Here is a 72089-nt window from a genome sequence, read left to right as displayed (position 1 = left end):
TACAGGTGGTTGTCTGCCCTCTCCACCTACTCATTCAAGCTGCAGTACCGTGCAGGTAAGCAAAATTGAGATGCCGATGCACTTTCAAGATATCCTCATAGCCGGATTTCAGACGATTTCAACTTTCAGAAGGAGCAGGAAAGAGGCCATCAATTTACTCTCCTTCATCTGGAAGAATCAGAATTCCAAAACAAAGTCCACCAAGATGTAGTTAAAGCAGTCTGATCGGCACACTGTTCACCTCACTGACCTTGAAAAGAACTGCTATCCGATCGTACTGGTTGAGTCTCTTACCTTCCACCCCAGTGCAATACCAGATGCTTTCCAGGAGGAGGAACATCAAGATGGGTTTCCAGTCATTTCTCATTTGTCAGAGAAGGAGCTGATGGAAAAACAAAGAGCTGACTCCAGAGGTCATCACTCAGTTGGAAACAGGGGAGAAACCTCCTTCCACTGTTAGTGCCAAGCTCTCAGAACTCCCTCTGTTGCTGCGTGAGTGGAACCGGTTGGAGCTAAATAATAGTATTCTTTACACTACTTTTCAGTTAGTGTTTCCAGAAGAGCTGAGAGCAGTTACATTGAAAAGTCTGCATGATGATATGGGCCATATGGGCATCGAGCGCACGACGGACCTCATACGATCCCGGTTCAAATGGCCCAAGATGTCAATGTCTGTGGAGGAGAAGATTAAGATCTGTGACCGCTGTGTGTGACGTAAAACCCTGCCAGAGAAAGCTGCACCTCTAGTTAGCATTAAGACCAGCAGGCCTTTGGAGCTAGTATGCATGGACTTCCTTTCTTTGGAGCCTGATCGTAGTAACACAAAGGATATACTGATAATTACAGATCATTTTACCAAGTACGCAGTGGCCATACTGATTCCCAACCAGAAAGCCTGCACCGTTGCAAGGCCTCTCTGGGACCACTGTCACGAACCGGCTCAAAGCCTGTAACAAAATGGAGACAACGTGGAGATAAGGAGTAACAAAACATATATTTATTAAATAAAGTAAACTAAGTACAGTATACAATGGTGTAATCAGTAGCGTAAGTGAGTGTTTTGCATGCATGAATGTGATTAATGCAGGGTGTTGAAAGGTGCCAAAGCAACAACCAAAAGGCCACCAAAGATACACAATAAAATCTGTAAAGGTGTCTGCATGGAGAGAGTCTCTTCCATGAATGGGGAAGTGGTGTATTTATCCTGGGACACACCGGGCCCAGGTGTGTCCCATGTAGATGACAACCCTCCCAACTCCGCCCACCGGCATCCTAATAAGGAAACAAGAACAAAGAGAGAATACGGCAGACAGAGTGGGAGTGTCGTCACACCACTTCATTGTGCATTACGGCTTTCCCGAGTGCCTCCACAGCGACCAAGGTCCTGATTTTGAACAATCAAAGAACTTGTGTGAGATTGCTGGATTCAAGAATGTGAGAACAACGCCATATCATCCAAGAGGAAATCCTGTCGAGCGCTTTAACAGGACGCTACTCCAGATGCTTGGTACTCTGAGCATGCATGACAAAACTCACTGGCGTGACTTTGATAAACCACTTATACATGCATACAACTGCACGAAGAATGAGGTCACTGGTGACACTCCATATGAACTCATGTTCGGGAGACAACCTAGACCACCGGTTGACATAACCTTCAATCTACCTGTTAATGACCAGAAGAAATTGCATTCACAGTGTGTGCAAGACTTGAAGAGTCACCTGGAAGAAAGCTACGGGATAGCCACCGGGAACGCTCTCAAAACAGCTGACCGAAACAAAGCCAGACTTTACAGGCATGTCACAGAGTCCACCCTTGATGTTGGTGACAGAGTTCTTGTGAGAAATGTTAAACTGAGAGGGAAACATACATAAGTGGGACACTGACATTTACAGTATGCAGTCATCAAATGTGCAAGTGATATACCAGTATGTACAGTCAAACCCGAGAGCAAGGATGGTCCACTGCGCACACTGCACCTTGACCTTTTACTGCCTTGTGGATTCTTGTCTGCGACTACACCTGAAAAACATGTTACGTCGCAGCACACCCGAAAACCTCGCACATGCCTTCATCCAGGTGCTGATGTGACCGAAGAGGATGAGACACATTCAGTTTCTGATGATGACTTCTGGGTTGAAAAACCGAAAAGTCAAGAGCCTGTTAGGTATACCAAGGTCTATGATACTCACAGGTTGAGCAACCCTCCTTGTCGTTCCATTGAGGAAGAGCCTGATGAAGTTACAGCAGACCAAGAAGTCCTTGCAGAAGAAGATGGAACAGTACATCAGACTGACAATTTACCTGAAGAACCTGAAACACCTAACAGTGAGACAAACAACTTACCTGAACAAGACTACCTACCTAAACAAGACAACTTAATTGAACATTCTGCAGATCCTCTCAAATAAGTTTCTCTCATCATAGACAAAGAGTTACCTGTTTTCCCTGACGTCTGAAAGTGCTGCAGAGACAAATAACACAAGGGATAATGTCCCTGTTGAACACGCTCCAGTTGACAAAATAATAGTAAATAGCAATATGAGGAAACTGCCAGCACTGTCCAGCGTTCATTCAGGCAGCAAGAGACCAGAAATGCTTCAGTACTCTCAGATTGGAAACCCCCTATCCTTTGTTATTCAGTCCTTGTTCAAAGGGTTAAATGCAGCCCTCACAAGTTCACTGATTGGATTTGATCACTCAGAATTTAAACAAAAAGTTTTCCCCGTGCAAGCACATCAAGCAAACAAGATGATGCAGCGGGACGTGCATACCTTCAAGAGGGGAGGGTGTAACGCAGGTCAACTGCTGAAGAATACTTATCGTTACTAGTGAGATACCAGTAACCAATCATATTATACTGTATGGCCATTGATATGTTTAAGTTGATAGCTATTACAAATCAGCTGTCAGAAGCTGCATGACGAGCAGTTTATTTTGAGCCAATCAAAATAGTGGCTTCGGGACAAGTCTCTGAATGTCCTTGAGTGACCCAGCCAGAGCCCGGACTTGAACATCTCTGGAGAGACCTGAAAATAGCTTGGCAGCAATGCTCCCCATCCAACCTGACAAGCTGGAGAGGATCTGCAGAGAAGAATGGGAGAAATTCCCCAAATACAAGTGTGCCAAACTTGTAGCGTCGTAGCCAAGAAGACGAAAGGCTGTAATCACTAACTGCCTGTTAGGATTAGGCACCTAACAACTTGGAAAATGTACCCAAAAAAAACATTTTGGCCAAACTCAGTTTTCTGATAGCATACAAAGAAATAAAACATTTTGAGGTCCAAATGGCACCGCATTGTAGGAACGACCTGGCAAATGAACACATGTCAAAAACAAAATGCACAATCTAAAAATAAATTTTGCATACATCCCACAATTCTATGCAAAATGAGAATTGTTGTTCAATATTTTGTTGATCAATACATGATTGTGTTTCTATCTCCAGCCTTGGTATAGCCTCTGAGATGAAATACCTTAAAACTTCAATCAATAGAATGGGTTGTTTATTTGCTTAAATCACTGAACACAACAGGCGCTTATTTTGGGGATCCTGAGTGGCTCAGCGGTCTAAGGCACTGCATCTCAGTGTTTAGACTGCTAATCTTTACTAATGACATGCCACTGCCTTTGGCTTTACTCAAAGTGTCTATGTATGCGGATGACTCAAAACTATACACGTCTGCTACTACAGTGACTGAAATGACTGCAACACATAACAAAGAGTTGCAGTTAGTTTCAGAGTGGGTGGCAAGAAATAGGTTAGCCCTAAATATTTCTAAAACTCAAAGCATTGTATTTTGGACAAATCATTCACTAAACCTCAACAAAATCTTGGAATAAATAAAGTGGAAATTAAGCTGAGATGATGAGACTGCTTGGTGTAACCCTGGATTGTAAACTGCCATGGTCCAAACATATTGCTACAACAGTAGCTAAGATGGGGAGAAGTATGTCCATACTAAATAAAGTGTTGCTCTACTTTCTTAAAACCTCTTCAGAATAACCCTCTTTTTTTCCATTTTGGCCTAGAATGACAAACCCAAGTCTAACTGCCTGTAGCTCAGGCCCGGAAGCAAGGATATGCATATTATTGGTACCACTTGAAAAGAAACGCTTTGAAACGTATAGAAATGTGAAAGGAATGTAGGAGAATATAACACAATAGATCTGGTAAAAGATAATATAAAATAAAAAAACAACCGTTCTTTTGTATTTCTTTTGTACCATCATATTTGAAATGCAAGAGAAAGGCAATAATGTATTATTCCAGCCCAGGTGCAATTTAGATTTTGGGTTATGTGCAAAGTTTTAGACTGAGCCAATGAACCATTGCATTTCTGTTCAAAATTTAGTGTCAAGACTGCCCAAATGTGCCTTAATAACTTTTCATGTTCAAAATTGTGCACTCTCCTCAAACAATAGCATGGTATTATTTCACTGTAATAGCTACTGTAAATTGGACAGTGCAGTTAGATTAACAATAATGTAAGCTTTCTGCCAATATCACATATGTCTATGTCCTGGGATTTTTTTTATATACATTTTTTATTTCACCTTTATTTTATTAGGTAGGCCAGTTGAGAACAAGTTCTCATTTACAACTGCAACTTGGCCAAGATAAAGCAAAGCAGTGCGACACAAACAACAACACAGAGATACACATGGAATGAACAAACGTACAGTCAATAACACAATGTAAAAAATCTATATACAGTATGTGCAAATGAGGTAATATTAGGGAGGTAAGGCAATAAACAGGCCATAGTGGCGAAGTAATTACAATTTAGCAATTAAACACTGGAGTGATAGATGTGCAGAAGATGAATGTGCAAGTAGAGATACTGGGGTGCAAAGGAGCAAAAAAATAAACAACAATATGGGGATCAGGTAGTTGGATGAGCTATTTGCAGATGGGCTATGTACAGGTGTAGTGATCTGTGAGCTGCTCTGACAGCAGATGCTCAAATTTAGTGAGGGAGATATGAGTCTCCAGCATCAGTGATTTTTGCAATTCGTTCCAGTCATTGGCAGCAGAGAACTGTAAGGAAAGGCAGCCAAATGAGGAATATGCTTTGGGGGTGACCATTGAAATATACCTTCTGGAGCGCATGCTACAGGTGGATGCTGCTATGGTGACCAGTGAGCTGAGAAGGTGGGGTTTTACCTAGCAAAGACTTATAGATGACCTGGAGCCAGTGGGTTTGGCGATGAATATGAAGCAAGGGCATTTAAGAGCAGTTGGAGGCCATGGAATGAGAGTTGTATGGCATTGAAGCTCATCTGGAGGTTTGTTAACACAGTGTCCAAAGAAGGGCCAGAAGTATACAGAATGGTGTCGTCTGCATAGAGGTGGATCAGAGAATCACCAGCAGCAAGCGCGACATCGTTGATGTATACAGAGAAAAGAGTCGGCCCGAGAATTGAACCCTGTGACACCCCCATAGAGACTGCCAGAGATCCAGATAACAGGCCCTCCTATTTGACACACTGAACTCTGTCTGAGAAGTAGTTGGTGAACCAGGCGAGGCAGTCATTTGGGAAACCAAGGCTGTTGAGTCTGCCGATAAGAATGTGGTGATTGACAGAGTAGAAAGCCTTGGCCAGGTCAATGAATACGGCTGCACAGTATTGTCTTTTATCGATGGCGGTTATGATATCGTTTAGGACCTTGAGCATGGCTGATGTTCTTGTTACTTACAGGCATCACATATCAACCACCTGTAAAGAAGGGTGACGTGATATGTCAGAGAATCACAGGCACTGATATTTCTCTCACACGTTTTCTTGCTCAATTGGATATTATCAGAGGCTGTGTGTAGAATTTCATACATTCTCAACAAGTCCGTGAAAAGTAGTTGTAAAGAACTTCTGGTAAATGGAACCATGATCCCCAGATCAAGTGGTCCTGGAAAGCATGTTGACCTTCTCAATCGAACCATAATGATCTGGAAAACGACTTTTAGAGACCAATCCACTGACTTCAACGAACACTGGCAAAAACCTTAGTTTTTTCCCCGCTCGTTGTCATCATCCTCATCATCCACATCATCCTCAGTACTTGATAGATACTGTCCTTAATAATAAAGAATATAATCTTAAACACAGTAACTAATTTCCCCCTTTAAATATGCTTTGCTGTCCTCTTTGACCTTACAGGGAGCATAAGTCACTGTGTGTACTGTTCAGCTACAGTGGCGTCTTGAAGGGAACTTGAGAAGGACAGAGGGTGGGAGAAGAAGAGCTACCCAGAGGAGGAGGGATACAGAGGGGCTTGGGTTTCAGCATCATGCCCTTATAATTGCAGGAAGTGTGGCGTTAGCTGTGTTAACTACATAGAGCCCATGTCTCTGGTTACCTTGCATTATTCACCAGGTCAGCCCGGAGAATGAAATTAGGCTCTGGTATTTCAGCCACACTGGCACACTACTGCTGTACCACCCCAGCCCTAGCCCCAGCCACCTCCCCCACCCGCACGCTACTGTCCTAGCGTTATGGCAATAACATTACAAACACCTTGTGATTACTGATTGCTTCAAAATGTAAGCAATATTTGCTACTGAGACATAAGACATATGCAATAGGCTGTATAGTAGACAGCGCTAGAACACACAAACTGAGTAATAAAACACCACAAATTGAAACACTTTCTATCATCCCACCCTAGTCTGAATAGGCTTAATCAGTTAGAACCTAGGCCTACATGGATTTATTCATAGCCAAGGTTTAAGATTTTTTTTCAGTTTGTAACGCTCAAAATTACACCTTCTTTAAATTATAGATTAACAAAATTTGATGTTCTTTGGGTCCATGTCAATGCAAAACCACAGAAAAAAAACTACATTTTTAAGGTCTGGAAACGGTTGGATTTTTGAGTGTAATTCCCCTTGAATTGTTTGCCTAGTGAGAGAGGACTGTGTTTGCCTTGGACAGGATATCCGAACAATGACCGCATGGTTCTCGATTACCGGATATCTCAATGTTATAGTACTACAGACAGGCATCACTTATTAACCACCTGCAATGAAGGGCACTGATTTCTCTCTCCCACCTTGCCACCAGTCAACTTTATTTTCTTGCCCAATTTGATATTATCAGAGGTTGTGTGTAGAATTGTATACATTCTCAACAGGTCCATGACTCAACAGGTCCATGAATAGTAGTTGTGAAGAACTTCTGGTAAATGTAACATTAGTCTCCAGATCAACTAGTCCAGGAAAGCATTTTCAACTTCTCAATCGAATCATAATGAACCATGATCCAACTCGGGAGTTCGGAACCACTTTTAGAGATCAATCCGCAGACCTCAACAAATACTGGCAAACACCTTACTTTGTTTCCTACTCATCATCATCATCATCATCATCAGTACTTGATAGATACTGTCCTTAATAATAAAGAATATAATTGTAAACACAGTAACTGATTTCCCCCTGTAAATATGCTTTGCTGTCCTCTTTGACCTTACAGGGAGCATAAGTCATTGTGTGTACTGTTCAGCTACAGTGGCGTCTTGAAGGGAACTTGAGAAGGACAGAGGGTGGGAGAAGAAGAGCTACCCAGAGGAGGAGGGATACAGAGAGGCTTGGGTTTCAGCATCACACCCTCATAGTTCCAGGAAGTGTGGCGGTTCCAGGAGTTCTCTCAAGATGTGGGTCACGGAGATGGTCGACAACTTACGCGTTCCAACCGACTTTGCTTTCTTGTGACTTTTTTCATGTTTATCCTTACTTTTTCTGTAGAGAAAACTCACACCATTATCACCTATGACTGTCAAGTTCTTTTAAACTATTGTTATTTCTTGTGTTACTATTTCAAATGTGTATTTGCACATGTTCTTTTTAACTATGCATTGTGGGGAAAGGGCTCCTAAGTAAGCATTTCACGGTAAAGTCTACGCTTGTTGTATTCGGTGCATGTGACAAATACAATTTGATGCAATTTGATTTGATTTGAAGAAGTGTGGCAGTTGCCATTCATCATTCACCAGGTCAGCCCTGACATGTCACCATAAGCAGTGACGGACTGGGAACAACATTAGGCTCTGGCATTTCAACTCAAGGTGTTTTAAAAAAAATATGCACATCCTCATACTCATAGCATTAACTGAAAATAATGTTCACGACCACAAATAACAATAACTAGCAATCCTGTTTTTATAAATGTGGATATCGACTTTACCACTTCAGCATGCTTTGTGGCACAGTTGATGCCACCAGGAACTAACTGTCCCTGCCCGTTTCATTACACTACGATCAGAGCCGGTTGCAGACAATGATCAGCTAGGTAGAAATCAGATTTTCAACATTTTTATGCTATATTTATAATTCTATAAAATATATGCAATTCATTTTAGAATAGGATACCAACTTCGGGCGCTTCAACATCATGGTTTCCTTTTTAACACCACAATCAAATAGACTATGTCAATCTCTAAAAAAATCTGAAAATATGCCTGCATCCTTTCCTACCTTGTTGGCCAACCCAGTTTTGAAGGCTTGACAATCTCCGAATGTCATTACACTTTTAGATGTTTTGTAACAGATGTCTCTTCCCATTCATCAAATGGCCACTGCACAGTTTGGATGCTGGACTTATATTTTGGATGAACGTGAGCAGGTAGCCTACAGGAGACTTTTGAAGTAGCCTAATTGGATTAAAACGTTGTGATTGGTTTTGTGTTTATGGCACAAAATTGTAATACATTTTAAATGTAAAATTACAACTATTTGAGCTATTGAAGCATTAGGTTCTAGGTATGATTGGAATAGCCAATAACTGGGCCTGCTATCAGCATATGTGGCCACATTATTATAGGATGACTTGGGAAAATTATGATCTGAAACAGACAACGCATCTCAGTATCAGAACTTAAAATACAGCCAGACTGGCCTGCTACTGTGCCTTTCTCAACCTTATAAACTATCGAGAGTACTGTAGACCCACAACTGATCCAAATGGAATGAAATATTCAAATTACATTTACACTACAGTTTACAGCTTAGAGACACATTTTGTACTCACTTGAAAACAATAATGTAATTATTCATTGCAGTGTGGTGTTGTAGGGTAGTCTTGTCTAGATAGGATACTTGCATTGTCCCAAAAGAAGATCAATAGGGAAGCTGTTTGAGCTGCGTGTCTCGTCTTCACTGTTCTTTCATGCCCAATGACACACCTGGTCTCTCCGCTTATATTGAAAATTGATGCAACTTGAATGATTTTGTCTGGTATGATGCTAATTATACTATCGCAGATTTTGGCAAATTAGTGTCTGATATGCCCCCTCATAAGGATTTTTTAGGCCTATTATTAGGCAACATATGCAGCCTTAACATCAAGGAACTCTGTATCCATCTGTCAGTGGGTCTCTGTTTTCTACCTCAACAGCAATTGCCATGTGTTCATCTGGATGCAGTTGAACTGTCTGTGTCTAGAATCACATTCTTATGTAGATAGGACTGGGTCCTGATTGGATAGGTCAGAGTGTCTGCTCTTTTTTTAATCCATGTCATCTCATGGGATGAGAGGAAGATGCAAGGCAGGCAGGGGCAGGGGCAGGGGCACGGTTAACTCAAGGCTTATTAAGGGCGCGTTAGGGGGTGCTTGTGGATCAAGGATCAATACACAATCTAATAACTTATTTCCCAACATGATTTTAATTCAAACAAACTAATAAATCCAATTAAAATTAAATAAGATAAAAGATAAAGATATTAATAAGAAGCGATGGTCTTTTAAAACAATCTTAACTATGCAATCACATTCTTTGTCCTCATCATCCATATTTGACTCAGCTCATTTAGCGGTCTCTCCCTCGCTAAAATCCCTCACTTTTGCTTCTTGAGTTCAGCAGCTGGTGCTCGCATCAGCAGAACTTTATTTATTTGGTAGCCAACATTTTGCTGCATCGGCCTCAGTAGTTATTTTTTTTGTTCTTAGCACCAACTTTTGATGTTTTTCTGTTCATTTTGGCAATTTCCATAGGAATATAAACTGGCTCACTGATGACGCTTTCGACGTTGAATTGCAGTGTGGTGTTGTAGGGTAGTCGGCCCATTTTGGTAGGGGGGCTGTTCCCAACTGTATAGGCCCAATAGAGAAAGCTGATAGATGAAGTCAACAGATTAAAAGGGATAGCCTAGGCTACAACTAAAAAAATACAGGCCAATGGCCCGCCGGCTCCATCACTCTCTTTTCCACCAAATTCTTTCAATTTTGCCCACCCACCTAAAAATTGGTCTAGCCCATCTGTCATCTGCTAAATCTGAACATAAGCACACTTTGAGGATTAACCTAAATTATCTCCCCATGAAGCATGTTGTGTGAGTGAATGCGCAAATGCATTGTGTAATTCTTCATTTACAAGCTTACTTAACACTTCATAGAATTTTTTGAGAATTTTTATTTCACCTTTCCTCCTGGCTACCCCAACCCCGGCCAACAGCTCCGCACCCCACACAGCTACTTGCCCGAGCCTCCCCAGCTTCTCCTTCACCCAAATCCAGAAAGCAGACGTTCTGAAAGAGCTTCAAAACCTCGACCCATACAAATCAGCTGGGCTAGACAATCTGGACCCTCTCTTTCTAAAATTATCCGCCTCCATTGTTGCAACCCCTATTACCAGTCTGTTTAACCTCTCTTTCGTATCGTCCAAGATCCCTAAAGATTGGAAAGCTGCCGCGGTCATCCCCCTCGTCAAAGGGGGCGACACTCTAGACACAAACTGTTATAGACCTATATCCATCCTGCCCTGCCTTTCTAAAGTCTTCGAAAACCAAGTTAATAAACAGATCACTGATCATTTCAATCCCACCTTACCTTCTCTCCTGTGCAATCCGGTTTCCGAGCTGGTCACAGGTGCACCTCAGCCACGCTCAAGGTACTAAACGATATCATAACTGCCATCGATAAAAGACAGTACTGTGCAGCCGTCTTCATCGATCTGGCCAAGGCATTCGACTCTGTCAATCACCACATTCTTATCGGCAGACTCAATAGCCTTGGTTTCTCAAATGACTGCCTCGCCTGGTTCACCAACTACTTCTCTGACAGAGTTCAGTGTGTCAAATCGGAGGGCCTGTTGTCCAGACCTCTGGCAGTCTCTATGGTGATACCACAGGGTTCAGTTCTCAGGGCAACTGTTTCCTCTGTATATGTCAACGATGTTGCTCTTGCTGCTGGTGATTCCCCGATCCCCCTCTATGCAGACGACACCATTCTGTATACATCTGGCCCTTCTTTGGACACTGTGTTAACTAACCTCCAAACAAGCTTCAATGCCATACAAAACTCCTTCCGTCGCCTCCAACTGCCCTTAAACGGTAGTAAAACCAAATGCATGCTTTTCAACCGTTCGCTGCCTGCACCCGCCCGCCCGAATTGCATCACTACTCTGGACGGTTCTGACCTAGAATATGTGGACAACTACAAATACCTAGGTGTCTGGCTCGACTGTAAGCTCTCCTTCCAGACTCATATTAACTTCTTATGACTAGGCTCTACAACATTCAGCTGAAAAGGCAGCATGTGAAAGTTTTTGGAAACATGTAACTTTCACACATTAACAAGTGCAATACACCAAATGAAAGATAAACTTCTTGTTAATCTACCCATCATGTCCGATTTCAAAAGGTTTTACAGAGAAAGCACAACATATGATTATGTTAGGTCAGAGCCAAGTCATAAAAACACACACAGCCATTTTTCCAGCCAAAGAGAGGAGTCACAAAAAGCAGAAATATAGATCAAATGAATCACTAACCTTTGATTGTCACGTTCTGACCTTTATTTCCTTTGTTTTGTCTTTATTTAGTATGGTCAGGGCGTGAGTTGGGTGGGCAGTCTATGTTTGTTTGTGTTTTTGATTTGGGTATTTCTATGTGTCGGCCTAGTATGGTTCTCAATCAGAGGCAGGTGTCATTAGTTGTCTCTGATTGAGAATCATATTTAGGTAGCCTGGGTTTCACTGTGTGTTGGTGGGTGATTGTTCCTGTCTCTGTGTCTGCACCAGATAGGACTGTTTGGGGTTTTTCACATTTCTTGTTTTTGTAGTCAGTTGTTCATGTGTACATTTACGTATTAAAAGGAACCATGGACACTTACCACACCGCATATTGGTCCTCTGATCCTTTTCGCCTCTCCTCTTCGGAAGAAGTTACAGTTACATTGATGATCTTTATCAGATGACACTCATAGGACATCATGTTACACAATACATGTATGTTTTGTTCGCTAAAGTGCATATTTATATCCAAAAATCTCAGTTTACATTGGCGTGTTACGTTCAGTAATGTTTTGCTTCCAAAACATCCGGTGATTTTGCAGAGAGCCACATCAATTTCCAGAAATACTCATAATAAACATTAATAAACATTGATAAAACAAGTGTTATTCACAGAATTAAAGATAGGCTTCTCCTTAATGCAACTGCTGTGTCAGATTTTTTTTTAAATGTACGGAAAAAGCACACCATGCAATAATCTACGGCCCTCAGAGACCAAACCAGCCAAAGAAATATCTGTCATGTTGTGTAGTCAACATTAGTCAGAAATAACATAATAAATATACCTTTGATGATCTTCATCAGAATGCACTCCCAGGAATCCCAGTTCCACAATAAATGTTTGATTTGTTCAATAAAGTTCATAATTTATGTCCAAATTCCTCCTTGTTGTTAGCGCGTTCAGCCCAGTAATCCATCTTCATGAGGCGTGAGCACTGGGTCCAGATGAAAAGTCCAAAAGTTCTGTTACAGTCCGTAGAAACATTTCAAACGATGTATAGAATCAATCTTTAGGATGTTTTTAACATAATTCTCCAATAATGTTCCAACCAGGGAATTCCTTTGTCTGTTGAAAAGCAATGGAATGCGAGGTAACTCTCACATGAACAAGCGTCACGAGCTTGTGGTACTCTGCCAGACCACTGATTCAAAGAGCCCATATGAGCCCCTCCTTTACAGTAGAAGCTTCAAACAAGTTTATAAAGACGGTTGACATCTAGTGGAAACCTTAGGAAGTGCAATTTGACCCCATAGACATGGTGTATTCAATAGGCCAAGCGTTGAAAAACTACATACCTCAGATTTCCCACTTCCTGGTTGGATTTATCTCAGGTTTTCACCTGCCATATGAGTTATGTTATACTCACAGACATCATTCAAACAGTTTTAGAAACTTCAGAGTGTTTTCTATTAGCAACTGAGACTGAGTAGCAGACAGTTTACTCTGGGCACGCTTTTTATCCAAACGTGAATATGCTGCCCCCTATCCCAAACAGGTTTTAACATCTCCAATCCAAAATCAAATCTAAAATTGGCTTTCTATTTTGTAACAAAGCCTCCTTCACTCATGCTGCCAAACTCGTAAAACTGACTTTTCCAATACCGATCCTCGACTTTGGCGATGTCATCTACAAAATAGCTTCCAACACTTTACTTAGCAAACTGGATGCAGTCTATCACAGTGCCATCAGTTTTGTTACCAAAGCCACCCACACTGCGACCTGTATGCTCTCGTTGGCTCTCGTAAAGCTCCACCTTATCTCAGCTCACTGGTCACCATAGCAACACCCGCCCGTAGCACGCGCTCCAGCAGGTATATCTCACTGGTCATCCCCAAAGCCAACAACTCCTTTGGCCGCTTTTCCTGCAAAAATCGCTGACACTGGAGACCTATATTTCCCTAACTAATTTTAAACATCAGCTATCTGAGCAGCTAACCAATCGCTGCAGCTACACATAGTTCATCTCTAAATAGCCCACCCAATCTACCTACCTCAACCCCATATTGTTTTTATTTACTTTTCTGCTCTTTTGCACACCAGTATCACTACATGCACATCATCATCTGCTCATCTATCACTCCAGTGTTAATCTGCTAAATTGTAATTACTTTGCTACTATGGCCTATTTATTGCCTTACCTCCTCACGCCATTTGCACCCACAGTATATAGACTTTATTTTTTATCTATTGTGTTATTGACTATACGCTTGTTCATTCCATGTGTAACTCTGTGTTGTTTGTGTCGCACTGCTTTGCTTTATCTTGGCCAGGTCGCAGTTGTAAATGAGAACTTGTTCTCAACTAGCTTGCCTGGTTAAATAAAGGTGAATTCTTTAAAATAAAAAAATACAAACTAGTGCTCTGGTTTAAAATTTTAGGGTAAGAGTTACGTACGTATATGATGGAATTTATTGGTGTGAGTTTTCCAACTGTTGGTCAAAACTATTTATTGCTGCAAAACAGGTGAATAATGGTTTAAATGTACACATTAAGGCACTAATTCAATTGTCTAGGTGTGTGAGTATAAGTGCTTGTGTGTGTGTGTGGGAGTGTATTGCATCTGTGTCTACATACATGCTGTAAATCAGAGATTAAGTGACTTTTTGATTGACATGCTTTTTGTACCACTTTATTATCCCTTTAGATTTAGTCTTTCTTCTTCGGTATTAAATATTATAATCTCTTGAGCAATATCATTGGTGGTTGTCAGGGAGACAGCAAGTCTAGTAGCCCAAACACTGGTGCACCTGTCAGAGTGTGTGAGTACCTGCACAGGTGTGACAGCTGCCTGCTTACCTGAGATCTACATGGCCTGAGAGGGAGAGAGCAGGCTGAACTGAAGAGCTTAATAAGAGGACAACACTGAGCCAAAATGCCTCCTCGGAAGAAAACTGACATTGCAATTAAAATGGAAGAGGGTGGGTAGGATTTATTCTTTTTGTTTTCCAGAGTGGAAATATTTCTTCTTTTGGATTTCTCTTGAAAACTGAAGAGTATTCAGTTTTTCTCTTTCTTTGATGTGTTTGTAGTAAATATGGAACAGGTGTACTACTACAGATCTTACTTTGAGCCAGTTTTCTACAACAGGAAAATAATTCTGCATTAACAAGAAATGTAAATTATTATGTGAATTATAATTCATTTAAATTTTTGAAGGGGTTGATACATTTTTCATTAGGTCAAATCAAGTCTGAAATTTCTAAGTGGAAATTACAAACATTAAAATACTTTCTAAACCTCAAATACACTAAAAGTTTGCATTTCTCAGCAACAAAAGAGTACTCAAATTAAGATCCTATCTGTAGATGTACTATAACATGGAACATACATCCATACTCTTAAACATGAAACAGTAAGATTGTGAGATTTTTCATGGTTCAGAGACAAAGTACAATATTTATAGAGCTTTTGACTGATAATGTATATATATATATTTTATAGTGGGAATGGACATCGATGGAGAGTTAGACAGTGGGCGTGAGGGTAAGTCATAAGAAGGAGAAAGTGTTTGATGTGTGTGTGTTTATGTGTGTTTGAGCTTACCTGTTTGTGTTATTCTGAAAAGATGACGTTCTAAAGGGGAGACACACTGTGTAAAACATTATGACATTTACTATTCTAAATGATGAGTTCAAGGACACAATAACCCACCCCAGCTCATTTTGAACTTTTCCTGATGAATAACAACATATCAATACAGTAAAGTTCATATGTTTTGGGCAAAATAGTGTTATTTAGACATATTTGCGAGATTGGATTTAGCAGTTCAATGAGTTGGTTTGATGGTACACTCTGATGTCATTGGCTTCCCCCCTTGCTTGCGGGAACAATAGAGGAAACATGTAAGGCTAAAAAGAGGAAAGGCCCAACCCCCCCCACTTGTACCATGTCAGAGGACACCTGGACCACCTATTGAGATGTGCTTTTTGTTAAGTAAGTGTAGGCCGTCATTGTAAATAAGAATTTGTTCTTAACTGACTTGCCTAGTTAAATAAAGGTCATATAAAATAGGTGATAAATCATGTTCTAGGGAGGCTGGAGTGGGTCTTTTAGGATAGTCATAAACCAGTGATGTAGTGGTAAAAAAAATAGGTGGGTAAACTCTAATTGCCAGTAGCGGTGAAAAAAGTGACATCTTAATTTGATCACCCTGTTACAGGATAACTTTCCTGCAATGCAGGAGATTTAAAATGTGTAGTATATTTGAGGTTTAAAAATGCTTATGAAGTTTGTAATTTCCACTTAGACATTTCTGTCTTTATTTTTCCTACAAAAATGTCCATTCATTAAATCCACATAATAATTCACATTTCCTGTTGCTGCAGGATTATTTTCATGATGGTGCAAACTGACTCAAATTAAGATCCTACATCTGTACTTCCAATGCATTTTTCCACAAAAAGGAGGGTAAACTAAATCATCAAATCAGAATATGTTTTTTGTCACATACAACAGATGTAGACCTAACCATGAAATGCTTACAATCCCTTAACCAACAACGCAGATTTTTTTTTAAGTGAGCAAGAAAATATTTCAAGTAAAATAAAATAAAGTAAAGAAAAAAAGTAACACAATAAATAAAAATAACAAGGCTATATACAGGGGTACCAGTACCAATGTGCAGAGGGGCGGCAGGGTAGCCTAGTGGTTAGGGCGTTGGACTAGTGACCGGAAGGTTGCAAGTTCAAACCCCTGAGCTGACAAGGTACAAATCTGTTGTTGAAAATAAGAATTTGTTCTTAACTGACTTGCCTGGTTAAATAAAGGTAAACAAAATAAAAAAGGTTACTTGAGATCATTTAGGTAATATGTACATGTACGTAGGGGTAAAGTGACTAAACATAGATAATAAACAGTCAGTAGCAGCAGCATAAAAAAGGGTGTCAATGCAAATAGTTTGCATTTGACTAACTGTTTAGCAGCCTTATGGCTTGGGGGTAGAAGCTGTTAAGGAGCTTTTGGATCTCGACTAGTCATGCGGGTACCCCTTGCCGTGCGATAGCAGAGAGAACAGTCTATGACTAGGGTGGCTGGAGTCTTTGACAATTTTTAGGGCCTTCCTCTGACACCGCCTGGTTGGCAGAAAGCCACCCTCTGTAGCGCCTTGCGATTGGATCCCGAGCAGTGCCCTCGATGGTGCAGCTGTAGAACGTTTTGAGGATCTGAGGACCCATGCCAAACCTTTTCAGTCTCCTGAGGGGAATAGGCATTGTCGTGCCCTCTACCCAACTGTCTTGCGTTTACCCTCCATTACACCATTGGCAATAACCATGGGGAGGCTGGCAACCTGGCTGATTTAGATGTTTGTTTAATTGTTCAGGTTTTAATGTCATGTGTGTGTGTGTGCGTGTGCGTGTGCGTGTGCGTGTGCGTGTGCGTGTGCGTGTGTGTGTGTGTGTGTGTGTGTGTGTGTGTGTGTGTGTGTGTGTGTGTGCGTGTCTCAGATGAGGTCAGGTGGAGAGACAGAAACAGGAAAGTCAAACTCTCTCCACGAGCCGGGGGACAGAATGGCAAACAGGCCACCAGCGAGGAGGAAGAGGAGGACGAGGACGAGGCACAGAGGAAGAGGGCTCATAAGAAAAAGGCCAAGGTCCAAGACAGCGAGGAAGAGGATGAGGAAGAGGAAGACGAGGCACAGAGGAAGAGGGCTCATAAGAAGAAGGCCAAGGTCCAGGACTGCGAGGAAGAGGATGAGGAAGAGGAGAAGAGCGTCAAGTGGAAGGGCCCAAAGGCTGCAGGCAGAAATAAAAAGGCAGTCAAGCAGGTGAGTGAGGAGGAGAGTGAGGAGGAAGAACGAGGGAAGAAAAGGAAAGGCAGAAAATCGACAAGCAAGAACCAGAAAGAAGGGCAGAACAAGGAGAAGAAGAGCGATGCTAAAGGGAAAAGTGACGCCAAAGGCAAAGGAGTGAAGGACAAAGGGAACGAGAAAGACAAGAAAAAGAAGAACGCAAAGTACAGCAGGTGCAGTATCCTTTGAGAGGCCCATCTCTCTCACATATCTCCATGCTCCACACACTATCATGTATGAAGGAGGGGTCTGACAGTCTCTGTTCAGATGTGCCCCTTCAATGTATTCATTAATTAGTTCAGGGAGTTGAGTCATGAAAATGGGTTATAGGGTTGCACAAAAGTGTTACAAAATGCTACGACAATGACCGTAGCTCACTATTTGTGAGCTCCCCTCATCTAGCTACACACAATATCCCACAATGAAAATGCAAAAACAGGCTTTTAGAATTTTTAGCAAATTTATAAAAAACAACAACAACTGAAATATCACATTTGCATAAGTATTCAGACCCTTTACTCAGTACTTTGTTGAAGCAAATTTGGCAGTGATTACAGCCTCGAGTCTTCTTGGGTATGATGCTACAAGTGTGGCACACCTGTATTTGGAGAGTTTCCCCCATTCTTCTCTGCAGATCCTATCAAGCTCTGTCATGTTGGATGGTGAGTGTCGCTGCACAGCTACTTTCAGTTCTCTCCAGAGATGTTAGATCGTGTTCAAGTCCGGGCTCTGGCTGGGCTACTCAAGGATATTCAGAGACTTGTCCCTACACCTGCATTGTCTTGGCTGTGTGCTTAGGGTCGTTGTCCTGTTGGAAGGTGAACCTTCGCCCCAGTCAAGGATCTCTCTGTACTTTGCTCTGTTCATCTTTCGTTCGATCCTGACTAGTCTCCAAGTCCCTGCCACTGAAAAACATCCCCACAGCATGATGCTGCCACCACTGTGCTTCACGGTAGGGATGGTGACAGGTTTCCTCAAGACGTGACACTTGGCATTCAGGCCAAAGAGTTCAATCTTGGTTTCATTAGACCAGAGAATCTTGTTTCTCATGATCTGAGAGTCCTTTTGGTAAACTCCAGAGTAACCATCGGGCGGCAAGCTCCAGGAAGCTCTAGGAAGAGTCTTGGTGGTTGCAAACTTCTTCCATTTAGGAATGGGAAAGGGGGATACCTAGTCAGTTGCACAACTGAATATGATGGAAGCCACTGTGTTCTTGGGGACCTTCAATGCTGCAACATTTTGTTGGTACCCTTCCCCAGATATGTGTCTTGACACAATCCTGTTTCAAAGCTCTATCAACAATTTATTCAACGTCATGGCTTGGGTTTTGCTCTGACATGCACTGTCAACTGTGGGACCTTATATAGACAGGTGTGTGCCTTTCCAAATCATGTCCAATCAATTGAATTTACCACTGGTGGACTCCAATCAAGTTGTAGAAACATCTCAAGGATGATCAGTGGAAACAGGATGCACCTGAGCTTAATTTTGAGTCTCATAGCGTAAGGTTCTGAATATATATATACACAGTGCCTTGCGAAAGTATTCGGCCACCTTGAACTTTGCAACCTTTTGCCACATTTCAGGCTTCAAACATAAAGATATAAAACTGTATTGTTTTGTGAATAATTAACAACAAGTGGGACACAATCATGAAGTGGAACAACATTTATTGGATATTTTAAACTTTTTTAACAAATCAAAAACTGAAAAATTGGGCGTGCAAAATTATTCAGCCCCCTTCAGTTAATACTTTGTAGCGCCACCTTTTGCTGCGATTACAGCTGTAAGTCGCTTGGGGTATGTCTCTATCAGTTTTGCACATCGAGAGACTGACATTTTTTCCCATTCCTCCTTGCAAAACAGCTCGAGCTCAGTGAGGTTGGATGGAGAGCATTTGTGAACAGCAGTTTTCAGTTCTTTCCACAGATTCTCGATTGGATTCAGGTCTGGACTTTGACTTGGCCATTCTAACACCTGGATATGTTTATTTTTGAACCATTCCATTGTAGATTTTGCTTTATGTTTTGGATCATTGTCTTGTTGGAAGACAAATCTCCGTCCCGGTCTCAGGTCTTTTGCAGACTCCATCAGGTTTTCTTCCAGAATGGTCCTGTATTTGGCTCCATCCATCTTCCCATCAATTTTAACCATCTTCCCTGTCCCTGCTGAAGAAAAGCAGGCCCAAACCATGATGCTGCCACCACCATGTTTGACAGTGGGGATGGTGTGTTCAGGGTGATGAGCTGTGTTGCTTTTACGCCAAACATAAAGTTTTGCATTGTTGCCAAAAAGTTCAATTTTGGTTTCATCTGACCAGAGCACCTTCTTCCACATGTTTGGTGTGTCTCCCAGGTGGCTTGTGGCAAACTTTAAACGACACTTTTTATGGATATCTTTAAGAAATGGCTTTCTTCTTGCCACTCTTCCATAAAGGCCAGATTTGTGCAATATACGACTGATTGTTGTCCTATGGAAAGAGTCTCCCACCTCAGCTTTAGATATCTGCAGTTCATCCAGAGTGATCATGGGCCTCTTGGCTGCATCTCTGATCAGTCTTCTCCTTGTATGAGCTGAAAGTTTAGAGGGACGGCCAGGTCTTGGTAGATTTGCAGTGGTCTGATACTCCTTCCATTTCAATATTATCGCTTGCACAGTGCTCCTTGGGATGTTTAAAGCTTGGGAAATCTTTTTGTATCCAAATCCAGCTTTAAACTTCTTCACAACAGTATCTCGGACCTGCCTGGTGTGTTCCTTGTTCTTCATGATGCTCTCTGCGCTTTTAACGGACCTCTGAGACTATCACAGTGCAGGTGCATTTATACGGAGACTTGATTACACACAGGTGGATTGTCTTTATCATCATTAGTCATTTAGGTCAACATTGGATCATTCAGAGATCCTCACTGAACTTCCGGAGAGAGTTTGCTGCACTGAAAGTAAAGGGGCTGAATAATTTTGCACGTCCAATTTTTCAGTTTTTGATTTGTTAAAAAAGTTTGAAATATCCAATAAATGTCGTTCCACTTCATGATTGTGTCCCACTTGTTGTTGATTCTTCACAAAAAAATACAGTTTTATATCTTTATGTTTGAAGCCTGAAATGTGGCAAAAGGTCGCAAAGTTCAAGGGGGCCGAATACTTTCGCAAGGCACTGTATATTTGTGTCATCAGCAAACTTAATGATGGTGTTGGAGTTGTGCCTGGCCGTGCAGTTATAAGTGAACAGGGAGTACAGGAGGGGACTGGGCACGCACGCCTGAGGGGCCCCCATGTTGAGGATCAGTGTGCAGGATGTGTTCTTACCTACCCTTACCACCTGAGGTCCATAGCTTAGTGCTGGGTTTTGAGGGCACTATGGTGTTGAATGGTGAGTTGTAGTCAATGAATATCATTCTCACATAGGTGTTCCTTTTGTCTAGGTGGGAAAGGGCAGTGTGGAGTGCAATAAAGATTGCATCATCTGTGGATCTGTTGGAGCGGTATGCAAATTGGAGTGGGTCTAGGGTTTCTGGGATAATGGTGTTGATGTGAGCCATGACCAGCCTTTCAAAGCATTTCATGGCTACAGACGTGAGTGCTACGGGTCGGTAGTCATTTAGGCAGGTTACCTTAGTGTTCTTGGGCACAGGGACTATGGTGGTCTGCTTGAAACATGTTGGTATTACAGACTCAGATAGAGAGAAGTTGAAAATGTCAGTGAAGACACTTTCCAGTTGGTTGGGCGCATGTTCTGGCCTAGCAGCCTTGTGAATGTTGACCTTTTTAAAGGTCTTACTCTGATCGGCTGCGGCTGCGGAGAACGTGATCACACAGTCATCCGGAACAGTTGATGCTCTCATGCATGTTTCAGTGTTACTTGCATCGAAGCGAGCATAGAAGGTATTTAGCTCGTCTGGTAGGCTCGTGTCACTGGGCAGCTCTCGGCTGTGCTTCCCTTTGTAGTCTGTAATAGTTCCAAGCCCTGCCACATCCGGTGAACGTTGGAGCCCGTGTAGTACGATTCAATCTTAGTCCTGTATTGATGATTTGCCTGTTTGATGGTTTGTCAGAGGGCATAGCAGGATTTCTTATAAGCTTCCGGGTTAGAGTCCCGCTCCTTGAAAGTGGCAGCTCTACCCTTTAGCTCAGTGTGAATGTTACTTGTAATCCATGGCTTCTGGTTGGGTATGTACGTACAGTCACTGTGGGGCAGTGAAGTTTCAGCTGTCCATGGCCTCTCTTCCTCAGTGCACACTGTCACTGTGGGGAAAGAAGCTGTTTAGAAGCCTCTTGGACCTGTCTTGTCCAGCTGTGTATGTAACATTTCACGTAAACCCTGTTTCTTGTCTGCATCGAAGTAACGGTCCTTGTACCTAGCATCAAGCATGGCGGCAACACAGTAAAGAGGCTCAGAGAGAATGCCATCGAATCACTTGTTCACAGCCTCAAGTACTTTTGTAAGTTTTAACCCCACGGTCTGTTGACAGTTTGTTGAGCAGGCGTTTCAATACCATGACAGAGGGTATCACGTCTGCTGCAGACGCAGTTGATGAGCTTATTTCTCCTGTCAGTTGTTCAAATGGTGCTAGGAGTGTTCATGTTTCCAAGTTTCAAACATGTTCTCAAATGCCATTGAAATGGCAGCAGCGGTATGAGAACCAGCACATTCTTGAACAATACGGCTTTCCTCAGTAGGAAATCCTCGTTGACCCACTGTGCTGTCAGAATCATAATGCTCTTGGGACTGACATTGCTGGTCCAAATGTCAGTAGTGAAGCTCATGGATGTGAGTTTCAACAATACTGTGTAACTCTGGTAGGGCAACATCTGAAAAATAGTGTGTACTGGGGCTCGACCAGTCGGCAAAAGCCAACATCATCCACAACAGAGGACGGTTGATTGTCAAGGGCAATGAATTCCATTATCTTGGCTTTAAATGATTTTGCCTTTGAGTTGTCTAGCTGAAATGTTCTAACTCTTTCAAATGACTGCTCGACTTAAACTTGTTTAGTTGTTGGAAGTGTGCACTTAGTACTTTTCTGCTTTTGTTCTGTGTAATGCTGTATTTTTTGTGGCGTACAGAGGCATGCACATCAGCTTTGACATCGGTTTTTGCACATCGGCGTTAAACTAGAAATAGAGACGATGCCGATGTTGGCATTTTTAGCTAATATCAGCCGATTTCAATATATCGTGCATCCCTACTTTAAACTAATAAAATATCTATAAACCACTTAGAAACCTTCTACAAACTTTTACAATCCCCTTTAAAACTATAAACATATTTTTATTTCAAAACATAAACCCAATTTTGACATGATTCTGGATATTAGGCTATTGAGCTATGGAGATATTAAAACTTGATACTTGCAAACAGTGAACGATCCTATAATGCTGGGTAACGTTCCAATTGAGTCCCAGTTAAGTCCAATTGGTTTCCAGCTAACTTTAGCATGACAACATTCCAGATTTTTATTTTACACAGAAAAAACGATTTGATAAACATTGCTGTAATGGTTATGAGAACGTTTGGGGAAATAATCCAATTATGTTGTTTTTCAACGTTTCTAGAATGTGTTAACGTAATGTTAATGGAGAAAACGTATCGTCATGTGACGGGACATCCCTTGGGTCATCCCTGGGAACCTCTGTCAAAAGTGTTCAACCATTTTAACATTACCAAGTTTTGGTAATGCATAACCAGTATTTTTCACCAGAATAGAGTTGGGTTGTAGTGGTATTTGTGCTGGCTCAATCATGGGGTAGTGTTGGTTCATAACATTGAGTTGAGGGATTACATGGTCGGAATGGGGTTTGTTCATGTCTGGTTGGGTCGATGGGAGGACCAGGTTACTGGACTATGCTAGGATATGTTATTTGACTTGTATGTATCCCCTCTTGTCCCCTCATTTCAATTCAATTAAATGAAATTACATTTAAGGGCTTTATTGGCATGGGAAACATATGCTTACATTGTCAAAGCAATGTTCTCTTTTTGTATTTTCTGTTGGTCTGCCAGATGCGTTTCAACATAATGTGACAAGTTCAACGTTTGTACCATGATAATTGGGCACTGTGTAAAGCCTCTGGCCATACTGCCCACTCTTAGCAAAGACAGTCTGACTGGAACTATAACTCTACTCTGGTTGACACATGGTTGACCCTGACTTGACCCCTGGCCGTGGTAACAGCTCTTTCTTCTGATAGCTCTTCTTCTTCGGGCGAGTCAGGGGACGAGGATTCTCTGTCAGAAGGGGAGATTGCTGCTCAGAAGGAAGAGGTGGAGGAGAAGAAGAAGCTGATCGCCACTCTAAGAAACAAACCGTGGCGCATGAAGAGGAGGCTTAAACTCCTCAAGTAAACAAAATGGCCACCATCATGTGTATTCCTCCACTGATTTCCCATTGGCTGATTGCCTTCACATAGGGACTTGCTCTTGCTGTGCTGTTTTCTCTTTTTTCTATAACTACAGTACTTTGCACATACCTTAAGGCTTACACAATAACTAATGTATTACTTGTGGTGTCATCTTATTTATTTTTTAGATTAAATTTAAATATAATTGTGCCTTTGATGCTACATTGCCTGATCAAATGTCAATTTATTTTGTGAAATACTTTAATTACTTTATGGAATGACAAAGTAGATAGATTGTCCATTACCCTTTGCTGATTGATGTTCTTTGACCAGCTTCTCACTGATTTATTTGTGGGTGGTTTATCAAACCAGTGATTGATACTTCTTGTTGGTTGATGAGTCGTTCTTTTTTGTGGGTTTGAATTGTAGGGAATGCCAGGCGTTTGTGGAGAAGTTTGAGGGGGCTCTGGGAAAGGGCAAAGGGAGGAAGCTCTACGCCTACAAAGTCATAATGGCTAAGGTAACTTTTCCTAGGCCAAGTGTTAACTAAGTGTTAACTTTACAACTGAGTCCACAGTCTTAAAGATTAGTTATGTCCTACTGAATCATTATGAATAATTCAAACAAATTATGCATTTACAACTTCAATATGTTAAGACCTAAGTTAGCTGCCCAGTGACACGAGCCTACTAGACGAGCTAAATTACTTCTATGCTCGCCTCGAGGCAAGCAACACTGAAGCGTGCATGAGACCATCAGCTGTTCCGGATGACTGTGTGATTACGCTCTCCATAGCGGATGTGAGTAAATCCTTTAAACAGGTCAACATTCACAAGGCCAGACAGATTACCAAGACATGAAATCCGAGCATGAGCTGACCAACTGGCAAGTGTCTTCACTGACATTTTCAACCTGTCCCTGACTGAGTCTGTAATACCAACATGTTTCAAGAGGACCAACATAGTTCCTGTCCCCAAGAACACTAAGGTAACCTGACTAAATGACTAACAACCCGTAGCACTCACTTCTGTAGCCATGGAGTGATTTGAAAGGCTGGTCATGGCTCACATGAACACCATTATCCCAGAAACCCTAGACCCACTCCAATTTGCATACCGCCCCAACAGACCAACACAATAGTGCCCTCAAAGCTTATCACTAAGCTAAGGACTAAACAGCTCCCTCTGAAACTGGATCCTGGACTTCCTGATTGGCCTCCCCCAGGTGGGGACTAGGTAACCTAGTGATTAGAGCATTGGGCCAGTAACTGAAAGGTTGCTGGCTCGGTACCCCGAGCTGACAAAGTAGAAATCGGTCATTCTGCCCCTGAACAAGGCAGTTAACCCACTGTTCCCCGGTAGGCCGTCATTGTAAATAAGAATTTGTTCTTAACTGGCTTGTATAGTTAAATAAAGGTTAAATGTAAAAAAAAAAACACATCTGCCACGCTGATCCTCAACACGGGGACCCCTCAGGTGTGCGTGCTCAGTCCTCTGCTGTAGGTATGACTCCAACAGCGTCATTAAGTTTGCAGACGACATAACAGTGGTAGGCCTGATGACCGACAACGATGAGACAGCCTATAGGGAGGAGTTCAGGGACCTGGCCGTGTGATGCCAGGATAGCAACCTCTCCCTCAACGTTATCAAGACAAAGGAGATGATTGTGGACGATAGGAAAAAGAGGACTGAACACATCCCCATTCTCATCGAAGGGGCTGTTGTGGAGCAGTTTGAGAGCTTCAAGTTCCTTGGTGTCCAAATCACCAACAAACTAACATGGTCCAAGCACACAAAGACAGTCATGAAGAGGGCACGACAAAGCCTATTTCCCCTCAGGAGAATGAACAGATTTGGCATGGGTCCTCAGATCCTCAAAAAGTTCTACAGCTGCACCATCGAGAGCATCCTAACTCGTTGCATCCCCGCCTGGTATGGCAACTGCTCAGCCTCCGGCCGCAAGGCACTACAGAGGGTAATGCGTATTGCCCCGTACATCACCGGGGCAAGTTTCCTGCCATCCAGGACCTCTATACCAGGAGTTGTCAGGGGAAGGCCCTAAACATGGTCAAAGACTCCAGTCACCCTAGTCATAGACTGTTCTCTCTACTACCACACTGCAAGCAGTACTGGAGAGCCAAGTCTAGGTCCAAAAGGCTTCTTAAGAGCTTCTATCCCCAAACCATGAGTCTGCTGAACAGCTAACCAAATGGCTACACAGACTATCTGCATAGCCCCTCTCCCCTCTTTTTACGCTGCTGCTACTCTCTGTTTATTATCTATGCATAGTCACTTTAACTTTACTTACATGTACATATTACCTCAATTACCTCAACTAACCTGTGCCCCCGCACGTTGACTCTGTACCAGTACCCCTTGTATATAGCCTCGCTACTGTTATTTTACTGCTGCTCTTTAATGATTTGCTATTTAGTTTTTTACGTATCTATTATTTACTTAACACTTATTTTTCTTAAAACTACATTGTTGGTTAAGGGCTTGTAAGTAATTGTACTGTAAGGGCTACACCTGTTGTTTGATGTTATTTGATATGGCATGTAAAATACACATTTAACCCTCTAGAGTCTAAGCCCTGCCTAAATCAGGGGACGGGGATGGGGGAAGGGGGGACGGGGGTCTACACTAACATATGGAATTGTTTTAAGATGTTTTTTTCTTATCAGGAACTACACAGTACGTCTGTGATAAACTTTTATTTTAAAATATTCTCTCTTCACCTTTTTTGTTTCAGAAAATGATCAAGTTCAACCGTGACTTTGACAATTTCAAAACAGCCTGTATTCCATGGGAAAGAAAGATTAAAGAGGTTGAGAGTGGGTACCATTATTTATTATTTATTATTTAAAGCTAGAGTTTCTGTCTTGTTCATGTAATGTAGTTCTATCTATTCATTATGTAACTTTTGGAGTTTGAACTCTAACCCTCAGGTCACTTTGGGTCATCTGTGGCTTCCTACTTCATCTTCTTGCGGTGGATGTACGGTCTAAATCTGGTCCTGTTTGGGTTAATGTTTGGTCTTGTTGTTCTCCCAGAGGTGAGCAGCTTTTTACCTTAAGCACATAGTCCATTGTCTTGCAAAATGTTTGCAGTTCATTTGGTCAGCATATGGAGAGATATCGTAGGAGGGACTCACTGTCTCATTCTTACAGTCTTTTCCCCACTTCCCTTTCATTTTTCCTTTCTTTCTGTCCGGAGGTGATGATGGGTCTTCCGTATGGGTCTATACCCAGGAAAACTGTTCCCAGAGCGCAGCAGGCCAAAGCCATGGACTACTCTGTCCTCCTTGATTTTGGAGTGAGGATCTTTGGAGTGATGCCATATTTAATCACCTTGTAAAGTTTACTTAAGGTTCACGTTTACTTCATATGATTGTACATATGAAACAAACATACATAAAATGTGATGTCATACAGTACTTTTAAATTACTGGTTAAAAAAAAGGGTAAAAAGTAGATTTTAAGACATTAGGGGTCATACATGTTCATGAATAACAGCATCATATTGCATTGTACCTGCATTGTAATTAAACACCCACACCGGTAGAGATACACTGTTTCAAGCTGAAAGACGATGGCCAGAACCCATGATGTTGCACAGCGATTTAAGTCAATAAGCCATCGTTTTATTCAAAGTATTATATATTCGGGCTTGAAGTGACAAATTGAACTGCCAACTTCGGATCCTATATGACAATCAAATTATTTTCAGCCTATGTTTAGTTTCAGGGCTGGGTTTTACTTGAATGTTACCACCCACCAGCGTGGCATTATTTATTAATCAGAAACAGCTGCAAAGTTATTCCTCTTCGCGACTGAGCTGAGCCAAACAGCCTTGTGTCCATTTGGCTGCCTGAGCCATGGAGCAAATTAAAATAGGTGGTGCAAATGTATGTTTTTGCAAGTCTACTTTTTAAAATCTTTTTTCAGAAAATTATCATAATCCATTGAATAATTTGTCCATTTTCACTTTTCTTTGGTGGTCTATATAAACAACGAAACAAAACAAAATAAAAGTGAAATAACACATATGGAATCATTTAGTAACCAAAAATGTGTTAAACAAATCAAAATATATTTGATATTAGTTATTATTCAAAGTAGCCACCCAATGCCTTGATGACAGCCTTGAGACTGAATGAATCAGGCCTTCATGGTTGAATTGCTGCGAAGAACCACTACTAAAGGACCCCAATAAGAAGACACTTTTTTGGTTACTACATGATTCCATATGTATTATTTCATAGTTTTGATGTCTTCGCCCCCCCTCCCCAAAGATTAATGCTTTGATTGGTGTAATGATAGCTAGAACCCACACGTGTCTATTCAGATAATGCAAAGGAACCCGCAAAAGAAAATTCAAGGAACTTATAGTTAGTTACATGTTACATGTCATTGGTGGCATGAATGATTATGAGCAAAGCTATTGTAGCCTATTATTTCAATGAATATGTATATTTCAATTTGTGAATATGTGTAAGTAGCCTTCATCATTCTTCGGACAGGAAATGGCATCGAAATAGTGGCTGCAACTTGTTATGGGTGGGTCCTTTAATAAAGTGTTACACATTTTCAGTACATCAATTGTACTTGTCACTGTCAGCTTAATTTCAGATGAATGACTTGCATATGAACATGATTCTTTTTCTTAATTTCACCAGGGTTACTGCAAGTACTCTGTTCTGTTCTATGGCTACTATAATGACGAACGCACCATCGGACTCCTCCAGTTCAGACTGCCACTGTCCTACCTACTGGTCGGTGTTGGCATCTTCGGCTACAGCCTGATGGTGGTCATTAGAACGTGGGTTAAACACACACATGTGAACATACACATATGCACACAGTAAATACATACTAATCCACATACACACAAACAGTATCCGAAATACTGATGCCAGCAACCCTCCCCCCCAGGATGGCCCGTAACTCGGATGAGGGAGGAGATGGTGGGGACGATGGACAGTTTACATTCACCTTTAAGATGTTCACCAGCTGGGATTACCTCATTGGGAACCCAGAGACAGCTGACAACAAGTATGCCTCCATCACCACCAGCTTTAAGGTAAACACAGCAGCAGCTAACACTTAGGCCTATCCATAGCTAATAGACTGACCTACCACTAGCTTGGCACAAGATACTGTTGTTTATGCATAACTTTGTTCTACAAATATCCATTGCTCTTATCTTTAAAAATCTTCAATCTCCCAAGAATCATATACATGTAAAAATGTACTACACCTAGACACTTACTATCTTCAACCATAGTATCCACTGTGTTTCTCACTAATCGACTGTTCTCGGTAGGAATCCATAGTAGACGAACAGGAGAACCAGAAGGATGAGAACATCCACTTGCGGAGGTTCCTGCGGGTTCTAGCCAATCTTTTCATTCTCTGCAGCCTGGGGGGCAGTGGCTTCCTCATCTATTTTGTGGTCAAGAGGTCTCAGGACTTTGCAAAAGTAGATCAGAATACGCTCTCCTGGTATGAAAAGAATGAGGCAGGTTGAGTTGTTATGATCAGATACATGCTGTGCTATGGTTCATCTAGTCAAAGGGAATGAGCTAGAAATGTACATTTGGTGTTTGTCCTGTTTTCCTCAGTTGTAGGTTGTTGTGCTATTATCTGGGTTGACATGACAGTCAAACATTTATAAAATATATATATCATACCACACTTGGGTTACACTTAACTTTCATGAGTAAGCCACTAAAAATTATTACATGTTTATAAATTATATGATTCATGTTATACATGTTAATGAATGTAATGCTTATAATATTTATAAATGCTAATACATCTTTATAAAGAAATACTCATTTAATAATAGTATGTTCAGTATTTAATGGTTATTCATTAAAGTATTTTTTTAGTCTTCATCCTGGTGATTGGTTGTTTTACTTTCCAGGTGGAGGTTGTGATGTCACTGCTGGGGCTGGTGTGCCCCCCTCTCTTTGAGACTATCGCTGAGCTGGAGGAGTACCACCCTCGTATCGCCCTCAAGTGGCAGCTGGGCCGCATCTTTGCCCTGTTCCTTGGGAACCTCTACACCTTCCTGTTCGCCCTGTTTGATGATGTCAACGAAAAGGTACCAGACAATGTGTCAGTGTTATGTACCTGCAAATGCATGTTTTTGTGTTTTTTCACCTGTGTGTGTGTGTGTTCCGTACATATTGTATGAATGTATATTTTGCTTACTCACCTGAACCTGTCTTTGTGTGTTAACATGTGTACAGTTGGAACAGGAGAAGTACATTAAGAATGCCACTATCTGGGGTCTGAAGGAGTACTATGCCAACTACAGCACCTTCCACAACACTACTGACATCCCCCCTCCGGAGATCCCTCCTGCTGATGTCATCAGAGGGCCGTGCTGGGAGACCGACGTTGGCATAGTGAGGATTACCCGCGTTCTTCCTCCGTTTTCCCTTTTTTACTAAACATAGCGGTGGCAGACCACCGTTTTTTATTCTTTTGTTGTTCCTCCTGGGTTTTCCTCCACCTGACCTGGGCAGCCCATAAAGTTTCTGTCATTGTGCACCAGTGATGAGACTGAGGCTGTGTGACATGCTGGGCGTTTCATGTTTAGTTTCCCTTCTGTGCTGCCCTCTAGGAGTTTGTGAAGCTCACCGTCTCTGACATCCAGGTGACATATCTGACCATCCTCATTGGTGACTTTGTGCGAGCCGTGATTGTGCGTTTCCTCAACTACTGCTGGTGCTGGGACCTGGAGGCTGGATTTGTATGTGCTATGCTTCCGAAGAATAACATAACTACTGTTCTACTGTGTGTGTGTTCCCATTCTATCGTAAGACATTTTGGTAGCACTTTACATTACAGTATGGGATAAAGTGGTAATAACATGTATGGTAGTATGGTAACAAGGTATACTTACTCACTATCAATACAATCCAGCACTACTATATTGCTCTTTACTTTGTTTTATCTTTGCTTATTGTATGTGTGAGAACAAGTAAACTTGATACCACACAGCAACATCTGGCACGATAGGTGATCCTTCGCATTCACCAAGACACAGGACACTGCCCTGGGAAGTTAATTACTGAGAGAGAGAAAGAGGGAGAGAGAAAGGGGGGACGATGAACAGAATTATGTTTACATTATTTATCTCATGCATTGCACTATTTCAAATATTTATATGTGATTCTAGCCGTCTTATGGAGAGTTTGACATCAGTGGCAACGTGCTTGGATTAATCTTCAATCAAGGAATGATTTGGTGAGTAAATATGAGACATCACATAAACCATCATCCTGTAAGTTGTGTTTAACACATATTTCTGTATCTGTGTTTGTTTCAGGATGGGTGCGTTCTACGCACCTGGCCTGGTAGGGCTGAACGTCCTGCGTCTCCTCTCCTCGATGTACTACCAGTGCTGGGCCGTGATGAGCTGTAACGTTCCCCATGAGAGGGTCTTCAAGGCCTCCAAATCCAACAACTTCTACATGGGCCTCCTCCTCCTGGTGCTCTTCCTCAGTCTTCTGCCTGTGGTTTACACCATAATGACCCTGTCGCCCTCCTCTGACTGTGGCCCCTTCAGGTGTCTCTCATGCACACACACACACGCACTCACACATACACACTAGGCACACATCTAATGCTGGTCTCTTGTCTACTAGTGGAAGGGCGCAAATGTATGATGTTGTCATGGAGACGATAGAGAAGGACCTACCAGCGTTCATTGGTAATATCTTCACCTACGCAACTAATCCTGGGCTGATCATACCAGCTGTGCTGCTGATGGTGTATGTACACACGCATGCACGCACGCACGCACACACACACACACACACACACACACACACACACACACACACACACACACACACACACACACACACACACACACACACACACACACACACACACACACACACACACACACACACACACACACACACACACACACACACACACACACTAAAGCAAACATGCATATGGTCATAGTAACATACACATGCTCATCATATCAAGAGTTCTGTGATCCTGTGTCAGGTTGGCCATCTACTATCTGAATGCGACCTCCAAAAACTATCAAAATGCCAACCTGGAACTGAAGAGGAAGATGCAAATGGTAAATGACCATGAGCAACTGAGCTGCCGTCTCTCAGGACTTAAATCCTATACTGTAAATAATGACATGTTATTCAGTACTGTTAAATGCATGTACGTAATGCTGAAGGGGTGTGTAAATATGAATGCAGCAACACCAAAAGTATAATCTGTGGTTGTGTTTAGGCTAGAGATGAGGAGAAGAACAGGAGGAACAACAAGGAGAGTACCAACCAGGTGATGCATGACCTGGTTGGCCTTCTTCCCAACCGTTCTCTAATTCCCCCTCCTGCGGAAGAAGCACCCCCACCAGGTCAGTTCACATAGCCTACTCTACCTTCCTACCATCTCCACTCAGCACCACTTGGTGGTTGGATGTTTTTTGGGCATTAAGAAAAAAATGTGAACCCACTTCAAAGATCAATAAAAGAAACAGTTTGTTTTGAGTGAATTGTATCATAACATCGCTCCGAAGCAGAGCTGTCAAAAAGTATTCACACAATTGGACTTTTTCCACATTTTGTTGTGTTACAGCCTAAATTTAAAATGGATTAAATTGAGATTTTGTGTCGCTGGCCTACACACAATACCCCATAATGTTAAAGTGCATTTATGTTTTACATTTTTTAAAGCAAATGAATTAATAACGGAAAGCTGAAATGTCTCACTTCAGTAAGTATTCAACCCCTTTGTTTTGGAAAGCCTAAATCAATTCAGGAGTAAACATTTGCTTAACAAGTCACATAATAAGTTGCATGGACTCACTCTCTGTGCAATAATAGTGTTTAACATGATTTTTGAATGACTACCTCATCTCTATACACCACACATACAATTATCTGTAAGGTCTCTAAGTCGAGCAGTGAATTTCAAACACAGATTAAACCCCAATGACCCGGAAGGTTTTCCAATGCCTAGCAAAGAAGGACGGGTATTGGTAGATGGGTACAAATAAAAAGCAGATGTTGAATATTTTAAGCATGTTGAAGTTATTAATTACACTTTCGATGGTATATCAATACACCCAGTCTCTACAAACATGCAGGCGTCCTTCCTAACTCAGTTGCCGGAGAGGAAGGAAACCGCTCAGAGATCTCACCATGGTGACTTTAAAACAGTTACAGAGTTGAATGGCTGTGATAGGAGAAAACTGAGGAAGGCTCAACAACATTGTAGTTACTCCACAATACTAACCTAGATGACTGAATAAAAAGAAGGAAACCTGTACAGAATATAAATATTCCAAAACATGGATCCTGTTTGCAATAAGCCACTAAAGTAAAACTGTAAAGAATGTGGCAAATAACTTAACTTTATGTCCTGAACACAAAGCGTTATGTTTGGGGCAAATCCAAGGCAAGGCAAGACAGAAAAAAGACATATTGCAACCTATGGGTTGTGATAATTGAATGATTTGCTCTATCACCTGTTAGTTTATACAGTGCTTTATACAGAAAGTTTATACAGAAAGTTTATACAGAAAGTATTCAGACCCCTTGACCTTTTTCCACATTTTGTTACTTTACAGCCTTATTCTAAAATGGATTACATGTTTTTTTCCCTCATCAATCTACACACAATATCCCATATTGACAAAGCAAAAACAGGTTTTTAGACATTTGTACAAATGTATTCAAAATAAAAACTTAAATTGTACATTTACATAAGTATTCAGACCCTTTACACAGTACTTTGTTGAAGCAGCTTTGGTAGCAATTACAGCATTGAGTCTTCTTGGGTATGATGCTACAAGATTGTCAGCCCCTGTATTTGGGGAGTTTCTCTAATTCTGCTCTGTAGAACCTCTCAAGCTCTGTCAGGTTGGATGGGGAACATTGCTGCACAGCTATTTTCAGGTCTCTCTAGAGATGTTCGATCGGGTTCAACTCCAGGCTCTGACTGGTCACTCAAGGACATGCAGAGACTTGTCCCAAAGCCACTCCTGCGTTGTCTTGGCTGTGTGCTTAGGGTTCACCTTTCTGTTGGAAGGTGAACCTTCACCCCAGTCTGAGGTCCTGAGTACTCTGGAGCAGATTTTCATCAAGGATCTCTCTGTACTTTGCTCCTTTCATTTTTCACTCGATCTTGACTAGTCTCCGAGTCCCTAAAAAACATCCCCACAGCATGATGCTGTCACCACCATGCTTCACCATAGGGATGGTGCCAGACGTGGCACTTGGCATTCAGGCCAAAGAGTTCAATCTTGGTTTCATCAGACCAGAGAATCTTGTTTCTCATGGTTTGAGAGTCTTTAGGTGCCTTTTGGAAAACTCCAAGCAGGCTGTCACGTGCCTTTTACTGAAGAGTGGCTTCTGTCTGGCCACTCAATCATAAAGGCCTGATTGGTGGAGTGCTCCAGAGATGGTTGTCCTTCTGGAAGCTCTCCCCTCTCCACAGAGGAACTCTGGAGCTCTGTCAGAGTGACCATCGGGTTCTTGGTCACCTCCCTGACCAAAGCCCTTCTCCCCCAATTGCTCAGTTTGGGCGGGCGGCCAGCTCTAGGAAGAGTCTTGGTGGTTCTAAACTTCTTCCATTTTGGAATGATGGAGGCCATTGTGTTATTGGGCACCTTCAATGCAGAAGAAATGTTTTGGTAGACTTCCCCAGATCTCTGCCTCGACACAATCCTCTTTCGAAGATTTTCGGACAATTCCTTCGACCTCATGGCTTGGTTTTTGCTCTGACATGCACTGTCAACTGTGGAACCTTATATAGACAGGTGTGTGCCTTTCCAATTCATGTCCAATCAATTGAGTTTACCACAGGTGGACTCCCATCAAATTGTAGAAACAGGATGCACCTGAGCTCAATTTCGAGTCTCATAGCAAAGGGTCTGAATACTTATTTAAATAAGGTGTTTCTGTTTATTTTGTTACAAATTTGCAAAAATGTCTAAAAACCTGTTTTCACTTTGTCATTATGGGTTATTGTGTGTAGATTGCTGAGGATTTTTTATTTACTTAAGCAATTTTAGAATAAGCTGTAACTTAACAAAATGTAGAAAAGGTCAAGGGGTCTGAATACTTTCTGAAGGCACTGTATGCCTTGCCACCGTGATATATAGGCCTAAGCTCGAGAAAGTAAGAAGACACAGAGGGAAAATGAATTCAACAACACCTTTGTTTAATCACAAAAAGGAGCGCAACATCGTTCAGGTGGAGTCCACAATGCATATCTCATATCATACAGGTATATCTCTCTAGTCACCCCCAAAACCAATTCTTTCTTTGGCCGCCTCTCCTTCCAGTTCTCTGCTGCCAATGACTGGAACGAACTATAAAAAGCACTGAAACTGGAAACACTTATCACCCTCACCTCGCTTTAAGCACCAACTGTCAGAGCAGCTCACAGATTACTGCACCTGTACATAGCCCACCTATATTTTAGCCCAAACAACTACCTGTTTCCCTACTGTATTTCATTTATTTATTTTGCTCCTTTGCACCCCATTATTTTTATTTCTACTTTGCACATTCTTCCATTGCAAATCTACCATTCCAGTGTTTTACTTGCTATATTGTATTTACTTTGCCACCATGGCCTTTTTTTGCCTTTACCTCCCTTATCTCACCTCATTTGCTCACATCGTATATAGACTTGTTTATGCTGTATTATTGACTGTATGTTTGTTTTGCTCCATGTGTAACTCTGTGTCGTTGTATGTGTCGAACTGCTTTGCTTTATCTTGGCCAGGTCGCAATTGTAAATGAGAACTTGTTCTCAACTTGCCTACCTGGTTAAATAAAGGTGAAATAAATAAATAAATAAAAATATGCTTATTGCATGTTACAAACAGTTATATGGCCTACAGCAAAGTCAATCAAGTTAATGTTTCCGACATTTTCAGACGACTAAACAACTATTGATTTAGAACAGAGTTATCACAAGTCACAAAGAATATAGCACTATTTCAACTTCAACATCATCAATCAAATCACTTATGCTTAGTCTAATACAGTGACAACTAGATTCCCAAAACAATTTAGTCCAATCAATATAAGCTAAATATCAGGTGGCTGTCCATGTTACTGATTTCTGTGTGTGTGTGTGTGTGTGTGTGTGTGTGTGTGTGTGTGTGTGTGTGTGTGTGTGTGTGTGTGTGTGTGTGTGTGTGTGTGTGTGTGTGTGTGTGTGTGTGTGTGTGCATAAGTAGAAAAAACATGTTGACTCACCTAACTTGTTGAGAAATGCCAATGCCATCCTCCTTTCCTTCATGTTGCCAAAACGGTCTATTACCCTGTCAAACAGGACAGGACACACTTTTAGTTCATGTTGTCCTAGACTCCCTGACTAAAATGCTTGCTCGCAAGCCTAACTTTATTTCATGAGCAAAGATGAGCCAGCTAGTTAACATTAGCTTACTGCATCTAGCTACATATTGAACTTCTATCCTCTCAGGCCAGGGGTATAATGTATAATTTTATAGTTGGTTCCCAATTGCCGTTATAATCATTGGTCATTATGGAGAATTAAGTAAATCTACAAGTCTAAATCTCTATCTCCATCCATGGCTAATTTAGTAAAGTGCCAATTTTAACTAGCTAGCTATCCACCAGAGTACAACAACACAACGAGATGCAACAATTTAAGTTTTTTCTGTCAATGATGTTTGGCTTTTGATGTTTTACATTTGTAATATGATTGGTGCGAAGCCAAATCCAAACGGATTTCCCATGACACTTTTTTTTGGTGCGCCAAGACCGTTCACAGTTGAGCTTGCTCAGTTTAGCTAAATGCTGATTGGCTATTGAGTTTATTTAGTTTAGTTTATTTTTACAGGGACAGTGCACATCAATCAACGTTTCAGTAAAAGTGCCGGTTTTAGCCAGCTGGCTAATTTTCAACCGCAGTCCCTGGGCAGGATATTAAAAACAATTACAATATAGACAATCATTGAGTAGTGAGCACACACAGAGCAACATAGGACAAGCAAGACATAGCATACAGACAGAGCAAGATAGAACAAGCAAGACGTAGCATACAGACAGAGCAACATAGAACAAAAAGCAGCAAGACAAAATTCACAAAAGCAACAAAGTGTTTCCTCACCTCACAAGCTACAGACAACAGACAACATGGAAAGCGGCAATACACAGCTAGGGACCATGTTCACAAATCTGATTGACCTATAGCCATGTCTTCATTCATTTTGGGAAAGTGTGATACATGGTGCAGTTATGTGTGTCTGATGGCAGTGTATTCCAGACATGGGAAGCTCTCACAGAGAAAGCGGATTTACTAAAAGTGCTTTTCCTTAAGGGAACTATACAGTCACCTCTCATGGCAGACCTTGTGGATCTGCAGCCGTATGTTTGGGTTTTCTGTTTAACAAAATACTAAGTGGAGGGGGAGCCAGGCCATTTAGGATCTTGAATACAAGACATGCATCGGTGTATTGCACAAAAGTTTCCCAACTCAGGAGCTCATGCTATCTGAGGATGTAACAGATAATGATGGCTATTGGGCTTCCTATCAAGCACTTTGAGAGCCTGTTTGTAGACAGACTGAATAGGTTTTAATGTTCTACAGCAAGCTTGGGCCCAACTAGTTAAGTAGTATGTTAAGTGGGGGAGTATCATAGATTTGAAGTACAGTTTTGCTACATCTGTAGTCAAACAATTTCGTATAAATCGGAAATTAGCTAGGTTGAATTTGGTTATCTGAATGACCTTTTTCACATGCTTTTTAAAAGAGAGGTTGGAATCAAGTATGATGCCAAGGTACTTAAAATCAGATACCACCTGGAGCTTCTCCCCTGACACATACACATCTGGCTCAGTAGCAACTGTTGCCCTCTTTGTGAAGAACATGCAAACCGTTTTTTTCACATTGAGATGCAAACACGAGTCACTGAGCCACTTTGTAACCTGGACCATTACAGTAGTGAGTTCTTGTGCAGCTTGTTGTTTGCTCTTTGCATGCACATGTAACGGATGTGAAACGGCTAGCTTAGTTAGCGGTGTGCGCTAAATAGCGTTTCAATCGGTGACGTCACTTGCTCTGAGACCTTGAAGTAGTGGTTCCCCTTGCTCTGCAAGGGCCGCGGCTTTTGTGGAGCGATGGGTAACGACGCTTTGAGGGTGACTGTTGTTGATGTGTTAAGAAGGTCCCTGGTTCGCGCCTGGGTATGGGCGAGGGGACAGTTTAAAATTATACTGTTACACGCATATATCACTGTATCATCTGCATACATTTGAACTTCAGACCCAGTACAGACAGAAGGCAGATCATTAATGTACAGGCTGAACAGGAGGGGCCCCAGTATTGACCGTTGGGGCACACCCACATCATAGCTAAGAGTTTGCGACAGCTCATTGCTCACTCTGACACACTGAGTTCTGCCTTCAAGGTATGATTTCATCCATCTCAAGGCATCGGGGGAAAAGTTGAACTTGGACAATTTTGTGATGAGAATCTCATGTTTAACAGTATCAATAGCCTTCCTTAGGTCCAGAAACACAGCCCCAACAACACCCCCTTTGTCCATCTTGGACTTCACATTTTCCAAAAGAAAGCAGTCGGCCGTTTCTGTGGAGTGTTTCGCTCTGAAGCCAAACTGCATGGAGTGTAATGTGAAGGGGCTGTTGTTGAGGTGGGCAATCAGTTGTTCTGCTATACACTTTTCAACAACCTTTGACATCACAGGTAGTATACTATTGGGCATGTAGTTACTCACGTCAGCAGGGTCGCCCGATTTAAAGATGGCCGTTATTATGGCCAACTTCCATACCTTTGGAAACACCCCGAGACCAATAGATGTGTTGGTGACCTTAGTAATGGGGCCAATGAGTGACTCTTTGTAGTTTTTAAGAAAGGTAGAGTCCAGCCCAAACACATATTTGGCTTTAGAGTTCTTTAGTGAGCTAATCACCTTGTTCGCCTTTGTCTCCCTTATGATGAAGACAGGTTGAGTGTCATTTACTAGCACTGAGCCCAAGAAACCAGTGGAGGGGTTCTGTGTCAGTACCCTGACAGAGTCAATAAAGTAGGAATTGAAGGCTATTGCTATTTTGACTGCGTCCTGTGTTACATTGTTATTCATCATGATTTCTAGTCTTTTTGCAGTGTTACTATGGTCTTTCCCTGTTAACTTGTTTAGCTTCACCAATTATGTTAATAAAAAGGTTTGTCTTGGCCTGTCCGATTTCTTTCATCACCTTATTTCTCAACATGGTAAACCTACATCTGTCATGTCTATTTTTAGAGCATAATATCGTTATTCCATCAATTTCCAGATTTCTCCATTTAGCCAAGGAAGAGTGTTAGTGAACAGGTAGTTTAAAAGTTTCCGATAAATATTGGACTTGTGTTTGTTACGCCTAAGTGGTTCAGTGGAATAGGGAGCGAGGTAGACTTGGCCATTATTCAGAACATTATGGTATGCTGTGTACTGTCCGCTCCCGTGGAACGCTGAACCAATGTGTTTGGTGTTGATATTCTCCGGTAGTAGACGTGGCCATTATTCAGAACATTATGGTATGCTGTGTACTGTCCGCTCCCGTGGAACGCTGAACCAATGTGTTTGGTGTTGACAGTCTCTGGTAGTAGACTGATTGTGTCATCCCAGCAAGGATGCACTGACATTATCACTAGAGCAGCTACATAACTGACAATCATAGAAAAGTACTGGAGATAAAACACATAATTGCACTTTAACTCTTTGCATGAGTTACTTAGCTGGGGTCGATGTACACCTGATGTTTTACATAAAATTCGTATGAGAAGCGGCACCTGCCGCACCACCCTGTCTTCCGCCCGCCATTATCCGCCATTATTAGCCATTATTAGTTTATACTTTTTTAATCAAGGGAGGCCACATGCTTGATGGCTTCCCTTGCATTCAATGCTACTGGTGGCAACAATATCCTACTCTTTTTGACCTGACAGCATCAGATAGATGGGCTACACATACAGAGACAAAGGGAAGATGTTTGCTCGCTTGGATGCTTTCTCCGATGAGATACATTCAGCCAATTACGAATTGAAGGGAAATTCTGAAACACAGAGACAAAAGGTACATCATTTTATTTTTTTATTTGTTCATTTTGGTGGTGGCTGCATTATGTTATGGGTATGCTTGTCATTGGCAAGGACTAGGGAGTTAAAATAAAAAATAAAAATACATGGAATAGAGCCAAGCACAGGCAAAATCCTATAGGAAAACATGGTTCAGTCTGCTTTCCAACAGACACTGGGAGACAAATTGACATTAAAGCATGGCAATAACCTAAACCACAAGGCCAAATATACACTGGAGTTGCTTACCAAGACAACATTCAAAGTTCCTGAGTGGCCTAATTACAGTTTTGACTTAAATCAGCCTGAAACTCTATGGCAAGTAGGGTTTGTTTCTCTTTTTTTAATGCAAAAAAATCTAAGAACATGTTTTCACTTTTTCATTTTGGTGTATTATGTGTAGGTGGGTAAGAAAAATATATATTTGATCCATTTTGAATTCAGGTTGTAACACAATAATATGTGGAATAAGTAGCTGTACATCCACCCCGTTTTTCTCTTTTGCTTTTTCAGAAAACATGAGCGAGAAGGGCAGCAAATTTCCCAAGGTGTCAAAACGTCCAGGAGCAGCTGACAATGTCAAGGGGGTTAACCTTCAGAAGGATGTTTCATTGGCTGCACCAAACTCCCGAGCAGCTGTGACCCGCCCCCCAGGCCCAAGGGGGCCGCCTGGAAACGCCAGAGGACCACCCCCAGGGCCGGGAAGGGGCAGAGGGAGGGGTGCACCTCGTCCTAAATGCTAATTAGGTGAAAACAGGGTGCTAAGATGTCCACACCACCCTCACGACTCCTGTTGCGTGCCGGCCGCAGTGCACGCCAGCCAAGGTCGCCAGGTGCGCGGTGTTTCCTCCGACACATTGGTGCGGCTGGCTTTCGGGTTGGATGCGCGCTGTGTTAAGAAGCAGTGCGGCTTGGTTGGGTTATGTTTCGGAGGACGCATGGCTTTCGAACTTCATCTCCCCTGAGCCCGTACGGGAGTTGTAGCGATGAGACAAGATAGTAATTACTAACAATTGGATACCACGAAATTGGGGAGAAAATGGGGTAAAATAAAATTTAAATAAAAAAAATAAAAAAAATGTAAAACATGATTTTCAGAAATGTTAATTTAATTAAATATAACTGCAACATCTGAACGATTATTTGTGAGTAAAAACTACAACAAAGGAAATTGTTTAATTTACACCATATTCATAATATTTATATCAACTTAAGAATTTTACGTTTTTGAAACAACTTGCCATTTGGTTCCGTTTGTAGAGGATTGTGGGCAATTCAAATTTGTTAAAGTTTATAATACTTTTACACAAAGTTGTATGCGTGTTTGAAGTATATTTCTACATTAGTGTTAAAGTTGAACTGAAACGCTCAAATCATTTACATTTACATTTAAGTCATTTAGCAGACGCTCTTATCCAGAGCGACTTACAAATTGGTGAATTCACCTTCTGACATCAGTGGAACAGCCACTTTACAATAGTGCATCTAAATCATTTAAGGGGGGGTGAGAAGGATTGCTTTATCCTATCCTAGGTATTCCTTGAAGAGGTGGGGTTTCAGGTGTCTCCGGAAGGTGGTGATTGACTCCGCTGTCCTGGCGTCGTGAGGGAGTTTGTTCCACCATTGGGGGGCCAGAGCAGCGAACAGTTTTGACTGGGCTGAGCGGGAACTGTACTTCCTCAGTGGTAGGGAGGCGAGCAGGCCAGAGGTGGATGAACGCAGTGCCCTTGTTTGGGTGTAGGGCCTGATCAGAGCCTGGAGGTACTGCGGTGCCGTTCCCCTCACAGCTCCGTAGGCAAGCACCATGGTCTTGTAGCGGATGCGAGCTTCAACTGGAAGCCAGTGGAGAGAGCGGAGGAGCGGGGTGACGTGAGAGAACTTGGGAAGGTTGAACACCAGACGGGCTGCGGCGTTCTGGATGAGTTGTAGGGGTTTAATGGCACAGGCAGGGAGCCCAGCCAACAGCGAGTTGCAGTAATCCAGACGGGAGATGACAAGTGCCTGGATTAGGACCTGCGCCGCTTCCTGTGTGAGGCAGGGGCGTACTCTGCGGATGTTGTAGAGCATGAACCTACAGGAACGGGCCACCGCCTTGATGTTAGTTGAGAACGACAGGGTGTTGTCCAGGATCACGCCAAGGTTCTTAGCGCTCTGGGAGGAGGAAACAATGGAGTTGTCAACCGTGATGGCGAGATCATGGAACGGGCAGTCCTTCCCCGGGAGGAAGAGCAGCTCCGTCTTGCCGAGGTTCAGCTTGAGGTGGTGATCCGTCATCCACACTGATATGTCTGCCAGACATGCAGAGATGCGATTCGCCACCTGGTCATCAGAAGGGGGAAAGGAGAAGATTAATTGTGTGTCGTCTGCATAGCAATGATAGGAGAGACCATGTGAGGTTATGACAGAGCCAAGTGACTTGGTGTATAGCGAGAATAGGAGAGGGCCTAGAACAGAGCCCTGGGGGACACCAGTGGTGAGAGCGCGTGGCGAGGAGACAGATTCTCGCCACGCCACCTGGTAGGAGCGACCTGTCAGGTAGGACGCAATCCAAGCGTGGGCCGCACCGGAGATGCCCAACTCGGAGAGGGTGGAGAGGAGGATCTGATGGTTCACAGTGTCGAAGGCAGCCGATAGGTCTAGAAGGATGAGAGCAGAGGAGAGAGAGTTAGCTTTAGCAGCATGCAACATTGATTTACATGGCGATGTTGGGTAACCTTGTTGAACATGATGTTCTGAAAATGCTTTTAGAACTTAATATTATACTTTTTTCCAACGCCTAACACAAGGGCCATTCCATGTCATTTCAGCAACCCATGACACCCACCATCTCAGATTGTCCTGTCGTTAGAAACAGATAAGATTAACATTCCTGCAACATTATTTGGTTGAAATATAATTAGATCTCTGAGAAATTAAGCTAATTGATTGCACCCAAATTGGCCATTTTAATTGATAGGATTCATATAATATTCAATAAATATAGTACCTTATGCCCGATTTGGACAAAACTTGTTTCTAGTAAGACATGAGGAATCATGAGTAAGACATGAGGAATCCAAATAAATTGTCAAAAGCCACCCACGGACCCTCCACACCAATCCCACCCTAACAATGAGTATACAGTATCAGTTCTCTATGCCTGACAAGTAGTATGGACATGCGGCTTGGAGTATTGTTTCTTCATCCTATGTAATGTATTCTCTGTGATTTTCGTGAAGTTTTTTTCCCTTGTTTCCGAGAAATTAGTAATTGAAGTTGTTACACCCTGATTTTACCAGGTGCTGACCTAGGAGAGGCTAGCTAACGAGCTGGGCTAGAAACAACTGGCTAAACTAGTATTCAGTTGATGTTAGCTAGCTATCTAGGTGTCTGTTCTAAGAGTTAGCTACAGACATGTAGGGTTGTTAGCAGTGCCCACTAATATCAAATCAATTGCAGCTAGAAAATCCTGCACTGTAGCGAGCTATTCCGGTAATGTCACTAGCTAATCACACAGCACAGTTGTTGATCACACAGCACAGTCGATATTTTTTTGTAAATTTATAGTTCATGCCATGTTATCTGGCTCGACTTGAACAGAATAGTCTTCTAAAAAGGCACTTATTTTAATATTTGTTTTATTAGTATCCTTGAAAACATTCTCAAGCCTACTAACGTGCATTGTAACATAAATATTAGTTTTCAGCAGTTGTAAAGGGTAGGAATGTTGTGGGGAAATTCTTGCACACGGACACTCAAAGACAATCTTAAATGAATCATTATTTATTGTCAGCACAATGGAGAGGTTCCAACCAACTCAATGCACCATAGTACACGTCAATCAGGAGCTCTTCATCAGCAGACCCAGCAGTTGTTTTATATACGCTATACACAGACAAGTTATATTTGCATGATTTAGCAACATTCATTCATCAATACTGTTTTGTTTCATTCATGCGATCAACCAATTCTGTTTCATAATATGTGACAGAACAACACGTCACGAGGCTTCTCCTCTCTAAGCTGAGACCTTGAAACTGAGATATCTTTAGTTTGTTCTCAAAACAAGGTCTGGGTGTACTGCCAAATTTCAGCTGCTGATAAGAGGAGGATTTGTTCAGTCAACCACTTGCATGAACACAGAAATTGGTTTATAGAACAGAACATGAATAGAACACAGAAATTGTAACGGCTTTCTTCCTGGGAAAGAGAGAACCAAAGCACAGCGTGGTGAGTGTTCATCTTCTTTAAAAATAAATCCCAACTGAACACTTCAAATTACAAAACAACAAATGTGAAAACCGAAAACAGCCCTATCTGGTGCATAGACACAAAGACAGGAAACAATCATCCACAAACCCCAACACAAAACAAGCTACCTAAATATGGTTCCCAATCAGAGAAAATGACTAACACCTACCTCTGATTGAGAACAATATCAGGCCAAACACAGAAACAGACAAACTAGACACACAACATAGAATGCCCACCCAGCTCACGTCCTGACCAACACAAAAACAAGGAAAACACACAAGAACTATGGTCAGAACGTGACAGCAATGAGTTATACAAAAAGCACAAACATTAAAATTCCCATTACATTCCATCCTCTTATCACTATGTGCGATATTAATAATTACATTTTAATGTAAGCATTTTGATTTTAGATTCTATATCAAAATATTCTATACTCTATTAAAGTAAGGGAAATCAACACAGAAAAAACCCCAGACACTTCATAATTTCAAACCCTTCATTCTGGGTTCGACAATCCACTTAGTATGGTAATACTATAATCATAATAAAGGCTAGAATGTATTAATTGGATTGAGAATCAAAAATACACAATGGATTTGTAGATTCAGAGGAGAATAAATCTCTCAAAGTTAACCATTGTTTCCATATTTCTTACCACAATCGGATTGCATTGACCTATGTTTTCACTAACTGTCCCTGGGACATCCACCTAGTCAAAATATAAAACCCAGTTGTTTAACTTGCTCATCAGCTCAGTGTTCCATATAATGTGTACAGGTTAAGGGTTTAGATGACCTTACCCTCAACTTGTTAAAATAAAACAACCTTCAATCAATACTCAGTGTTCGCATCTACAGGGGGAAATGGGGGCTCATCCAGAATTGGCTTCTAACTGTTTCACCATTCTCTGGAAGAGTAGGAAACAAGATAGCTGCCAAAATCCTATCAGCCAGAGAGGCACATAAACTTACAACATTTTAAGGAGGTGCTACTCTCAGATAGTAGCATTGTTTGCTTTCGCCAAAAAGCCTTTTTGAAATCTGACATGTTGGCTGGATTCACAACAAGTGTAGCTTTAATTTGGTATCTTACGTGTGATTTCATGAAAGTTTGATTTTTATAGTAATTTATTCGAATTTGTACACTTGAAGTGACCCTAGTTTTGAACAGGGCTACTTCTTCATTACACAAAGGAAAAACCTCAACCAATTTCTAAAGACTGGTGACATCCAGTGGAAGTGGTAGGAACTGCAAGAATGTGCTTTAGAAATCTGAATTCCCAATTAAAATTAATTGAAAAGAGAGTGACCTCAAAAAAAAAGATCTGAATGGTTTTTCCTCTGGGTGTCGCCTGCTACACAAGTTCTGTTATACTCACAGACATTATTCAAACAGTTTTAGAAACTTCAGAGTGTTTCCTATCCAAATATACTAATACTATGCATATCTTATCTTCTGGGGATGAGAAGCAGGCAGTTGAATTTGGGCATGCATTTCATCCGGACGTGAAAATACTGCCCCCTGTCACCTAGAAGTTAATAACATTTCACAGGGAAGAGAGAGAGAGAACACATGTTATAACAGTTTCACACCAACCTTGCTAAGAATGAGATTGGGGCAAGGTTAGCCCAAGCTACAATCTAGTGTCTCTCCTCACATATTTAGGGCACAGCTCTGTCTCTAGAAGCCTTGCCTTTCCAAATCATAATTGTAATTATTGATATATTATCCAACCCAAATTTTGAATGACAGTCCTTAGTGCTTCACGTTGGTTCTATCCCTTTAATTTAAGACCCTCACTTTTCTCATCACTTGTGGGAATGACAGATTGACAGATTTTGCAGTATGCAGACCTCCACAATCAACCTGATACCCTAAAATAAACAATTTTGGTCAAGCCTAAATCAATTACGGGCACGGTTGACCACCCCCCTCGGTCCCCTGCACTCACCCTTCTTGGCATTTCTTCATGTTTTTCTTCAGATAGTGTTTCAGTTTGTTATTTTAAGTGGATGGCCCTTGATAATGTCTCTCACCTGAGCCGCCACTGTCCTTTACAGTCCATTATGTCTTTGTCCATTTTCCTATGAGCACCCCATGTTGTACTTCTGAGAGAAAAATCAGTTGATAACTTTGACTTCTGTGTACAGGTTGCTGGCTTCGACTCAGGTCTCACGGTAAAAGTGGTGAAGGACCATGCTGAATGCCATTTTCTGCATCTTTAGCCGGTTAGAGGCGGTGTTGATGTTCACACTGTTCATCAGCCAAATTATGTTCCATGCATCTAGATATCATCTGTTTTCACCATTCGCCATAACATCAAGAGATGACAGACCAGAACAACAGTTTAGTTTTGAATAACAACACGCAGCACCCCCCCCCCCCCCTATCCCCTATCACCTTGGAGATCTCACTGAGGCATTACAGGTCAGGGAGTCTGAGGGCTAATTCTTAGGGGAAAATCCTGACCATCCAGCAGACCCAATCTGGTGAGACTTGTTATTGAAGCAGGACATAAACAAAGTAAAGAAAACAACAACAGCAATACACATATATCACTTGAGATGGGGGAAATCTTCAATTAATTTGAAGTAACTTTCATCCATTACCAACATTTCTTTTTCCCTTTTACAGGCAGGCATGTGAATAAAATCAATTTACATATTTACCAAAGGGCCCCAGGGGACCGGTAATTCCCCCTTTGGACACATGACTCACATCATGAATCACGTGTCTGAAAAAACAATAACACTGGCTGTTGAATCAAAAATAAACAAATGAGAATAAATCAAATTGAATTATCTATTGATAACTCCATCAGGAAATAATTGTATCCCATAAGGTAATGCTAAAATAGACTAGAGACAGCTTTCTCTCTCTGTCCTTCTTGCGGCTCGAATCACACATAGGACTATTGATAAATTATAAACATCTTCTTAATTATTTGTTTTTACATAGCCCATAAAAAAACATATCCTTTCTTCCTAGTAGGGGTGATCAGGCCTCACCAGGAAGTCAGAACAGAGGTCAGAGGTCAGTCAGCCCTTTTAAGTGAGAGTTTGTTTCCCTGTAACTCAGACATTATTTAAAGATATTTCAAACATTTCAAACATTGTGTGTAACAGGTTTACATTGGGTTTTTCAGTACATTTCTTCTAATCAAGAGAATTTACATGTACGCAACCAAAACTCTGACAATAGAAACGTTCAGTTGTATACAGCATCCTTTCTAACCCGTGAAAAACCCACTAAAACAAAATAAAAAGACCCCATACTCCTAAATAAAACAGAGTAAGAACCACTAACAAATACACATTAACGGGTGGGTTGTGTGTGGATGCTGGCTTGTGTGTGGCAAAAATTGTAGGGTAAACACAAACAACATTGCCAGGCCTTGCTTAATTTTGAAGGACCCTTAAAACTTTTAACTGCTCTCTCAAGGTACCTGCCACAGGAAGTCCTTTCAAAGGGAGAGATACAGAATCATTGATAAACATGAAAAGAAAACTTGGTAGAGGACATTCCATCAGTCCTGGAAGAAATCAAATAAACAAGTACTTAGTTTTCACTGCGCTACATTTTAATCAGTCCTAAAAACTCTTAATCATTTATCGAATTTACTGCTCTCTTGTAATCTTAATATTTTTGACCTGTTGCGTTAACATACAATTATTTACAAACTGTCCCAAATTTCCCCACTGTGCCTCTCACAGCCTTTTTGAGTTCAGTGTGTACTGGCAGCGATCTATTGTTCCACAGGAATGTTATCTCTAATCCAAACAACAGATGACGTAAACATGAGAGCAATGGACCAAGCCTTGAAGAGTGAGCAGCCTCTAATTTGATATCAGGCCCAATGCTCAATCCCTCTGTTTTACTCCTTCAAATTACTAAATTATTACATTATTGGATTGCTATCTGAAAGCCAATAACCAGTCTTTGTTACTTTCACTAGTCTCCATCTGTCTCCAATCTGTTTTCTTCAACTAGGACTCCCTTCTTCCCAATGGGAATACCTCATCACTACTGCTTAAACACACAGATCACTCTCAAACCACATTTAGCTTTTTGTCCTATTGAAAGGGTTAAGACAAAACATAAACAAACATGATAACTTTCTCCATATTGGATAGCATTGTTTTCATTTTAGTATACCTTCAAAAAGTGACTCTATATTGTTATTTCCAATCTATGTTGGATATTCTTCAATATTTATTAAATGTCTATTATTTTAAGGTTCATATGTAATTCCTTGGAGGGATCATTTTGTATTAACTGGGTTGCACTGTCTCCATCCCCAGGAGATGTCGCACTTGGTCCATAACAAATTTGGCACCTGAGATAACAGGGAAACAGATGCAGTATCAATTTAGCCTACTCACGAATTGGTTTAGAATGTCATCATTTGGGATATTAAAAAAACTCCATCGGGAGTACAATAGATTGGAGCCTTTTAAGTTTAGTTAACAGAAAATCATGTTCAAAATTAATTGGTTCTATTTGACAGGGTATGGTTGTATTTCAAAATGCAGTACCAGGGTGGAGGAAAACTTCTAAGCGTTTATTAGCTCTATTGGTTAGGGGTAGGTCAATGCCTTAAATCTTATAATTTCTCAAATATTCCATAAAGGGACCACTCTGAACATTCTTCAGAATACTTTGTCTCTCAGAACTCAGGATAAGACCAAGATGTAGACAGCTAGAGTCCCAGATGTTTATTGACCCAAACAGGGGGCAGGCAAAAGACAGGTCAAAGGCAGGCAGAGGTCCGTAATCCAGGGCAAAATCAATAAGGTACAGAACAGCAGGCAGGCTCGGGCTCAGGACAGGCAAAACAATAAGTCCTGTGTGGCTCACAGAATGGCGCTTGCAGCAGGCAGGCTCGGGGGCTCAGGACCCCAGGCAGAAAAAGCAAATGGGATATATTATTATTATTATAAACAGGAGACAAAGGGCTGTGAGACATAGGTTTATTCCCAGAGACATGAAAAGTGGAATGGATAAGGATGGTATGGGGCAACAGAAGAGAAACAGTAGAGGGGCTAATGATCTTGGAGATGGTTAAAGAGACAATGAAGCAGGGGTGAAGTTTGCGGGACTCCACCCGGCCGTTGGACTGGTGGTGGAACCCGGAGGACAGGCTAGCCGACGACCCAATGAGTGTGCAGAATGCCTTCCAGAACCGGGACGAGAACTGAGGACCCTGATTGTAGACCACATCCACTGGCAGTCCATGGATCCGGATTACGTGCTGGCCAGTTCATACTATCACGTTTCAGGTAAGACCCAGATGCAGACCGTGTCGAAGTAACAAAAGATTATTACTAGTACAGGGGCAGGCAAAACGACAGGTCAAGGGCAGGCAGAGGTCAGTAATCCAGATAGGATGCAAAAGGTCCAGAACGGCAGGCGGTCTCAGGGTAGAATGGTAGAATGGTCAAAAGGCAGAATGGTCAAAACCGGGAAAAGCTAGTAAACAGGAACTAGACCAGACAGGAGCAAGGGGAAAAATGCCGGTAGGTTTCACAAAACAAAACGAACTGGCAACAGACAAATAGAGAACGCAGGTATAAATACACTGGAGATAATGGGGAAGATAGACGACACCTGGAGGGGAGTGGAGACAAGCACAAAGACAGGTGAAACAGATCATGGTGTGACCCCTTAGGTGTAAAATAGTAAATAATGCTACTTCTCAGAAAGTTGGAAACTGGCAAAAGGAGTACAACTATTGGCATATCTATTTATTATGGCCATCGAAATGTTAGCTATTAAAATCAGATCCACCAATAATATCAAGAGATTAGAAATACATGGCTTAAAAACAAAGGTGTCATTGTACGCTGATTATTCATGTTTTCTTTTAAATCCACAACTTGGATCCCTCCACAGCTTCATAGAGGATCTAGATAAATGTTCTAACCTCTCTGGATTACAACCAAATGATGGTAAGTGTACTTACTATATTTCATATTGGGTCACTAAAAAACAAAACTTTTACATTGTCATGTAGTTTACCAATAAAATGGTGTGATGGTGATGTGGTATACATATCCCGAAAGAAAGAAATGATCTCATTCAAAACATTTTAATATAAAGTTAGCAAAAATAGATAAGATCTTGCTACCGTGGAAAGGCAAATACCTTTCTATTTGTTTAAAAAAATCACCCAGATAAACTATTAAGTCATATCCTAGTTTAACAATTTGCTTATGGTCTTGCCTCCACCTAGTGAACAGTTTTTAAAATTATATGAGAAAAAAATATTCCATTTTATTTGGAATGGCAAGCCAGACAAAATTAAACGGGCCTATTTATATAATGAATATGAACTCGGAGGGCAGGAAAGCATTGGTCCTCTCACTAAAGGCTTCAGTCATACAACAGTTATATTTAAATCCAAACTTGTTCTCTAGAAGATTTGTAAGAATGTCTCACCCTATGTTCAAGAAATACCTTTTCCCTTTATTCAATTTACAACCTCTCACTATCAAATAATCTCCCAAATATCGCTATTTTTAAAACAATCCATAGAAAGTTGGTTGCAATTTCAATTTAATCCACCAATAAAGACAGACAAATAATAAAAAAATATTGTGTTTAAACTCAAATATACTAATTGATTAAAAAAAACATTATTCTTTGAAATTTAAAAAAAAAAGGTATAATCTTCGCAAATGATATCATAATTATAACTGGTGGAGTTATGTCATACTGTACATGCAGCTAACAAAAAAAAAATGGAAATGTCTGCTCTACCCAAAATTACAACCAACTAATTGCAGCATTACTGGAAAAATGGAAGAGGAAAGTGGACAGGAGAAAAGTTAAGGAACTTGGCCCTGCATTAAAGACCATAATTGGTTAAAGAAAATCATGATCAATAAGAAAGTATACCAGCTTAATTTAAAGACCAAAAAATTGACAGCCATGCCACATAGATTGCAAAATATTTGGGAAGAGATTTTTGACACGGTTCATGAACTGATACGCAAAACAACGCCGGATTTCAAACTTAGAATTTGTAAATTATTATACAAAATGTTTGCAACCAATAGAATGTTATTTATATGGGGGATCCAACCTTCCCAGCTATGCAGATTTTGCTGCGAAGAGGCAGAATCATTAGATCATTTTGGTACTGTCCATATGCAGCTTGTTTTTGGTCACAGGTCCAGGAATCGCTGAAGATTTGCAATATTTACCTGGAGCTAACCATGCAGATAGCACTACTGGGCGATTTGAAAATTCATAATCAATCAATCAATATATGATATAATAATACTTTATATTTTCAATTTACAATCTGTAGAAACAATGAGAATAGAAAGGTTCAGAACTTTTGTGAAACATCACAGCACAGGTGAACAATATATGGCAAATAGAAATCACAACATGGATGGTGTGAAGAAAGAGATGGGAGGCGTTGAATGGAGCTGAAGGAAAGGACTATTAACAACAAGCTAACTAATGTAAAATATACTGTGCCCGTAAAACGTATACAGGTAGAGGAAGGACAGGAGTAAAAACCAACCAAATTGAACTATTGTAAAAAAAAAATACTCATAAAATACCCATAAAATGTATATACAGTTGAAGTCAGAAGTTTACATACACTTAGGTTGGAGTCATTAAAACTCATTTTTCAACCACTCCACAAATATCTTGTTAACAAACTATAGTTTTGAGAAGTCGGGTAGGACATCTACTTTGTGCATGACTTTGTGCAAGTATTTTTTCCAACAATTGTTTACAGACAGATCATTTCACTTATAATTCACTGTATCACAATTCCAGTGGGTCAGAAGTTTACATACACTAAGTTGACTGTGCCTTTAAACAGCTTGGAAAATTCCAGAAAATTACGTCTTAGCTTTAGAAGCTTCGGGTAGGCTAATTGACATCATTTGACTCAATTGGAGGTGTACCTGTGGATGTATTTCAAGGTCTACCTTCAAACGCAGTGCCTCTTTGCTGGACATCATGAGAAAATCAAAAGAAATCAGCCAAGACCTCAGAAAAAAAATTGTAGACCTCCACAAGTCTGGTTCATCCTTGGGAGCAATTTCCAAATGCCTGAAGGTACTTCGTTCATCTGTACAAACAATAGTATGCAAGCATAAACACCATGGGACCACGCAGCTGTCATACCGCTCAGGAAGGAGTTGCGTTCTGTCTAATAGAGATTAATGTACTTTGGTACGAAAAGTGCAAATCAATCCAAGAACAACAGCAAAGGACCTTGTGAAGATGCTGGAGGAAACAGGTACAAAAGTATCTATATCCACAGTGAAACGAGTCCTATATTGACAAAACCTGAAAGGCCACTCAGCAAGGAAGAAGCCACTGCTCCAAAAATGCCATAAAATGCCAGACTACGGTTTGCAACTGCACATGGGGACAAAGATCATACTTTTTGGAGAAGTGTACTCTGGTCTGATGAAACAAAAATAGAACTGTTTGGCCATAATGACCATTGTTATGTTTGGAGGAAAAGGGGGATGCTTGCAAGCCGAAGAACACCATCCCAACCGTGAAGCACGGGGGTGGCAGCATCATGTTGTACTTGTTGTATCATGTTGTATCTCTCTGTACTTTGCTCTGTTCATCTTTCCCTTGATCCTGACTAGATTCCAATTCCCTGCCACTGACAAACATTCCCCAGCATGATGCTGCCACCACCATGCTTCACTATACGGATGGTGAAAGGTTTTCTCCAGACCTGACTCTTGGCATTCAGGCCAAAGAGTTCAATCTTGGTTTCATCAGACCAGAGAATCTTGTTTCTCATGGTCTGAAAGTCCTTTAGGTTCCTTTTGGCAAAGTCTAAGTGGGCTGTCATGTGCCTTTTACTGAGGAGTGGCTTTTGTCTAGCCACTCAACCATAAAGGCCTGATTGGTGGAGTGCTGTAGACATTGTTTGGTACCCTTCCCAAGATCTTTGCCTCGACACAATGATGTCTCAGAGCTCTACGGACAATTCCTTCAACCTCATGGCTTGGTTTTTGCACTGACATGCACTGTCAACTGTGGGACCTTATACCTGTATATGTGTGCCTTTCCGAATCATGTCCAATCATTTGAATTTGCCACAGGTGAAATCCAATCAAGTTGTAGAAACATCTCAAGGATGGGTGCACCTGAGCTCAATTTTGAGTCTCATGGCAAAGGGTCTGAATACATATGTAAATAAGGTATTTCTGTTTTTATTTTCTAAAAACCTGTTTTGGCTTTGTCATTATGGGCTATTGTGTGTAGATTCATGAGGGGAAATGTATTTATTCAATTTTAGATTAAGGCTGTAACGTAACAAAATGTGGAACCAAGGGTGGTGTCTGAATACTTTCTGAATGCACTTTATGGTCCAATTCCCTTGTGGCATATCTATGCCTGAATATCCTGTCTGTGGAAGTGGGAAAGTGGAGAGAGAGGTGGAGTTGGGAGAGAGAAGAGGGAGAGAGAGGGAGAGAGAGGAGGTTAAAGGGAAGGGGAAAATATGAAGACAGGTTTAATGGAGGGGAGAGAGAGAGGGGAGAGACAGAGGGAGAGGCTGCAGAAGGGAGGTGGAAAGAGAGAGATAGACAGGAGGGAAAACAAGATTAAAAAGAGAGAGACAGAGCAAGAGAGGAGTGTATCTTTTCTGTGAGGCCTTTCTCTATGTATCCATATTGTGATGCTAATCTTCTCCCATTGAATGCAATGCTTTCACTTAGGCATCAACTCCTTAAAGCTCATATTTTCCCATTGACTGCAATTTATTGACATAAGATTAAATTGGCTGATGCTTATCTTTTCCCATTGGAAACAATGTACTGAGATAAACATCCTCCCTGGTGAGACTCATCTTTTTCCATTAACTGCATTGTATTGAGGAAACATCAGCTAGTGTGACATTTTATCGTTTTGCAAAAACGTGCCAGGGTGACATTTTCAGGCTGATAATGGGCTGGGATGCTAGATCAAGCTCTATGGAGTTGTTCAATTGAATGCTCACCAGTTTGCAGTGTCTGCTTAAATAGGCTGATCTTGTCGCTGCCTCTCATGGCACATGGCCCTGCCTAGCGTCAGTCCTCTTGCAAAGTGTATCCAGTTTTGAGTCCTCCGGCAATTTGCATTGCGGTAGGTCAAACTGAACTCATTAGAAGAGTCTCCAATTTAAGAGAACTTTCACTGCTCGCTTCTGGTGAGTAACATGTATTTTGGTTGTTATCAAATTTATGCATTGACTACTTGTTCAACAAAAATAGGCTACATGTTGGTAGTTCATTGGGAGATACCACATTATTTTCTTATTTCCATAAAATCATAGATTCTTATTTCTGTGAAATTAAAACCTAAACAGTTGTGTTCTCATACAGGACTAATCTGAACAGATTATCTTTCTTTCTTTTTCTTTCATGTTTATGAAAGTGATAAAGTATTTGTTTTCACTCTCTCTTCCAGATTCTAGTTTGTGTCTTAGTGCTTCTGTCCTGGCTCGCTCTCAGCTCTCAGACGGCAATATGAGGCTGACATTTGGGATATTCCCCAAGGATGGCCTCGGTATGTCCCTCTCCGGAGTCACCATGGCTCTCTGTACTCTCACCCTGCTTCTAGTGGCTCTCAGGGGCCGCAAGCGAGAGGGTGCGGGACACCCCAAAGGCACCCTGCCACCGGGGCCGACTCCCTGGCCCCTGGTGGGTAACCTGTTCCAGATGGGCGACCAGATCCACCTGTCCCTGACGCAGCTCCAGCTACAGTACGGAGACATCTTCCAGATGCGTATGGGCTCCCTTGTTGTGGTGGTGCTTAGCGGCTATGCCACCATTAGGCAGGCGCTGGTTCGGCAGGGCGAGGCTTTCGCTGGACGCCCTGACCTCTTCACCTTCTCTGCCGTGGCCAATGGCACCAGCATGACCTTCAGTGAGAAGTATGGCCCCGCCTGGGTGCTCCACAAGAAGCTCTGCAAGAACGCCCTACGCTCCTTCTCGCAGGCAGAGTCGCGGGGTCCCGACACCACCTGTATGCTAGAGGAGCACGTGTGCGCTGAGGCAGCTGGGATGGTGGAGGCCATTTGGGAGCTATCAGAGGCGAGCGAGGGGCTAGGTCTGGACCCTGTGGTCCCGCTGGTTACGTCAGTGGCCAATGTGGTGTGTGCTCTGTGTTTCGGGAAGAGGTATGACTACAATGACAAAGAGTTCCTCACTATTGTGCACATCAACAACGAGGTGTTGCGGATCTTCGCTGCAGGCAACATGGCCGACTTCTTCCCTGTGTTCCGCTACCTGCCTAGCCCGTCCCTGCGTAAGATGGTCCAGCACATCAGCAGAATGAACAGCTTCATGGAACACAACATCGAGGAGCACCTGGAGACCTTTGACAAGGTTTGAGCCACACCCGGGTCATGTAAATTAGAGCACGCCACAGAAAATATTTATATAGTTTTTCAGTGGAAAATTTAAAATGGTCCATGTAGTCCCTCCCTGTTTCAGTTTTCTTCTGTTTGGTGTTTAATGAACAGACCCTGAAAGCCGTCTGATAATATTGAAATGTATGATAAGATATCCAACTGACATTCAACCATTCTACTGTTACAGCTTGAGGTAGAGGTAAGATATATTTATACATGTGCTATTAAAACTATTGCCTAGAGGCATATATACTGTAATGTGTATTCACTGAAACAGAAAGTTGACGGTAATCCTTTCTGCAGACATCAACTTGTAGAGAAATCTCTATTATAATATGACATTTAGGCTGAACTTGGTAGATAAGTAAACTGTTACAAAGATATGATCTGTGCAATCAGATTCTGGTACAGAGGCACAGAAAACCAGCCAGTCATTGAGGGATCTGTTTCAGTGCTAGAGGGATAGACAGAGAGAAGGAATAATGCAGGTGGGAAAGAAAGGAAGAGATGGGATAGAGGGAGATATAGCATGAGCAGAGGTAGATTAGGTAGAAAGGAAAGTTCCTTTTTGGAAAGCATGTTTTTGCTTGTGATTTTAGGTTACATATAACAGTTTGTATATTACAGTAGGGAATACATTGAACAGATAGTTATTTGAAATATTGAAATAGTTGAGCTACAATATAAGAGACCTATACTCTAGGTAGGAGGACAGGCCAGACCAGGCTTATATATATTGGGTGAGGCTAAAGTGAACCTTTGTTCTTGTGCAGGGGCTAAAATGCTCGCACGCTCTCTTTAATGAGGAATTATCAATCTGGTGGAAGACACATGCTCACATGTTTTCTAGAAGATGCTGTCATTTACTGTCAATTCTTCACAATTTGATGGTACATTTGATTGGCGGGTTGTATGTTAGGGTTTTGTGAATTTGAAAGGATTACATTTAATTTGAAATCAGTATTTGGAATATGACACAGATATAACCTGGAGTGGCTAGGTTAGGACTCCCCCTGCACATGTATAGACTTACTTAGAGAGACATAACATATAAGCCTTGTTATTAGACATTATAAGGGCTCATACAGTACCAGCCAAAAGTTTGGACACACCTTCTCATTCAAGGGTTTTTCTTTATTTTTATGTTCTACATTGCAGAATAATAGCAAAGACATAAAAACTACAAAATAACACATATGGAATCATGTAGTAACCAAAAAAGTGTTAAACTGTGCACAGTACTACATAGAGCTATAACCACATGGAACTCTATTCTACATCAGGTAACTGATGCAAGCAGTAGAATCAGATTTTTTTAAATTATAAAAATACACCTTATGGAACAGCGGGGACTAGGCACACAAGTGCTAGCATACGCACTCTACACACATGTACATTGTACTATGGTGGTATTATACATTTTGTATTGTAGATATGTAGTGGTGTAATACTGTTATATGATGTACTGTTTTATCTTTTGTTTTCTATGCAATGTAATTGTCTTAATGTGTTTGAAACACAGGAAGAGTAGCTGCTGCCTTGGCAGAAGATAATGGTGATCCCTAATAAATACAACAAAGCTGCAGGTATTAAGTAGAGTGTAAAGTAAAGTGTTAGCTAAAGCTGTGATGATGTGTGTGTTTCCAGGACTGTATACGTGACATCACAGATGCTCTGATTGCCCTCTGTGAGGATCGGCAAGAGGATGAAGACACCGCAGTGCTGTCCAACTCCCAGATCATACACACTGTCATCGACATCTTTGGAGCAGGTGAGATAGATGGAACAGAGAAGTTGGACAACAAATGATTTGAAGCTCTGCTTATAAACAGCATATTAACACTAGGCTATTACACAGTATGTTCATTTAAAAAAAAAATATTTTACCTTTATTTTACTAGGCAAGTCAGTTAAGAACAAATTCTTATTTTCAATGACGGCCTAGGAACAGTGGGTTAACTGCCTGTTCAGGGGCAGAACGGCAGATTTGTACCTTGTCAGCTCGGGGGTTTAAACTTGCAACCTTTCGGTTACTAGTCCAACGCTCTAACCACTAGGCTACCCTGCCGCTCCATTCTTGACAAGAAGTTTATAAACAGACCTTGGTATTATGGCTATTTCAGGGCTGTGGCTGTAGTATGTTTGCTGAGACTCGATTTCCAAATCCAGATGTCTTTTTCTTCTGGACGATCACCATTCCCAGTCGTGATGGGTTGAACAATACATTTGAACAGACCAACTCTAGAGCAACTTAATTCATTTGGTGTTCATAGCATAGATATGACGGTGATAATGACGATTGTAACTAACGTTACATATGAGTTTTTTTACATTACAGGATTTGATACCATCATAGCTGGTTTACAGTGGAGCCTCTTATACCTCATCAAGTTTCCTGACATCCAGGTCAAAATACACCAGGAGATTGGTACTGTACATCCTCTGTGTTGTAATAATTCTTCCTGTATGACTGAACAGTACTTTTCCTATAGAAAACTGTAATACTGTACTGTCTGCCCTTGTAGCGCTAAATTGACTTTGTCTCTTTATACTTAGTCTCTTTGTACGCCTGCTTGTGTGTCTGCTTAACTTGTTAAGAATAATCACTTTGTTTTAGAAAAATAGGTGAGAGTTCAGGTATTTTATGAATGTAAGTACTTCCTGTGTTGTCAAATAGCACATCCTAATGAGCAGAGTCTCCTACAGTACCAGCCAGTTTGCCAGTTTGCCAGTTTGATAGGCCGTCTGTGCAGTTCCACACAATGATCTAATCTTTGAGAGACGTGTCCCCCCACCCTACCCCCCCATTCCGTCCTCAATGGCTAGAGACCATTGCTCACCATGGTAACACGCAAAAGGTCATGAATTCACCAACGCCGGAGCTATTTTTGAAGTGGGCTGAGAAAACTGGTTCAGTATGTTCAGTAAGCACGATTCATTCACAGAGACAGAGAGAGAGAGAAAAGAGAGAGATTTTGGATACTTGGACAGTCTACTCTGACAGGAACAAAGGGGATCACACGCAGGGGTATTGCACCATACGAGAATCAAGCCACACAAATCATCTTACTTGTGAATGGAAATGTAAGAAAAGATGGCAACAATCCAATCGTCTTTCTTTCTTCCTTGGTCTCACTTTTTCTGATTGCCTCTGTAATGTCGCTGATTTCTCTTTTTTCCACTTTCAGGTACATTATTTTCTTGTCACTTTCTTCGAGGTATTTTGATTGCGACTGTATGTTTTTGCCTTTCTCTGGTTCAGACGACCACATTGGCCCAGCCAGACTACCTCGGTTTGAAGACAAGCCCAAGATGCCTTTTACTGAGTCCTTCTTATATGAGGTGTTCCGCCACACATCCTATGTCCCTTTCACCATACCACACTGGTGAGGCTCTGATAACAGTCACAGTAACAATTTGTAATATTTACATCTGCATGGTGCTTGTCTGTTAGCACGTTCAGGTTACCTCTGGGAAAGTTGATATTTACACAGTCTTTTCCCCCCATGCTTTTCATCCCTTAAGCACCACACAAAACATCACACTCAATGGATACTTCATTCCAAAGGACACCTGTGTCTTCATCAATCAGTATCAGGTTAATCACGACATGTGAGTGTTATCTGTATGTGTTTTAAAGCACACATCTCAATTTATGTTACATTTTAGTCCTTTGTGCAGTGTTGGGGACGTTACTTTGAAAGTATAGCTGGCCAAGTTACCAATTACTTCAGAATGGAAGAGGTTAAGCTACAGTAAAGCTACCCTTAACCTTAAGAAACATATTGTTTAGTTAACTGAAGTTACTTTGGAAAAGTAGTTCACTACATCCAAACTACTTCGTGAAGATTTATCATATCTAAATCTGAAATGTCATAGACTACAAATTGCAAGAACAGATCACTCTGGAGTGAGATTTTATCTGATTTTAGATGTTAACAGATTGTGTAATTTAGCCTATTAAACAAAAAAACTATATTTTAAGTGAGAATTTAACAGGTCTGATGCTGAAAAAGAAAGAAAATTATTGCCTAATTCCATTCTCTTAAAAAAAAAGTAGTGTGTAGTTCCAGTAGTTATAGCTACACCACTACATGGTAAAAAAGTAAATAACTGCTGAAAACACTACCTAGATTTGAATTGAGTTAAACTACCACCAAGCTACTGCAAATTGTAGTTGAATTACTTGTTGAACTACATGTAGTTCACTCCTCCCCAACACTGAGGAGGTGACATCACCTTTTGGAGATGTCAGCTCTCTCACAATCTATTTGCATGTGTTTGAGTGTTCAACTGGTCTTGGTCATGTCCACTAGGCACCAACCAGCAGGGAAGGACTGTAGTGAGGGATTGACTATCTGGACTCTGCTCATTTTTGTTTCCAAGTTACGAAACGTTTTCCTTTGTGTGCTCTAATGAACACAACCCTGTTGTGGTTGTGAATGGTTGGCTGTCATTTTCCTCATTTGTAGAGATCTGTGGGGTGACCCAGACGTGTTCCGCCCCGAGCGCTTCCTGGGTAAAGAGGGACTGCTCAACAAAGACCTGACAGAGAAGGTCATGATCTTCGGGATGGGGAAAAGGCGTTGCCTGGGTGATGGGTTCGCCCGGTTGGAGATGTTTGTATTCCTGACCACACTGCTCCATCGGCTGTGTATCGAGAATGTTCCAGGACAGGAGTTGGACCTCAGTACCGACTTTGGGCTCACCATGAAGCCCCGCCCCTACAGGATTAGTGTCTCATCACGCCTCTAGATCCGTCCTGTCCGTTAAGCCATACGGCACCAACTACAATAAGGCTACAACTGGCTTGACTGGGCAAGACCTTGCCCACATCATCATAACGCACAGAAACCATGGATACTCAGACACCAAAACATATTTACTATACAGACTGAACACAACATCTTTACCTGGCAGTGGTGTCATTACCACTGTAAACACAAACACAGTTCCTAGCTGTGAAGAGTCAAGACAGAGTTAAGCCGGTACAAAGTGTGCAATAGTATTAAGTAGCCATAACCAAGGATTTGTTCACATCCATTTCCTCATTGGTCATCAAATGGATTGATATTTCCCTAGAAGTTGTTACGATTTTACTAGAAGTATGTTATATCCTATTGTAGATATTTAAGATAAACCTATTCTATACGTAACTTTAGCATTTTTATGATATCTCAGTATGCATGTAATGTTAGAATATCTATGCCTATTGGAACAGTATTGGTAAAGGGCCATTCGCAGTATTATTTGAACTATTAGGGACAGTGATTGGTCCTTCCACCTTCATCAAGTGAAACATAATTACAAATGCCTTTTATTAATATCCTTATCTGTAGTTATTAATTAAACTAAACGCTTAGGGAGGGAGAGAGGAAGTGTTGTTTTATATAAGTGATCAGAGCCTTGGGCACGATGCAGCAGTCACTCAGGGTTCATTACTACTCAACGCACTCTTCCACCCCCCCATTCATCTGTAACTCCAGGGTTTTAAGAGAAGATCTCTTTCTCACTTTCTCTCTCCTTTCCCATTCCTACTGTAAGTAGTTGCCGGTGATACTCTGAGATCAAGGAGAACCACCTTTTTTTAATGTTTATATTAGACAGTCTTTGGATTCTACCAGACTTCTTTCAGAGGTTAAATGAAAGATGAGACACGTCTGTAAAATTCAAATTTTGATGCTGTGATGTTCTATTTTATGAGATAAAACTTTCACTGAAAAGCCATGATTATAAGTGTTTGTATGAGATATGTTTCTTACATTATTGTAACTTGATTGCCAGTATATGTTCCCAGAAGAATTCCACAGATGTCACAGCAGTGAAGCCATTTGAGAGACATGTCTTTATTCAGACGACAATACACCCCTCTTTGAAATCCGATATTAATGTTGTCTGTTAACACGCGTCTTGTGAAAATTACTTTTTTGTCTTAATTTAGCATCTGAAAAGTGTGACTGAGAATAAAAACTGATGGAAGTGTGTGTATGTGGTTATTCTTTGTTTGTTTTATTTTGGTCACAATCACTGGCATTCTCTCCAGAATTAAAGGTACAATTCTTAATTCGTGTTTCAGCCAAACGGCAGCCCTACCCACTTGGTTTGGTACAAAGCTGTGGGATGGGCCTGGAGATATGTGGCCACTTTCAAATTCATAGATTGAGATAAAAAATATATATCATTTTAAACACATTTCTAAGCTATACACTGTTTACAAAGACTGATTATTGAATAATTGCCTAACTGCCTAAACCCAACTGAAACCAAAATAAACTTGTTTTACTCCATTGTTTGTAAATATGTAATGGTAAACAAAGATTGTATAGCTTCAAAGCATCTCATGGTTGATTAGTCCTTGCATCCAAAGCTCCGTCTATGAATTTGAGTGGTTACATCTCTCCTGCCCCATCCCTCAACTGTTTACAAAAACAGGTGGTGGGGCGGCCGTTTTACAAAACACAGACTGTGGATTTTTTTGAACCTGTATTTAACTAGGCAAGTCAGTTAAGAAGAAAATGTTACTTACAGTGTGTTAACTGCCTTGTTCAGGGGTATAATGATAGATTTTTACCTTATCAGCTCGGGGATTCGATCCAACAACCTTTCGGTTACTGGCCCAATTCCTCTAATCACTAGGCTACCCAGATTGAATACAGTTGTATAAGCTCAAGTAATTCATAAATCAATTAAATTAATTCCAATTTGAACTGGTTTAATGTGAAGGCTCCATGCCGTCTCTTACATGATAGATCCTGTTACAGTATATGAGCCATATGAGAAACTAATGAGCATGATTGGAATGAAGAATGGACTCAACTCCACTTTCAAGGTGAACATATCAGAAAAAATTACTTTCAATTCAATTTGGACAAAGAAAGGCTCTCAAACATTTAACCCTAAGTGAGTTTTAACCACATTCCTCAGGCCTCAGTATAGAGGCACCAGTGGCGACCTGTTTAGCTAAAAAAAAATGTTATTTCGGCATTAATACGTGTCACATATCAGTTTGCAAACAATGTTAAAAAAATGGAGTTAATAAAGTCGAATACAAACATGGTCTCTTGATTGCTTTCTTGAGTAAAGCATCTCCAAAATGTAGGTGTTTCAGCCTAGCTCAGTGGTTTATGTGTTGGAGGGTAGCCAGTGGAAAATACAGAGCATAGGGTTTGGTAATCTTCTCTAGTTGCGCCGTGATTGGCTCAGTGTTCTGTCAATCATGGGGACACTACGTCACCGCAAAATCTACAGGGAGAGCTTGAAAGTTCAAGCCCCCTTAGGTGATGCCATTATTTACAGATGAGCTATGTACAGGTGCAGTGATCTGTGAGCTGCTCTGACAGCTGGTGCTTAAAGCTAGTGAGGGAGGTAAGAGTCTCCAGCTTCAGAGATTTTTGCAGTTTGTTCCATTCATTGGCAGGAGAGAATTGGAAGGAGAGGCGGCCAAAGGAAGAATTGGCTTTGGGGGATGACCAGTGACATTTACCTGCTGGAGCCCGTGCTACAGGTGGGTGCTGCTATGTTGACCAGTGAGCTGAGAGAAGGCAGGGCTTTACCTAGCAGAGACTTGTAGATGACCTGGAGCCAGTGGGTTTGGCGATGAGTATGAAGCGAGGGCCAGCCAATGAGATCATACAGGTTGCAGTGGTGGGTAGTATATGGGGCTTTGGTGACAAAACAGATGGCACTGTGATAGACTGCATCCAATTTGTTGAGTAGAGTGTTGGAGGCTATTTTGTAAATGACATCGCCGAAGTCGAGGATCGGTAGGATGGTCAGTTTTACGAGGGTATGTTTGGCAGCATGAGTGAAGGATGTTTTGTTGCAAAATAGGAAGCCGATTCTAGATTTAATTTTGGATTGGAGATGTCTGGAAGGAGAGTTTACAGTCTAACCTAGGTACTCGTAGTTGTCCACATGTTCAAAGTCAGAACTGTCCAGAGTAGTGATGCTGGACGGGCGGGCAGGTGCGGGCAGCGATCGATTGAAGAGCATGCATTTAGTTTTACTTGCATTTAAGAGCAGTTGGAGGCCATGGAAGGAGAGTTGTATGGCATTGAAGCTCTTCTGAAGGTTTGTTAACTCAGTGTCCAACGAAGGGCCAGAGTTACACAGAATGGTGTCGTCTGCGTAGAGGTGGATCAAAGAATCACTAGCAGCGAGAGCGACATCAATGATGTATACAGAGAAGAGAGTCGGCCGAGAATTGAACCCTGTGGCACCCCCCATAGAAACTGCCAGAGGTCCGGACAACAGGCCCTCCGATTAGACACACTGAACTCTATCAGAGAAGTAGTTGGTGAACCATGCGAGGCAGTCATTTGAGACACCAAGGCTGTTGAGTCTGCCAATAAAAATGTTGTGATTGACAGAGTCGAAAGCCTTAGCCAGGTCGATGAATACAGCTGCACAGTAATGTATCTTCTGGATGGCGGTTATGATATCGTTTAGGACCTTGAGCGTGGCTGAGGTGCACCCATGACCAGCTCTGAAACCAGATTGCATAGTGGAGAAGGTACGGTGAGATTCAAAATGGTCGGTAATCTGTTTGTTAACTTGGCTTTCAAAGACCTTAGAAAGGCAGGGTAGAATAGATATAGGTCTGTAGCAGTTTAGGTCTAGAGTGCCTAACCCTTTGAAGAGGGGTATGACTGCAGCAGCTTTCCAATCTATGGGAATCTCAGATGATACAAAAGAGAGGTTGAACAGGCTAGTAATAGGGGTTGCAATAATTTCGGCAAATAATTTAGAAAGAGAGGGTCCAGATTGTCTAGCCCGGCTGATTTGTAGGGGTCCAGATTTTGCAGCTCTTTCAGAACATCAGCTATCTGGATTTGGGTAAAGGAGAAGTGGGGGAGGCTTGGGCGAGTATCTGTGGGGAGCGCAGGGCTGTTGACTGGGGTAGGGGTAGCCAGGTGGAAAGCATGGCCAGCCATAGAAAAATGCTTATTGAAATTCTCAATTATTGTGGATTTATCGTTAGTGACAGTGTTTCCTAGCCTCAGTCCAGTGGGCAGCTGGGAAGAGGTACTCTTATTCTCCATGCACTTTACAGTGTCCCAAAACTTTTTTGAGTTTGTACTACAGGATGCAAATTTCTGTTTGAAAAAGCTAGCCTTAGCTTTCCTAACTGCCTGTGCACATTGGTTCCTAACTTCCCTAAAAAGTTGCATATCACGGGAGATATTCAATGCTAATGCAGTACACCACAGGATGTTTTTGTGCTGGTCAAGGGCAGACAGGTCTGGAGTGAACCAAGGGCTTTATCTATTCCTAGTTCTACATTTTTTGAATGGAGCATGCTTATTTAAGATGGTGAGGAAAGCACTTTAAAGAATATCCAGGCATCCTCTACTGACGGGAGGAGGTCAATGTCATTCTAGGATAGGTCAATTAGAAAGGCCTGCTCGCAGAAGTGTTTTAGGGAGCGTTTGACAGTGATGAGGGGTGATCGTTTGACCGCAGACCCATTACGGATGCTGCCACCACCATGCTTCACCGTAGCAATGGTGCCAGGTTTGCTCCAGACGTGACGCTTGTCATTCAGGCCAAAGAGTTTAATCTTGATTTCATCAGACCAGAGAATCTTTTTTCTCATGGTCTGAGAGTTTTTAGGTAACTTTAAGCAAACTCCAAGCCGGCAGTCATATGCTTTTTACTGAGGAGTGGCTTCCGTCTGGTCACTCTACCATAAAGGCCTGATTGGTGGAGTGCTGCGGAGATGGGTGTCCTTCTGGAAGGTTCTCCCATTTCCACAGAGAAACTGTAGAGCTCTGTCATAGTGACCATCAAGTTCTTGGTCACCTCCCTGACCAAGGCCCTTTTTCCCTGATTGCTCATTTCTAGGAGGAGTCTTGGTGGTTCCAAACTTCTTCCATTTAAGAATGATGGAGGTCACTGTGTTCTTGGGGACCTTCAAGCTGCAGCCATTTTTTGGTAAACCTCCCCAGATTTGTGCCTCGACACAATGCTGTCTCAGAGCTCTATGAACAATTATTTCGACCTCATGACTTGGTGTTTGCTCTGACAATGTAATTAGATGGCGCCTACAGAGAGGACTGCCGTGCTTCTAGCTCATAGGAAACTTTGCAGTATTTTGTTTTTTTCTTACATTATTTACCATAGGAGGACTCCAATGAAGTTGTAGAAACATCTCAAGGATGATCAATGGAAACAGGATGCACCTGAGCTCAATTTTGAATCTCATAGCAAAGGGTCTGTATACTTATGTAAATACATTTTGCAAACATGTAAAAAATAAATGTGCTAACATTTCTAAAAACCTGTTTTCACTTTGTCATTATGGGCTATTGTGTGTAGATTGATGAGGAAAAACAATGATTTAATCCATTTTAGAATAAGGCTGTAACGTAACAAAATGTGGAAAAAGTCAAGGGGTCTGAATACTTTCCGAAGGCACTGTGTAGATAAAAATGTATCAGTGCTCATTGGCCATTGGACATGAACATTACACAACAAGTTGGAAATCACAAATTCAACAATGAGTGGTTTGTAAGGAATCAGTGGCTAACTACAAGCATTGCAAAGCAATCCCTCTTTCGCTTCCCTTGCCTGCTATTTGGTCTGGTCCAAGTCTGGGTTTAAGGGTCTCTTTTCCAAGCATAAAAGGATAAACATTCACATGAAACACCATGGGCCAGAAAAGGTTGAATACATTGGCCATGCTTGTCAAGACAGTATTACTTCTGCCGCATTCAAAACAACTGGAAACCTGGAATGGGGAAATCTTAGACTTCAGTGAGTTCAAGACAACTGTGAACTTCTGAAAAAAAACTATCTCTGACTGGGAAAATACGTTTTGAATCGTCATCCAACTCGGAATTCCACATCGGGAACTCTGGCCTCTTTCTAGAGCACCGAGCTGGAGAACACTGACGTCATGATTTGACCTTGTTATTTTCCAGAGTACCCAGTTGAATGCACCATACATCTAGAGAATAAGTCGCTCTGGATAAGAGCGTCTGCTAAATGACTTAAATGTAAATGTAAATGTAGAATGCCAGACTTTGATGACAAAGTTTTATGACAAAATTTGCCCACAAGAAGGACTGCCGCCACACCACCTTCCTTTTCCAGTGAGAACAGAACTGTAAGTCCAAAAATGTATTTTATGCTTCTGCATAAATAATGTATTATTCCAGGGAGATATGTATACTGTAGCTAAGAAAGAAATACTAAGTGTATGTTGTGTATTAAGCTGTTTCCCCCTCATACTATAATTTAGCTTACTGTTCTCACTTGGTGGTGCACATGTAGCCTATAGCTTGTTTTAGAGAAATGTCATCATCAAATATTGTAAGAGCTTTCATTGTCTGCTTATATGCCCCCTTTATTTATCATACAGTTCTGACTTGGTGTACAGGTAGAATAGCGTAAGAACGCCCCATGTTCTGAAATCTGTAATCTTTTTCTGTACATTTCAAAAGTGCTGAACAAATAGTTATTTTTACTATGTCTGTCTTAGCTCACTCATTAATGTCTTAATCAAAATTACGGATCATTGCTCCCTTATGCCAAGGTACATAGATTGTACATCTCCATTGTCAGTGGAAATGCCATATGTTTAAGCAAGTCAGCCATATCAGCAAATGAGGCTGAATTAACTGTTTCACTGCCAGATAAGGCTCCGCTGATAGCCAGATGTAGCCAGGTAAGAATTCAATCCATGGTGCTTAAAATGAAGCTCTGCTGTTGGGACAGCTTTATGTAGACCCTAACAGTTTGTCACCTTCATAATGCAATTCATGTATTGTGGCTTTGCGGGCATGCATCCAAAACAAAAATGTTGAGTTTGCCCCACCAAAATTTACAAGACTTACATGCTAAAATGCCACTGAGAGGCAAATCGGGATATGCAACTTGATCTTATAACAAACACTCACATTGGCCAACAGCCAGAGAAACACTCATGCTCTCTGAACTGCAGATGTACAAGCATGGCAGTTTAGGAGCATTTTGTATTAATTTTATTTGAAAGGACATCCGGAAATGGAGAGAGGGAGATACAAGGTTTAGAGGGGCATAGACTGAAATGGCCGATACGGGGGGCTTGAACCCCCAACGGGACGGGAGCTTGTGTGGTCCGGAGAAGTGAGTGTTATCTGCTACTGTACCTCAGACTCCGGCAGACAGTTTAGACATTTATTTAAAGCTCATGACTTACCCACATTTCTAATGTATTCGCCTGTGTGTGGTCATAGGAGAGACTCCAACAATGTCTGTTACAGCAGGGATCATTTTGGTGGTTGAAAGAATGGTTGTTAATTAGCAAAATAGCTGTCATACTCTCTGGGGAAAGAGACACCTCCCCCCCACCACTCATCCCATTTCCCTGACTGCCTCTGCAATGTGATCAACCCTTTGTCTCTCACTTAGTTCTAGTCCATAGAGCTCATTGTATGGATTAAACTATGGAGTTATGAAGAATAACAAATCAGGGTGAGCGTGTGTAGAGACAGCTCTGATGTGAAGGGGCAAATACAGCAGAAATGCATGAAAGGAATCGGTAGGTGATGTGGTGGTAAACACTCAGGGTTACAGTATGGTTTAAAAATGTTACACAATTATAATCGGCCTCATTCAAGACAAAGGGAGGTCTACTTTTAGAATGGTGGCCTCTTGGCTCGGTATATGGTTCTTATTTACACTGGACTGTTCTAGGTTAGGGTTTGACCAGGGTTAAACACCAGGGCCCCGAAAGCACGGTAGAGCTAGTCTTAGCCTAAGGCTGTCTTGGATCATCCCTGGACATATATCACAGGCAAGCCCAGGGTTCCAATAAAGGGTCAACTACTAAACTGGTTATTCTTGGGGCCATATTTATAATAAGTTCTTATGCACTAAGGGGACAATTCAGATTTCTGAATTCATGCCTGTCCTACGCATAGCCTATCCCTACTCCTCCGATGCCAGGTATCGTAACCCATAGCCCTCCTTCATTCATACCCATGCCTGGAAAATATGACGGTTTGCCTGGGTAATGTTAGGGATTTCTGACACAATGCAGCAAATACATTGAGCACAACCCCACTAACTTCGCCAACGACAAGAGCAGGATGGATTGTGTTGTCTCTACTCACAGGAAAAGCCCTGTACTGGGTCATCAACATATGGACTGCCAACAGCACAGAACTCTGATCCGAGGACTATTTCCACACCCTTTTCAAAGAGCTATTCGATAACTCTCCCTCCAGTTGTCCTATAGGAGACCTCCTCATAGAACTTCCACAAGGATGCAATTCATCTGCCGTGTATGCTCTCGATGGACTGAGGCTGCTTTTCTTACCGTCTACCAAAGAGGGCTCAACAGGGAACTTCAGGTGGAGCTGGCCTGTAGAGTTGACCTTCTGGATTTAAATCAATACATTCGTATCTCCATCGACCACCTCATTGCCGACCGCCGAAGAACTCTGCCACCCAGGAACCCGAAACCTTCTCTTTCCGTGATTAACTCATCCCATCTGAGTCTTCCAGTGCCCATGTAGTTGGGCCACGCTCCTCTCCCATGTATCGACCGTCAAAAGTGGATCCAAGAAAGGCTCTGCCTATACTGTGGATGGAAAGATCATCTGCTCAGCCATTGCCCTGTTCGCCTCCAACTTTTCATTGGGTTCTCCAACTTCTATCGCCGGTTCATTCGGAACTTCAGTTCTAGGGCCGCTCCCCTCAATGCCCTTACCAGCCAAAAGACCCAGACCCTTCAATGGACTGATATCGCCCTGACTGCGTTCAACAACTTGAAACGCCTCCTCAGCTCCTGTCCTTCTCCAACCTGATCCGACCCTTCCTTTCACCCTGGAGATGGATGCCTCCGAAGTAGGAGTAGGAGCCATACTCTCTGGGTGGGTGGGAACACATCCCGAATCACATCCCTGTGCCTTCTTCTCCAGGAAGTTATTCCCCCATAGAGGAATTACGATGTGGGGAACCGAGAACTCTGCCATCAAGCTGGCCCCCATCCTAACCGATCATCATAATCTGGAATATATCAGAAGGGCCAAGAGGTTAAACTCCAGACAAGCCTTCTGGACTCTTTTCACACGCTTCCATTTTCATGTGACTTACTTCCCTGGAAAGAAATGTAAAAGCTGATGCTCTCTCCCGCCAGTTTGACCTTCCGACCAGTAACTCCGACCCTGCACCCATTCTTCCTTCCTCTTGCATTATGGGACCAGTACAGTGGGAGATTCACTCTGCCAAACAAGAGAACCTAACCTCAGACCCGGATCTTCCTGAGACACAAGCTGGGAAGCGTTATGTACTAGCAGCTGTTAGACCCCCAATTGATGCAATGTCACACGTCCTTAGGGTCAGGACATCCGGGCATTACATGAACCACCGGACTTCTAGCCCGGAAGTTCTGGTGGTCCTCGCTGGCATCCAACGTAAGGGATTATGTACTCTCCTGTCCAGTCTGCGCCCAAACCATAAGCCCTTGTCATCTCCCTCCCGGGAAGCTTCAACCTTTGCCAATCCCTCACAGGTCCTGGTGCCACATAGCTGTTGACTTCATCACAGACCTTCCTGAATCTTCTGGTAACACCTCCATCCTTGTCATAGTAGACAGATTGTGTTCCGTCTGTATGGGATTCTGGAGGACATTGTCTCTCCCAAGTTTGTCTCCCTGGTACTGTCCCAGCTGTCGACACTGGTCACCGGCATCTGCAGGAAGCCTCTAATACCCAGAAACGCTTTGCTGACAGACGCTGCTGACCTACGCCACTCCTTCACCCCGGACAGCATGTGTGGCTCTCTACCAGAGACATCTGCCTCCCCTGCAAAAAGTTCTGTCCTCGCTGCATTGGTCCCTTCAAGATGACCCATTGCATCAACCCTGTCACTTACTGACTCCAGTTACCCCGTCAGTATAAAATCTCCTCATCCTTCCATGTTCCTCTGTTAAAACCGGTCACCCACAGTCCTCTTCATCCTTCAGTCTCTACCCGCAATGCACCCCCACCGTTGGATGTCGGAGGGGAACCTGAGGTTGTGCAAACATCTGCTGTGCTCTGCGCGTGAATCTACACCTCTTTCTCCTGGCGTACTAATTACAGGTGTGTCCAAACTGTTGACTGGTACTGTAAATTTATGCTTCATCCAGTATAAACTAATGTATAGAATTTATTATACAAGACAAAATTCACATTCTATAGCACAATGGCAGAGTCATGTCTCAAGTGTAAAACTAATGATGACTCAATAATCCATGCTTTCTGGGAATGCTATGAAGTTGTTGGTAGCGCTAGAAAGTTGGCTGTCAGAAGTATTACAATGTACCTGTACTTCATATCCTTCTGTCTGCATGTTTCAAGACATGGCATGTGGGGGTGTAGTGAGACCCAATGTGCTGGATGATTCTCTCATCTTGAAATAACAAAGTCGGAAGTTTACATACACCTTAGCCAAATACATTTAAACTCAGTTTTTCACAATTCCTGATATTTAATCCTAGTAAATATTCCCTGTCTTAGGTCAGTTAGGATCACCACTTCATTTTAAGAAGGTTAATAGTCAGAATAATAGTAGAGAATGATTTTTCAGCTTTTATTTCATTCATCACAACCCCTAAGGGTTGTGGATATAGATACTGTGGATATAGATACTTTTGTACCTGTTTCCTCCAGCATCTTCACAAGGTCCTTTGCTGTTGTTCTGGGATTGATTTGCACTTTTCACACCAAAGTATGTTCATCTCTAGGAGACAGAACGCATCTCCTCCCTGAGCAGTATGACGGCTGCGTTGCCCCATGGTGTTTATACTTGCGTACTTTTGTTTGTACAGATGAACATGGTACCTAAAGGCATTTGGAAATTGCTTCCAAGGATGAACCAGAATTGTGGAGGTCTAGTCAATTTAGTGAATGTTAACGTCTGACCCACTAGATTTGTGACACAGTGAAATAATCTGTCTGTAAACAATTGTTGGAAAAATTACTTGTGTCATGCACAAAGTAGATGTCCTAACTGACTTGCCAAAACAATAGTTTGTTAATAAGAATTTTGTGGCATTTTAATGACGCCAACTTGCGTATGTAAACTTCCGACTTCAACTGTATTTTGTTCAGCATATTTTCTACCTGCATAGTTACAGAAATAGAGAATGTGCCAAATGAAACCTTGCCTTCTTCGATTTGAGCAGCATCACACGCACACTTCACACGGCAACAAAATTGACATGCACATTACATTTATGATTTGTTTTTTGTTTTTAAACAAGTTTTACATTTTCACAGAATAAGGTACAATACCTTCATATAGAGCTATAGAAACAGAGGCATTCAGTTAAATATCTCTTAACTGTTTCCATGCCTGTTGGATTTTTAAAGAAATAACTCTCCAGTGCCTCAATATGCTAACATGTAATGGTAATAACAACAGAGAGCTAGCAGTTCGTGTTCAACATTTATATGGTGAACATTCCATT

General features: G+C 41.7%; 2 protein-coding genes across 4 annotated transcripts; both read left to right on the top strand.

Annotated features, from left to right (window-relative positions):
* The first annotated feature begins 17238 nt into the window (after nt 1-17238).
* Nucleotides 17239-41287, top strand: LOC135547746 (transmembrane channel-like protein 2-B). Of its 3 annotated transcripts, XM_064977124.1 has the most exons (19): nt 17427-17749; nt 23766-23915; nt 24345-24435; nt 26667-26748; nt 26863-26969; nt 27131-27229; nt 28593-28735; nt 28849-28996; nt 29240-29434; nt 29843-30022; nt 30171-30329; nt 30548-30676; nt 31106-31173; nt 31256-31495; nt 31575-31700; nt 31951-32029; nt 32194-32324; nt 33222-33231; nt 40572-41287. In XM_064977124.1, exons 2-19 carry the CDS (start codon nt 23890-23892, stop codon nt 40764-40766), a joined length of 2208 nt encoding a protein of 735 aa, XP_064833196.1. In that variant the 5' UTR covers nt 17427-17749; nt 23766-23889; the 3' UTR covers nt 40767-41287. The 3 variants fall into 3 exon arrangements, with proteins under 3 accessions (XP_064833107.1, XP_064833149.1, XP_064833196.1); XM_064977035.1 differs by lacking the exon at nt 33222-33231 and having other exon boundaries at nt 17239-17749; nt 32194-32320; nt 40537-41287; XM_064977077.1 differs by lacking the exon at nt 33222-33231 and having other exon boundaries at nt 17239-17749; nt 40547-41287.
* Nucleotides 41288-54761: 13474 nt separating this feature from the next.
* Nucleotides 54762-61632, top strand: LOC135547675 (cytochrome P450 1A1). The gene is made up of 6 exons (XM_064976927.1): nt 54762-55622; nt 57296-57419; nt 57987-58076; nt 58911-59034; nt 59174-59260; nt 60121-61632. The coding sequence occupies exons 1-6, from the start codon at nt 54762-54764 to the stop codon at nt 60401-60403; spliced, it is 1569 nt and encodes a 522-aa protein (XP_064832999.1). The 3' UTR covers nt 60404-61632.
* The last annotated feature ends 10457 nt before the right edge of the window (nt 61633-72089 follow it).

Source organism: Oncorhynchus masou, chromosome 1, assembly GCF_036934945.1.
Source record: "Oncorhynchus masou masou isolate Uvic2021 chromosome 1, UVic_Omas_1.1, whole genome shotgun sequence".
Classification (NCBI taxonomy): Eukaryota; Metazoa; Chordata; class Actinopteri; order Salmoniformes; family Salmonidae; genus Oncorhynchus; species Oncorhynchus masou.
This window is presented reverse-complemented; position numbering and strand designations above follow the sequence as displayed.

Coding starts and splice junctions, on each gene's coding strand:
- LOC135547746 (XM_064977035.1), top strand. CDS start 23,890: ATGAAGAGGAGGCTTAAACTCCTCAA. Junction 23,916..24,344: donor AGGAGGCTTAAACTCCTCAA/GTAAACAAAATG, acceptor TTTGAATTGTAG/GGAATGCCAGGCGTTTGTGG. Junction 30,330..30,547: donor GGGAGACCGACGTTGGCATA/GTGAGGATTACC, acceptor GCTGCCCTCTAG/GAGTTTGTGAAGCTCACCGT.
- LOC135547675 (XM_064976927.1), top strand. CDS start 54,762: ATGAGGCTGACATTTGGGATATTCCCCAAGGATGGCCTCGGTATGTCC. Junction 57,420..57,986: donor CATCGACATCTTTGGAGCAG/GTGAGATAGATG, acceptor TTTACATTACAG/GATTTGATACCATCATAGCT. Junction 59,035..59,173: donor CCTTTCACCATACCACACTG/GTGAGGCTCTGA, acceptor TCATCCCTTAAG/CACCACACAAAACATCACAC.